This window comes from Podarcis erhardii (assembly GCF_964252035.2).
Source record: "Podarcis erhardii genome assembly, chromosome: 3".
In the NCBI taxonomy this organism is placed as follows: Eukaryota; Metazoa; Chordata; class Lepidosauria; order Squamata; family Lacertidae; genus Podarcis; species Podarcis erhardii.
In genome coordinates this window covers 100,371,959-100,444,047 of record NC_138507.1, presented here as the reverse complement: position 1 = coordinate 100,444,047, position 72,089 = coordinate 100,371,959, and the positions used below count along the sequence as shown (strand labels likewise).

The window sequence follows — 72,089 nt, the reverse complement described above, 5'->3', positions numbered from 1 at the left end:
CTGCCTGTCTGGTGTCCATAGGATGTACTGAAGTTCAGGTGCTACTATCACACTAAAATATTGGTTTCTTACTGCTGTGGAACAAGACTTATGTGGCACCTGGAACCGCAGATGGAGTGGACATATTCCTGGGGTCAGGCAGGTAAAACCAGTCCAGGGCTGTTGAGAGCTTTTCGTACTAACCGAAACAACTTGAACTTAGCCCAGTAGCAAATGTGGGCAACCAGTGCAGATATCTGATCAGAAATGTGAGGCCTTTCAGCAAATGTACGACAGCATTTTGCTCTAACAGAAGCCCCGCATAGAGTGCTTTGCAGTCATCTAATCTTGAAGTCACTAACGCTTGAACTACTGCTGTCACTGTACTACCAGCCACTGAGGTGACTTGAGTTTCCAGTTGCAAAGGTGGATTCAGGAGCACCCTCAAATTATTAGCGGAAAATATGCATAAACATGAATCTATTGTTGAAAATAAAGTACAGGGTATAAAAATTAAGTCAAAACTTCATACAGAAATGTATATATTAGAAGAAATTTGCACCAAAATGCTGAAGAATTGTCATGAGAATTTTTTCTTTTTAATGGAAATTGCTGCAGAAATGTGGAGTTTAAGACTGCCGGGGAATGGGAAACTGAGAAGACCAAAACTGTGTCCCTCCCTATTGGGGAAATACGATAAGGCATATTCTGCTTTTTATTTTCCGCCCAGAAATAATTGTTCATATCAACTTTGTTTTGGAAGTAGGCTTGATGTTTGTGTGTTTCCATGCACTTTTAATTTATATTTCTGCGATGTGATGTAAGCACAAACAGATGCATAAATAAAGTAGGTCCTTTGAGCCCTTGTGGTTGCAAAGAGACTTGTCCCAACATCTGCTACTAAGTGAATTGAAAAGATCACTGTTAATTCAGTGGCTTATAATTCTCATTCTCATTTAGATACCTTTTTAGACATATGGATTGCGTATATTAATATACAAGTCAAAACTGATAGACTATTTTATCATTAATGTGAGCCGATGCTGTTTCTTTCTTTTTCTATTTGTTATGTTTGCAAAATAAAAAATATACCAAAAAACTGATCTGAATTTATAAATGAAGCGTACAGCAAGATTGGCTCATTCTTATTTGGGGCAGAACCCCCCTTTTTAAGGAGAGGAAACTAAGGTGGTTTGCCTGTGTAATGCATGTTTATTATTGAAACCCAGATGCACATCAATTGCGAGGTTTCAGCAACTGAGTAACATCAACCGCTCAGGTGTTCCATGTCGGCATGTCAGAATCGCGGACCCTGCAAAATGACCCGTGAAATGCATGTGATCCTTCCAAAGGTTAAAATGGGACTGTCCTCCATCTCCATTCTGGATGTGTCATGGTGGCTGCACTCAAGCTTGCATCTCAAAGCAACCGGCGCCCTTTGATGCAGCTACAGGGCACAGCAGCCTCACTTCAGCTTCACTTCGGTGCTGTGATTGTCCCTGAAAGATCATCCGTCTTCATGAGCCCTTCCCGACACATTTGCAAATAAGGTCAAACAATTCGTCGAGAGGTGAACTTGTGACTATAAACACGCTGTAAATATTTGAGTAGGAGTTTTATGATGTTTGAGAACCACACACACACACAAACCCCTTTCCTTCCAAATCAGGACTGCAGGATTGAAAAACAAATTAGAAACTTACACATTAGTTTAGCCTTTGGTGGGCATTCATCATCATTACAAAATGGGTCTGTTTATTTTGACAGAGCCTGTAAGGAAAGTTAGACATGCACAAAACTCTGGTGTGCAGTTTGTTATGTCAGCTCGCTATTTGAAATAGTCCTCCTGAGCTAGCTGTCAGCTACATGGTCCATGAAACTTATCCAGCTGAATTATATTCAGCCTAGACCCCCTGAAATTAAGTTAGTAGTCTACTAATTTCAACAGGTCTATTCTGAGTATGTCTTAATGCGTTGGATACACCCCATGCTGATGTTGGCAATAATTTTGTCTGTTAATTGAATAAACTTCGGTGTGTTGAGAGTTTCACAACACGTAAGTGTGTGCAAAGTCACAGTCAATGTCAGAGCAGCAGATCATAAGATGATGGTTGTTGGTGCATCATTGGACTGTGATTGGTTTTCAGGTTGGCCTTGAAGCTATGACAAACCCAGAATGAAAATGTTGGAAGTCTTTTCCAGAACAATAAGAAACACTCGACTAAAATTAAATTCTTGGTAATGTCTTGATAGACAGGCTTGGTAACAAGAATGCTCACAATCCCAGTGAATACTTTCACAAACTTTTTATCCTATAGTTCCAGTTACAGATAGGTAGCCGTGTTGGTCTGCCATAGTCAAAACAAAACAAATTCCTTCCAGTAGCACCTTAAAGACCAACTAAGTCAGTTCTTGGTATGAGCTTTCGTGTGCATGCACACTTCTTCAGATACACTGAAACAGAACATACACTGTTTCAGTGTATCTGAAGAAGTGTGCATGCACACGAAAGCTCATACCAAGAACTGACTTAGTTGGTCTTTAAGGTGCTACTGGAAGGAATTTGTTTTGTTTTTATCCTATACTCTCAGTAGAATTATACGGGAGTCTAGAAGGAATACAGGCCCCCATCTGCACTATACATTTAAAGAACTACGATAGCACTTTGAACAGTCATGGCTTCCCCCAAAAATCCCAGGGGCTGTAAATTGTTAAGGGTGCTGAGAATTGTTAGGAGAGATCTACAGTTCTTGAGAGTGGCTTAGCTGTCAATCCCTCTTCCCGGGGAATTCTGGGAATTGCAGCTATAAATTTTTCACCACATACACATTTATGCAGATTTAATTAATTAATTAATTGTCAAGTAATTGACTTACCAGTAAACCTGAAAGTCAAATCCCACTTTCAGACAACTCCGGGAACAATTCAGCCAAAACCATTTGCCTTTTGCTTTGGATTTGCTATTTCCATGTCATGTTTATTTCAATGGGAAAGTAATCAGCTTACCTGTAGACGCATTTTATCTGCCGATGTTGTTCCTTTTTATTTTTCTTCTTCTCGTTCTTCTTCTTGAAACAAACAGGAAGGCAATGCTTGCAAAAACAGTTTAAGAATAGTAAGGGAACCCCACATAAAATAAAAGTGATTATGCGAAGATCAAACCCTTTAGAGCAATTAGTAGACCTCTAAAGACATCCTTAACTTTCTGCTGTTTCCCCCCACCTTCCTTCCACTTCATAAACTGTGCAGCATTTTTTCTTTTCTTTTAGAAGTTTCATGATCATAAATTTGAAGCTGTGGGATCTCCCATTTTCATTCTTCTGTGGCGGCACTCTTGGAACCATGTATCATGAGACTGTCATACCTCTGGTGATGTATGACCTGTGAGTATGGCACTAGCCAGGAAGAACAGGTCAAAAAGAGTTTTAATTTAATGTTTTGCAGCTATAGATGGGATAGATATATAGATACATAGATATGCAGATCATGATTCATGAATGGAAGAGAGGGAATATTAAGGGGAACAAAACGTCAGGAGCTATTGACAGAGTTGTTTCAACTGACACACAGTAAGTTTTGGTGTGATGCCAACCCGGAAATAGCAAGTCCAGATGGCAATAATAATGAAATCTGGCCCAGAAACAACTGCTAGCTTGCTCCTCTTCTAATGTTCTCCTCTGGCTTTCTGTCATCCTACATCTCTGATTCTGGAGGTATCAGTCAAAGATACCGACCTCATTGTGACCTCACTTGCTGGCCTCCTCAATATTCTGCTTGCTGCCACTGACTGCTGCCCTTCAACTTGCAAAAGGGGGAATGGGGAGCAGGCTTCACTTAGGTCCACCCACCACCCATTTAGCTGACCCTGCATGCTACAGTTCAGTCAGCCAGGAGTGTCACCCACCCTGCCTCTCCCTTAGTTGCCTTATGCCTAACCATTTCTGTTATGTACTGAGTTGAATAGGATCCAAAATGCAGCAGTCTGATTGGTCCTAGAACAATGCAGCAGTATGATTGGTCCACAGGAGCCACCCAATCCAGCTCCAGGTGGAAGTGAATCCGTAACCTGATTGGCCTACAGGAGAATCCCAGAATTAGCTAATCACGTGCGACCCATTGTGTAAATAATGTATACAAAGCAGATATTTTGGGGGAACATCCATTCCTCACTACAATGAGCTGAATAAAGAGCATGAAATCCACACTCGACTCCGAGTATATTTCACTGTCGACGAGGATGGGATCCCGCTGAGCTGACCGCCACACACAGCACCGCAGCACCGCCACCTGCCGCACTGCTGCCTCGCACCGTGTATCCAGGCTTCAGCTCCGGGAGCATAGGAACTCAGACCCCAAAGGGGTCACCAATGAAGAAGACGCCAAGAAGAGGGCGATATTCTGTATATTTTAATTTCCTTTTCAGTTAGGGGGGTTTTACTGTGGTCTACAGACGGTTGCGATATTCAGGGCTGCGAAGGAATTTCCCCTGCACTGCAGGTTTCGCTTTCCCCATAGACACAACTTTGGTGGTTTAGGCCTTGGGTGGAATCCTGTAGTCTTTCATCCAGTCAGGGCACAGTGAAGTGGTAACTCACCCAATCCCCTTTCTCTGCGGCGGCGATAACAGGATACCCCGTTAGAGGGGATCTGGAGGGAAGTCTCGCTCTAAAGAGCCAGTTGCATAATGTTAGCGGGCCATACAGCTTCCCTCGGCATTGGGGCCAGCCACATAAACCAGTGTTTTGTGATGGACCCACTCCTGAATAGACCCTGACATGCCTCAGTCCCCCTGGTGATGGAGGAGCTGAGACTGATATAAGCCCAATTCCTAAACCAAGGCTTCCTACTGTTAGGATATAGTTCCTTTCCACCTTAAAAGGGTCAGGCATGACTGTTGTGTATCACATGCCTGTTTCCTTCCAGCACAGTCTGCTGGGAACTTCCGTTGTATGTTGCTTTTGTGTTACTGCTGTTTTGCCGGAGACGAAGGGAAGCAGACATGTTTTCCTCTGTTCCTGAACTATGCTGAGTAAAACACTGTACATTATGCTTACACATTTCTCTGTCCACCTCTTCTGCTGTGAGAAGATTTACACACTCTGCTGATAGAGCGTGCATGGGTCTCTAAACGTATCTGAGACTCATGTCGCTGATTGATGCTGTTCCAAGGGAGACTGGCTGCGGGCCAGTGGCTGGAGCCAACTGGGGGCCTGCCTGATGCCCCCGTCTTCCCGGCAGTATCCCAACACCTACATCTGAAATCAACCAAGTTGCAGCCAATTTGAATCCCAGACAGTTGTCATGTCCAATTATTTCACACACCTCTTATAGATTAGGTGCGCCGGTGGGGGCCTCTGTGGCTGGGCACACAGATGCTGCTTGCCACCGCCACCACCCTTCATCTTGCAAAATGGGGGGGATAACAATACTGACCTACCTTACAGGGTTGTTGTAAGCATTGCAGCAAGGTGATCTGCATGAAGTCATTTGGGCACTTGCAAGTACTTTTGGAAGGTTAAATGTTTTTAAATATTATGCCTTGTATCATAGCAACTTCATCTCTCCTAAAAAACTATTGTCCATCTCTATTTCATTTATCACCTTCTACACACATCTTAATGTATCTTACAAAAAAATATGGTAATAAAAAGCAGTGTGTGTGTGTGCTGGAAATGCAGAAGGGGGGGGTGCTCTTGTCCTTGGGTCCTGCTCACAGGCCTTCTCCTGCAACCACTTGCAAGGCTTCCAAAGGCAAGGGGTGGGGGAGCTGGGAACACCCCTACCATGATGCTGTGCAACGACAATTCAACGCATATTCTGCACTTTCCATCCTAAATTGATTGACTGGTTTCCGTTCAGCTGGTACATGGGTAGCCAACGTTGTGCCCAGGGGTGCCTAGGTATCCACAGTCACCTGCAAGGTCCTTTGCCTTGCCTCTGAAAATAGGCTTGAAAGAGGCGTTCTATTGCAGCCAAGAGACTAGGTTATTGTGTGTGTGTGTGTGTGTGTGTGTGTGCGCGCGCGCACGTGCACGTGTGTGTGTGTGCCTGCAGATTATTTCTATTTTCAAATCTGCCTACAGGCCCAAAAGGTTGGTGACTAGGGCTACCATATGTCCTGATGTCCCCAGACATTACTGATGTCAAAGGCGGAATTGATGTCTGGATGGAATTTCCAAAAGACTTTGTCCTGGATCTTAGGCAAGTCAATCGAAAAATCAGGGTGGGTTTTGGGGGCATTTTTGGGGGGGGGAATAACTCAACAACCCTGGGGTTTGTCAAAGAAAACCCCAACAATTTTGAGGTGTTCCTTTAAAAAAGCTCGATAATTTCAGTGGTTTCCTAAAAAAAAGAAAAGTTCAACAACTTTCATGGTGTCCTGGTTTTTACACTATTGGTGACCCTTAACCCCAGACTCTAAAGCATCTCAGTTCCAAGGATTATTTGGAGACTGAGAAATCAGTCAGTTGAACAAAGTCTTTCCCCATGAATGCTGGTGAAAACTCTTGCCTCCTCCTCCTCACCCCTACACACTGGTCCATCATGCGTCACATCTTCCACTGCATAATTTTTTCTGGTTTCATATTTTCCAGATCAAATGCAATTGCTCTTCTTGATTCAGGCAGCTCTCTTCCCTTTGAAGTTTTGCACATTTGGCAAAGGTCAGGGCCCTCTCCCCTCTCCTTCCTCCTTTGGCTTCTGTATTCAGTCAAGGAACTCGGGGGTTTGTCCATGCCTGGCACAATGAATCAAGCTTCCCTCTCCCCATCTCCCGGCTTGCAATTGCTGCTTTTCATGCTGCTCCTTGGTCTTTCATTCATTCATCTTCTCTGACACACCAAAGAAATTGGGCGGCAAGAGAGATTATTTGTATTTGAAGCTAAATTGATTGCACATTATGTTTGGGCACAATCTGGCAATCCAAAGCAACACTGATACATCACAAACATTTCCAGCTCCGCTGCATGTATTCATCAGGGCAAAAATCAACTTGTCTCCACATCCTACTGCTTGTCAGCAAGGACCCCATTACAGTCTTTACAATGGTTTTGCCTTCTAGAATACAGGGTCTAAATTTCATCCCTTGGTTTCTGGAAGGAACTCCAGATGTTATTGAACTACAGTTCCCATCAACACCTACCTGCATGGCCAGTAATCAGGGATGATGGGAGTTTCAGTCCAAGAATATCTGGAGTGTCAATGGTTCCCCATCCTATAGTTATATAGTTATATAGTTATATAGTTATATAGTTATATAGTTATATAGTTATATAGTTATATAGTTATATAGTTATATAGTTATATAGTTATATAGTTATATAGTTATATAGTTATATAGTTATATAGTTAGTTATATAGTTATATAGTTATATAGTTATATAGTTGTTATATAGTTTTGGTGACTCAGAAATGTAGGAAGTTGTCGTATACAGTGGTACCTCAGGTTAAGTACTTAATTCATTCCGGAGGTCCATTCTTAACCTGAAGTACCACTATAGATAATTGGGCCTCCTGCTGCCGTCGCATGATTTCTGTTCTCATCCTGAAGCAAAGTTCTTAACCTGAGGTGCTATTTCTGGGTTAGTGGAGTCTGTAACCTGAAGCGTATGTAACCTGAAGCGTATGTAACCCGAGATACCACTGTACTATTCTCAGACTATTGGTTCCTCTAGCTCAGTATTGTCTACACCAGGATTTCCCAAACACGGGTCTCCAACTGTTTGTGGACTACAACTCCCATTAGCCCTATCTAGCAGGACCAGTGGTCGGGGATGGTGAGAACTGTAGTCCAAAAACAGCTGGAGACCCAAGTTTGAGAAGCCCTGGTTTACACTGATCAGCAGTGGCTCTCCGAGGTTTCAGGCAGAGTTCCCTAACTGGAGATGCTGGGGGTTGGACATGGGACCTTCTGCATGCAAAGCAGAACCCTGAGCTATGGTTCTTGCCCTAAACCAGGGGTGGGGGAACCCATGGCATTCCAGATATTGCTGGACTCATTGGCTATGCTGGCTGTGGCTTGTAGTGTGGGATGTGATCCATGAGAGGCAGTCAAATACAACATCCCTTGTTTTACTAGAGTGGATATGCAAGGGGATGTTTGGTCCAGCCAGATGAAACTTCCTGTTCCTCCTGGGCTGGAGCATCCTTCCTTTTGCATGTGATAGAAGGTGGGCATGACCTAACCTATCCGGGTAACAAAAAGACGAGTCATGCAGCACACCTCTCTCTTTTTCACTTCCTTCGTCATTTGACCAGCTTTTAGCAGAAGCACTGGGATTATTCCCCCATATGGGGAAGATCCACATGTACATATTTGTAACTAAGTCTGCCTTCAGGGATCCAACTGTGAACTGATGTAAGTAAACTTCTTTTATTGACTTTGAATGAGATTGTGGCATTTTTATTCTTTTAAGAGGGATTTAAGGGAACTTACCAGGAACGTACAATTCAATCTGAAGACAGATTGAATTGTATAATAGTGAGAAGCTTACACAAGCCTACAACCAGCTATGTGCAGTGCATGTAAAAGGGGAATGTAAACTCTGCTAAGTAAAGGAACTTGTTAGCGCAAGTTAGGAAGGATATTAATAAACAATATATCCTCTCCTGCCACCCTGAACATTCCCACAGGTAATAGACAGGTAATAGTTGGTGTCTACTAACATCTGAAAAACCACAGGTTCCCCATCCCTTTCCTATAGAGAAGCTGCAGGACTTAAGAAGCATAAGACACACACACACCCCGAGTGGTTCCACTCATTCTTAGCAAGGTGGTCCCAAAAATAGTGAAGGGCAATCACATGTTATCTGATTACAGTCTTCCGTGTAAGTTGCTGCAAGGTACCAACTTCTTTCTCTTTCTGCTCTCTTTCTGCAGCTCTCCTTCAAAATTCACACTTCTCCACATTTAATGGTGCAATTCTCCAACCCCAAAGTGAAGGAAAGTAGTAGAAATGTGCTTTGAATATACAGGATGGGTGTAACTAGAAGAGGGCAGGAGGGAGAGAGAAAATATGAAAGGATGACTAAGTGCTGTTCTCTTGTATCTTGCTACCTTGAAGCGGAAAATCCAAATTAATTCAGACAGAATCTACCAGGAAATTCTCCAGCACGCATGCTGGCGAAATGAATTTAAACTTCTGGCAGCACAAAAGCAACACATCAATTTGTTGGCTCTTGATGAGCAACATGAAATCATTCGGCTGTGTTATATTGCTTCTAGTAATTCATTTCTACAGGTCAAGAGACAGTTTTATGGAAACATGATTGCAAGCGAAACATATCGCACGTCTGTGTTCAGCCATGATTTAACAGAAGGGTGGGGAACCTTTTCAAGTTCCAAGGCCGACCCTCTAGGCTGGGTGAGTGCCAGGGGTGGGTGTGGTCAAAACAAAAGTCGGGGGATGGCAAATCCCATCTATAAAAGAATGGGAGCAGGCAATTTGGCATAGGATTCTACTGTATAATACATATATATATATTCTCAAAACAATGGGAAGGAACTTTAGGCAAGTGTAAAGACTCATTAAAATCTTGGTATACATGTAGCGCTTGTTGGCACAATAAAGCAAAAACATCCACAAATACTGGGCAAATTGTCTGAGAGTAAAATCCCATGCTAAAGTTAGCTATAGAATCATTAAATCAATGTAGAAGAAGAAAACACCATACGCAGTGCTTTTTTCAGGGGGTATTCAAGGGTTTTTAATATTTGATGTTTTATCGTGTTTTTAATATTCTGTTGGGAGCCGCCCAGAGTGGCTGGGGAAGCCCAGCCAGATGGGTGGGGTATAAATAATAATAATAATAATAATAATAATAATAATAATAATAATAATAATAATAATTATTATTATTATTATTACTGGCACCTCTTTTTTTGTTAAAAAGTGTGGGACTTACTGTAACAGCTTCACGGTGAGCACCTATATTTCTAGTGGGGGGGGGGAGAAGCACTGGCCATATGAATAGCATTACCTCTAGTACTGTCTAGAACAGGGGTAACCAGCCATGTAGAAGCTGTTGGACTCCAGCTCCCATCATTCCTGACCATTGTCCATCCTTTCTGGGGCTGATGGGAGTTGTGGTCCAACAACATCTGGAGGGCATTGCAGAACAGCTACCACGCTTCTTCGTTCTTTTGCTCTTTATTCATTTAGCAAGACTGCTTTCCTGTTAACAGCAAGTTGTTTTAAACTGGGCTTAACGTTGTGTTCTAATGCTGTAGCCCAACCTGGGACCTTGGGGAGAAGGTTGGGTAATTAATAGTAGCAGCAGTAATGGCTCACACATGCTGCAAATGCTTATGAATGTTAATTCATTTTCAAAAACTAAAAGGAAACAAGCATAGGTGGTGCAAAACTAGCTGAGATGAGCTGTCCATGTGCCGGGCCACCCCACAATTTCAGGCACATACATGCACCATACACACATGCAACAGAAGCGTATGGGCATACACACACCAATACAAACACACACTTACAGACAACTCAATTATAGACCTGTAAGATCCCTTGGATCCTATGGATAATTTTTTACACTAAGGTCTATAGGATATCACAGAGGGGGTGACCCAAAAAAGGCATCTTCCACCATACGATACGATAATCTTTATTGTCATTGTCCCATACAGAACAACGAAATTGAAAAAATCTACATCAGACATTCAAACACTAACAAGCCTGCTATCCCAGCCTGGTTAGCCCCTTAAAAACTCTGATACCCCATAATTGAATACAATATACTCCCATAGAGACTAGCTTACACTGCATTTAAAACCCAAATCGCATTTGGATAGAAACTGTTCCTCAGGCGGCTAGCCCTAGTCTTTATAACCCTATACCTTCTTCCAGAAGGCAGAAGCTGAAAGAGATCATTTCTGGGGTGTGCACTATCCTGCACTATCTCTGCAGCTTTCTTATGGCACCTGGAAGCATAGATTTGATCCAAGGTGGGAAGAGTGCACCCAATTATTCTCTCCGCAGTCTTTACAACCCTGGATTGTACAGGATTGTAAACCATTGTCCCTGCATTGTGGGATCCACTTCACTCTGCCATATGTGAAGCATCAACCACCAGTTGCTTCATGTGACTTGAAAAGACATATCTTTTCATCCCAGGTTTCCCTGACCTGTAAGACGGGCGCCTGTTATTATATTGGAATTCCTGTTTTCTATGTGTTTGTAGAGCATGGCTTTATTGGTTTTCATGTTACATCTCTGTTTTTATGGTCCTGTTTGAGATGCTTGAATATTAAGTGGTTTAGAAACACTTTTAAACAAAGAAATAAATAAAATGCATTCACACGCACACACACACCATTCCAAGGACTGCTTCCACCCATAAATTTTAATAGCTACTTTTACAGTGCAGATTCATGATGGAACTTGTACGACGCAGAGAAATGAGTACTCATTACAACCATTCTATCCCTGGGAAATGAGCAACTGGGCAAAATGTATCCTGTGGCCACTCTCATTTTCCAATTTTGACATTTCTGCAGGGGGCAGACGAGATTTAACTGGGAAAGCAAATGCAAACCGTTAACCATCAGCCCTTTAGATAAAATCCCAAAGTTGGCAATTTGGGGGTTTGAAATTGTAGACTAAGAGCATGTTTCTCATTTCAGCAAGCTGGAATAAATGGCTATTTTTCAAAGAGGCAGTTTGGAGCGGGGGGAGAATATAACTGCACCTTTTGAACTTTCAGTAAATACAGCTAGACTTTGGAAAGCTGAGTGGATAAAGATTTTTTGCCCACAATGTTTCTGATAAGACTGTTTCTCTCTATGATCATTAAAAAAATAATAAATGATAGTGTGAAGTAAAGCCAAAAATATTTGTAAGAAATTCAGTTGGTCTGCATGGATTCCCATAAAAAAATTCACTCCTAGGACCCTGACTTGCTTAATTACTGCAGACCTTGAACCTGCAAATTGGGCACGTCCAAAGACTGGCTACACATTTGACATGTTCTGCAAAGTTTGTTCATCACAAATGTCTGCATTCTCAAAAGTGAGCAGGGGCAAACTTGCGGAGGCAGGACAGGGAGTGCCAAAATAAGTTATGTCCAAAATACAATGTCATTGGCACTTCCTGACCGTTGCTATTTTGGGGTGAGGTTTAGTCACAAATCAACACATTCAAGCTGCACAGTGAATGTTGATTCAGAGCTCCCCTGCTCTGCCTAAAGCAGGTTTTGGTTTTGTTTTGCAGTAAGGAAAGTGACAAGGAATTGTACTGGAAAGTGTGAGATAACATTTCTTTGGTGCAATGTCATTTAAACTCCACCCAAACAAATCAAATGTTCAATCAACAGGTCATCTGGAGGCAGCTGCAACTTCACCCTTGTGTGCCCTATAATACATTTGTAGTTCCCTGGACCTCCAGTGCCAAACTCTCCCTGGCATGAAATGCATAATTAGATCTAACGTGTAAGGTTTTTAACATACTAATTGCATCAGCGTAAGATTGAGAATATGAGAAGCTGAAAGGAACTACAGCAGATGGATTCACTTTTACAGTTCAGAGTAAAAGGTGTCTCCAGGATCGCTTTATGGGTGCTGGGAAAGAATGTGCCCTTTTGCGCACTCCCTGCCTTCATTGTTTAAGAAGCAGCTACCAGGTGGTGAGGTGAAGTTTCCTACCATCGATGGGCCCAAAAACAAATCCCTGGCACCTGCTGGAGAAATAATTGGAGGAGCCCTTTCTCTGTTGGCAGCCTGTTTTATGTGGGCATTCCTAAGTGCTTTAAAATCCTAGTCAGATGTGGGAGTGTTACCTTCAAAGCGTCCTGATAAATTCCAACCTGGGTTAATTCCATTTGTATCTATGTAATTATTTCTCTCTAATCTTCATTTAGGAAGGTTGGGCGGTTTATACACCAAAGGATTGGCTTAAAAACAATAATCAGTCAATGCCAAAGAAAAACAAATTGCGTGCTCACAGTATGCAAGCTATGGTCTTGGAATACAAGTCCTATTTTCATATTGACTTCAGCCGTCGGAAACAGAATGAACTGTGATCCTAAGAGCAGAATGGAATGAGGGGCTTCCTGGATCAGACCTTTGATTGCTTTAGTTTCCTCTAGGGGTGGTATCCCTGGGGAGAGGCCACATTTGGCCCCTAGGCCCATGGCCAGTATGCCTTGCCAACCCCTGAGTTAAAGGGTATGCACAATGTCCATTTTGTTGAATGTACAACACCTCCAGAAACAAACAAACAAATAAAACCACTGAGTACTGGAAATTAAGAAGAGCCCTGCTGGAAAAAGCCAAAGGCCCATTTCGTCCATCATCTTGTTGTCACAGTGAGAAGCCCATTAGTGGAACCCGTGCACAACAGCACTCTCCCCACTTGCAATTCTCAGCAACTGGTATTCAGAAACTACTGCTATCATAGGTCAAGGTAAAGCACCCCTGGATGGTTAAGTCCAGTCAAAGGCGACTATGGGGTTGCGGCACTCATCTCGCTTTCAGGCCAAGGGAGCTGGCGTTTGTCTGCAGACAGCTTTCCGGGTCATGTGGCCAGCATGACTAAACCACTTCTGGTGCACCTTAGTGGTATCAGCAGTATAGACACTGAGTAATTCCACTCAGTCCAACATAGGGGCTCCCCCTGATCTAGAGCCTGGAGTTGGGGTGAGGCAGACACCCATGAGAACAGGATGGGAGCTAGCTTGGCAACAGACCATTTTGGGGAGGTGGCGGGGAATGTTAGGAACAGTCTTTTGCAAGGTCATACTATTCACCATCTAGCCCACTCTGACTGGTAGGGGCTTCCAGGTTCTCAAATGTGAGCAACTGTGACCTTCAGCTTGCAAAGGCTGTTTTACCTGTTGAAAGTGCAACATCAGGGATCATTCAGTTGGTAACTTAAGGGTTAACACTGTCAGGGTTAAAGCCAACTTGCAAAGAGGGAGATGGTTGAAGGTATCATGACATGATCTTCACTGAGGTAACACACTCTGGCTGCATAGTTTTCCTCCTGTATCCTTTTGGTTGAATGTCCTCCTGTTGTGTACAAGGCCCAAACTAAAAAAAGATAAAAACTCTGTTCCTTTCTCCTCAAATTATACACTCCCTTTGTTCAGTCTGCTCAGCAAAGTGTTATCTGAATTATTTTCCCCTGGATTCCATTCACGTTATTTAAGTTTCTTTGCTAACACTAGCACTGTGGTGAAGGCCCAACCAGCCGATGTCTCATCCTACACCTTTCCCCAACCTCTGCTCATTTATCATTTGATACAGAATATTTACACGATAAATACAAGCAGGTTCAAAGAATGTACAGAAACACAGGATGTTATGGGCATGTGGGTGACAGAACATGCTTTCTGTACAGTGACTAATGCTGCGGTTGGTTCAGTCCTTAAGTATATCTAAACAATCAGTCACCCACAGTTTATCTGTTATCATACACACACCGCGCCTGTCAGTTGGGTTCACTAGTGTTAGGGTACCTACTTTTCCTTCTGTGCCTCCACATTCAAGGCAGGAATACACCCTCCATTAGGTTGGTGTTGTGCATGGTATGTCAAAGGCAAAGTCTGAGAATCAAAAGCAGTTGCAATGAGATTTTCTCATAGCTCCCATATAGTTGAGCTTCCTCCTTTTTAAAAAAAGCAATGGGAGTTGGGAGCAAATTTAATCAGAGCAGCAGCACACAAGAGAAAAAGTTCAATCCATAGGTTGCCAATGGGTAGCCACATGAGCGCCTGTAGAGGTCTTCCTTATTGCAGATATTAATATTGTGCAGCTTTAAACAATAGGATGCATAAAAACTGACTCCTCTTGGAATAAACATTGTCCAGACCCATAAAGATAATTCAATTTTTTACTCACAGAACTTTTTCAAAACAGAACATAAAGCAATCAATTAGTTTTAAAAGACATATGCTTGTCCAAGCATAAGTTTAATATCTTCTTATAAATATTATGAAACTCTAAACCTAAAATCAAAGATCTTTCTCTCCCTGCAGTCTCCATTAGCCTATGGCTGTTTTTTCTCTCAGAGAGGCTCATATGTGCGTCTTTCTCCCACTGTGGCTGAGAACCAAACCAAAACAAAACAAACAAACAAACCTCCAAAGACAACTGCCTTCAAAATGGTGATTTGCAACTAAACACTTTACTCATGTCATCTAATGTTAAACACCACGTGAAAGAGCAGAGAACATCAACAGTTAATTATAAACCAATCTAAGTGCTGAAATTAAGCTTGGAAGAAACTTTGTGGGGTGGGGTGGGCATTTTTGGGAGGGTCATAGATGTCGAGGCCACTGCCAGTTTTGGTTCCCTCCCCCATTGCCTATAGCCTCATCCACTGTCAGATGCCAGCCCCAATTGACACTTCCCATGGGTTACTGGCCCTTCATAGAGTAATTTTTTCTTGGCCCTGTCATAAAGGACTGAACTGACTCAGGAGCAAACCTTCAGCAGTTAATGAGCTGTTGGCTAAACCATGAACCTATGAATCTGTCTGAATTTAATCATTGCTCTATCTAGCTCAGGATAGGCAATGTGGTCCCTTCCAGATGTTGTTGGACTCCAACTCCCATAATCCCTGCCTATTGACCATGTGGGCTGGGGCTGATGGGAGTGGTGGTACAACAACATCTGGAGAACATATGTCAGCTACAGCGGATCTAGTCCGGCAGCGGCTCTTCAGAGTCTCAGGCAGGGATCTTTCTCAGGATCCTTAAATCCTTTGAAGTGGAAATGTCAGGATGCAAACCCAAGACCTCCTGCATGGACGCAGTCTATGCATTTTTGGGAAGGGCCATAGCTCAATAGAAGAACATCTGTTTTGCATGCAAAAGGTCCCAGTTTCCATCCTCAGCATCTCCAGCTTGGGCTGGGAGACTTTCCTGCCTGAATCCCTAGAGAGCCACTGCCAGTCGGTCTAGACTCTCCTGAGCTAGGTAGACCAAAGATCTGACTCAGTATGAGGCAGCTTTCTAGATTCCTGCAGGTTTTGCTTCTCTTGAAATATAACCAAAATGCATTGCTTTTAATAACCAGCCTACTTTCACCTTTAATAACCGGCCATAACGGAACATTGCCATGTTTCATTTTTAATAACCAGCTTAGTGTTTTAAGACCCCCTTCCCCTAGTCTCCTGATTCACAAAGGAGACCTTGGGCATTTCAATTCATTTCTCAGATAATGTAATTGATGCTCCTGCCTATAAAACGAAGCACAGAGAGATGATGCCTGTGGAATCAATCATTTCCCCCCATTGACAAGTCTGGTTAAATTATCAGGTTGTATGTAATTTTATTTGAGTGTAGGAAAATGAGTGTTACAGCCAAGAGCTTGGTGGGGTTTTCTTTCCTGAGACAATGATTTATTCTTTTTGGCTCCAATAGCTACGGTGTCAGGCATATTTTATGTATCTCCAGCTTTGACACTTCAAACATTTGATTTCCCTTTGCAACTTCCAAGCTAAAACATGTTTCCCATTATGGGATATTCAAGCGACTGCCATACACACACTGACTCATGAAGCTGTTTTTTATTCTCACAAAATATATAACCCCATTTGAATAAAATACAGATGGCCTCCAATGTGTTAAACATAGCAAATTTGCCATTTTCTTTTCCACCGGTCTCTCTCCCTGCCTCCCCCTGTTCCCAGCCCAAGACTTTCTGCTTGACAGCAATATGAAATCTTATCACCCTAAGCTTGAATAGATCAGAGATATAATGACAGCACCATGTCTGAAATGTCATTAATATTTTGTCTGCAGTACAAACTATCATGTATAGGTAAAAATGGGGGGGGGGGAGAATGTGAAGATTTTATTTAAGATGTTTTGGGATAGATTCAGATAACAGGGTTCTTTTTCCACTCTGCATCAACATAAATGGTTATTGCAAACGCCAGCCTATGAGAAAGGCCACAGCTCCATAGAATAGCATGATCTTTCTATGCAAAAGGGCCCAAGATTCATCCTGGCATCTCCATTTTAAAAAAGGAATTAGGTGTGTATGTGGTTGGGACTTGGGATGGGGGAGAATTCAGTTCACATTAAAACGCAAAGTTGTTCTGCTTTCCAGAACAACACACAAACCAAAACGCAGCTGTCTTTCAGAATTTGCACTTCTACGAATTTTGCAATGCAGTTGTCCAGACAAGTAATGTCTACAGAAATGCATATACTAAGGTAGCATGCATAAAAATGCATATATTAGCAAAAATAACATACAAAATTGCATTGTATTATTTTGAAGTTCCTTTGCAAAAATTTGCGCACGTGGGCAAAATTGCATACAAACATACACATGTTGTGAGAAATTTGCACTAAAATGCAGATGGATTTTCCGGAGGATCTAAATAAAAAAATAAAAAAAAATGCAAACCGATGAGGAAATATGAACTCAAGTTGGGGAAATGAGCAGCTGAGAACAACAGAATGCCAGGTTCACCCATCTCTACCCAAGATGCAGTTAGAACAGACTTTACTGGGCTGATTCTAATGCTGCTATTGGGATTCGAGTGAAATGAGGTTGTCTGACCAAGTCCTGTGTACAATGGACTGTATAGTCAAACATGCATTGGCCAAGCAAAATATTTTCAGTTTGTTCAGTTACATAGTACAATAGATAATTTTAGACTCTGGACTTAATGGTCTAAAGTCAGCCTACTTCTTTACATGGTAACATTCATTATTTTGCTTCCTTCGGAATGTGGCCAGTCAGCCCCCCCTCTTGCCAATTTTGCTGAGCGGAGCCCAAGACTTCTACCCCAAATCCTGCCCTGGCATCACCACTGTGCCCAGCTAACACTCTCTGAGGAATCCCGTCATTCCTATGAAATCACAAAATGGAAACCTTCAGTTTGATTTTACAGCTTTAGAAGGAATTCAAGGGTTCGTCCACACTTTCACTTAACCTATATTTTGATCATATTGCACACTGAGTGATTTCCCTTGGGCCCAAAACTTTTTCTCTCTGTTCCACAGCTGTGCCTTGTGAAAATCCAATCATACCAGTTGAACTGAAGCTTGGCTAAACAAAATCTTTCTTCAGATTTTCCGCATATCTAATAAATTCTGATTCTGCTGGTGAGTTCGGATTTTCGCAAGGCACAGCCACAGAGCAACAAGGAAAGCTATTGGTCCCCGGGGGAATTGACTAGTACACAATATGATCAAAATATGAGTCAAGCAAAAGTGTAGATGAGCTTGAAAACTGAATCTCTCCATTTGCCAGTTTGGGACAAAGATAGGAGATTCCTACTACTTTAACTAGTTAGTGAAGTGTAATGGTTAGGCCCACTCTGCTATGTAGAAAGAATGATACTGGGGTTTCAAGGTTGTTGTAAGGATGCTGAGGCAACATACTGTATGCACAGCTCATTGGGTACGTAAGAAAATGCAGCATGAATACTATTGTAGTGATGTCTTTAAGTCTTCAGATGAAATACATTGTAAAGGTAAAGGTAAAGGGACCCCTGACCATTAGGTCCAGTTGTGACCAACTCTGGGGTTGCGGCACTCATCTCACTTTATTGGCCAAGGGAGCCGGTGTACAGCTTCCAGGTCATGTGGCCAGCATGACTAAGCCGCTCCTGGCAAACCAGAGCAGTGCACAGAAACACCGTTTACCTTCCCGCCGGAGCAGTACCTATTTATCTACTTGCACTTTGATGTGCTTTCGAACTGCTAGGTTGGCAGGAGCAGGGACTGAGCAACGGGAGCTCACCCCCGTCGCTGGGATTCAAACCGCCAACCTTCTGATCAGCAAGTCCTAGGCTCTGTGGTTTAACCCACAGCGCCACCCACGTCCCTCGAAATACATTGTAGAGCATATTAAATATCCAGTCAGAATGAAGAGCATAGCACAGTGTGTGAGAGAGATAGAGAAAAAGATACCGAACGCTTTCCCATGTATTATGTGTGGGATGGGTTTTAATAGGTAAGAGAGGATATATTAACTGCAATTTATCCCTCCAGGCACCCACATGTGTGGGTCGAACGGAGTTTTAAAATCCCATCCTTGGCAGCAAAATTTAAAACATAGGAATGTAAAACTTTGTTTTGAGCAAGTCCAGCTATGAAGTGCACTTCCTCTCCTTTCGTACCCCACTTAATAAAGACTCAAGCAACAACTTGGGAAGCAAGTTTAAAAATAAGATTTGCTTACTTTATAATCACACATTGGTTCACAGCGAAGGCAGCAGTAAAAACTATGCAGGCAAAATACTTATATTTACAGTATAACCAGCTTCATGCATGTGCCTAATAGCTGGAGCAAGTGGAGGCATGTCTAGATCCAATGCTGGGCAAAGGAAGAGAGAGGGGGACAGGAAGTACTTTGTGGTCCTCCCTACTCAGCCATGAAACTCACAGGGTGATCTTGGGCCAGGCACTGCCTCTCAGTCAAACCTACCTCACAGGACTGTTGTGGGAATTAAACAAGGCAGGGGAAGAACCATTTATGCCACCTTATTTATTTATTTCTATTTAGAAAAAAACATTTATATACTGCTGTGGCTTAGAGATACATCACAGCAGTTTACAACAATATAAAGCCATACAGTAACTAGTTAAAAACAACTTAAAAGCAAAAGATTTAGAAACAAACATCAGCAGATGATTGTAGTACCTTGAGCTCCTTGGAGTGAAAGATGGGATAGAAATGCAACAAATAAACAAATAATTAACACTGTTTTAAATTTACTTTTGTCTACCCATATGAAACACTTTTTATTTTATTATTTTATTTTAAGGATAAGCAAGGTGAGAAAAGGGCTTCTGCAGTTTGAGGACCCGTTTAACAAAATAAAAACTGGCTGGGAGCAGATGGAGGGTTTCTGGGTAGCCAAGTTAAAAATGATGTCTGAGCAAGGTGTTATTTGCATGCAGGGAGCATAAAGTATCCAGCGATTGGAGCCGAGAGGAGCAGCAGGATTCAGGAACCAAAAGGAGTGTAAACACAGACAGCCCTGGACTGCAAAAAGGAATGAAGGAAATTCTTAAGGAGCTGGGAACTGAAACAGCATGAGCTGTGCTGTATCCTGATTTGGCTTTGGGGAATTAAAAATTAATCCTTCCTTGAGTCTCTGAGTGGAATTTCTGGTACTGTTTCTGTCATGCAGCCACAACCAGTTTAGCACATGGAGCGAGCATCTACCATGTCTTTGTTCAGGCCTGACTGATATATTTCTTATTTTGACACTTTCTATTCCCCTTTTCCCTTTATACATCACCTGCAGGATTAGATCTGTTTGCCAGCTTGTGCCAGAAGCATGCTTTTCAAGCACTCATATCCTCCTCGGAGGTAGTGCGCGCACATGAATACAAAGATGCTAGTCTTCTGCTGTTATGGGCAAATCCTGTGTAGCTTCCAGCACGGCTAAAGCTGCCAATGGCGGTACATCGCTTGGCCTGACTCCCCGCAGCCAACCGTTCAATATCAGCAGAGGAAGGCTGCAAAAATCGCCACAGGGATGCTGTGGGCAGTGCCTCCCTGCTGAGCACACCATGCACTATGGGAAGCAAGATTTCACAACCACTTGGAAATAAGGAGACGAGAAGGGGGAAGATCAATTCAAAAGAGCTAGTGTGACATGGTGGGTAGAGAGTCAGGCTAGGACCTTGCAGACCAGAACTCAAATCCCCACTCAGCCATTCACTCTCTCTCAGCCTCACCTACCAAATAGGATCATTGTGAGGGTAAAATGAATGGGATGTCAGGGTTGGAGTCAGAAAGAGTCTGTTGTCAGTGAAGTCTCTTTATTCAAGGAAACAGCATGCAACTCTGCAACACTTCCCCTATAGAGCAGTTGCCAGGACTGAAGGTCCCTGCCTTCCACTCTCTCTAAGGCTCCTCCTCTCCTGGGTGTTTCTCAAGCAGTCTCAAACTGTCCCTGTGCACCTCTTGTCCTTGTTCTGCCTTCCTCATTATCTTGGTGTTCTTGGAGACCAGGGGGGAGCTTGTTGCAGCAGGAGAAGAAGACTCCTTGGATTCTGCAGCAGCCTCTTGACACACACAACCCTCCTCTGCTTCAGCCTCAGAGTCTGAGCGGCTCTCTGTCACAGGCTCTCCCAGCTCACTAAACCCTGTTGCCCCTTCAGCATCCAGCCCTTCCTTCTAATCTTCTCCCTCAGAGCTCTCCTCCACCACCACCAATCCCGTAGCTCTGAGCCTTCCTCCTCTGGGGTTTCTCTTGGAGGTTCCCCAGCTGGTGCCTCCCACCACTCCTCTGCTTCCAGCCAGTCCTTGATATAGGAGGAAAATCATGTACTCCACCTTGAGTTCCTGGGTCCTGCTTGTGACACCCCCCTAGGGATGCTGTTGGCCAACGTAAGACCAGGAAGCTGGACTAGATGGGCCTGATCCCACAGAATTCTTCTTACATCTCTCAACTTCCATAGTGCTGAGCAAGACATATCCCTGGTCAGTTGTTCCATTACGTCACTTAGTTTATTAACTTCACTTTTTGAGAAGTAATACGCCTCTGAGCGTCAGTTGCTGTGAAATGAGACCAAGGGAGGGCTAAGGCTAGAAGAAGAGGAAGAGGAAGAGGAAGAGGAAGAGGAAGAGGAAGAGGAAGAGGAAGAGGAAGAGGAAGAGGAAGAAGAAGAAGAAGAAGAAGAAGAAGAAGAAGAAGAAGAAGAAGAAGAAGAAGGTTTTTGTATGCTGCCCATCTGACTGGGTTGCCCAAACCACTCTGGGCAGCTTCCAACATAATATACAAAACAACACCACCACAGAATATCACACATTAAAAGTGTCCTGATACAGGGCTGCCTTCAAATGTCTATAGAAGGTCATATAATTATTTATCTCTTTGACATCTGACAGGAGGGTGTTCCAGGATCCGGCCCTCTTTCAGTGCATGTATGACCCCTGTCCCACCCCCTCAACAGAGTCTTGGGGCAAACCTATGAATGCATAGGTCTAGTTCACCACCAATTGGATAGTAGAGAAACAACCACGAACAAGAAGCCCAAAGTCTGTGACATGCTGAATGCTCTTTGAACTTACAAGCTTATTTTCAAAAGATACTGGTTTTGAAAATAGACTTCTGTTAAACATTAACCTATAGCATGTGGTTTTGTGACCACAGAAAGAGAAGCAGGATGAATGGAGTGGCTCAGGAGTGGTGATTGCAGCTGAAACAGATACCAGAGGAGAACGTTGAAACTAATGAATGCAATCCATTTGTGCGCTGCAATTTTGAATGGCGCTCCAGCCCTCTTTAGTCTTCTGTGTTAAATCAGTCGCATGAAGAGAGAAACGGGGGATGAGCACACTAGCTCCCTCCCCCTCGCAGGAGTGCCTCTATTCGTCTCCTCAAGCTGGAAGGTGACTGTCTGCAGTCTGGAATATTAGGGCTGTACATCCTGCAGGACCCTCCATGGGTGCAGCAGGGTCCCCACCTCAGATGAATGCTCTCCAGCTCATGGAAGTGTAGGGTGCAGAGCTAGCATACTCATCCTTGCTCTTTGTGTGTTGACTGAACACAGAAGAAGAACCCATGAGCAGGGCTTCCCTAACTGAAGCACTACAGGCACTTCGGGGGACAAGGAGAACTGGAACTGCTACAGGTGCCGCATAATATCCATTCCACACCTGTAAGAAATCAATATTTTAATGTAGTGGCCCCCACACTCTGGAATTCCCGGCCTATTGACATCAGGCATGTGCCTTCACCCTACCATTTTCGGTGCTTGCTAAAAAAAATTTAAGACAAGCCTATACAGACGTTTAAAAGTTGGCATATGTTTTAATCTGATTTGTAGCTTATTTTTCCATCTTTTGGGGGATGTTTTAGATAGCTACTAATTTTTTACTTATAATTTCGTTGTTTTATTCTTTTTGTAATGTACTCTGAGGATTTGAGTGTAATACAGATTTTATGAAATAAACAAAAATTAACAAATTTCTCCAAATGCCCCCTTCCACAACCATCTGAATATCCCAGTCTTCTAATAATGGAATTTTCAGTTAAACTCCTTCACATCAGAGCATGGCTGACATTTCTGAAGAACACTGCCTCTTAGAGACAAAACTTTACCTTCCCCTCCACTCCCCCTGTCCCATTCGATAAGCTGCCCGCCAGATTGTTCATTTCATAAGTTGACAGTTCCTTTTGCTCTCTGTAAATAATATCTCTGTGTTCCGATCTCAGGAATTTTCTCTCCCCTTTATCCCGAGGATCAATTGTTTAGAGCAGAGTTGGTGTCTTCTTTCATTTTCCTACCTTGAAGCTGCAGGAAGTTGTTTAAAAAAAGCCAAGGAAATGTATAAACCAGCTAGAACTTTAAACAGATGATTTTTTTTCTATATATGTAAAAAAAACCACTTTTAACCACAAATAAATCCTGTACATATAGTGCTCTGTAGTGAGAGTATGTGACGTTAACATATGAGAGTGCTGGAGGTGAAATAGTTAAACAGGTTACCCAATCAGAACCCAGGGGGGTGGAGTCAGAGGGACTATAAAACCAGCTCTGGGAGGGGCAAAGGGGAGAGTTTGTTGGGAGTTGGTTGGAGTGGGAGTGAATTGGGATAGAGTCTGTGGGGAGGTTGAGCTAGTGTAGCGAAATCAGCTGAGTCAGGAACAGTTAGGAGCTAGGAAGACAAGTCAATATCTGCGAGGTGGTTTAGCGAGTGAGAGCAGGTAGCAGAAGTTATAGGTCTGGATAGGCACCCTATGATTGTAATTGACCGATACCGTTTATGAAACCACACACTTGTTAAACTGCAATAAATAAAAAGAAGTTTATGTTCCAATTTAACCCTGACTGGACTCAGTATTGTACCAGGTAGGGCCTGGGTGGTGGCAGCGAGAAATAAAGTGGTGGCACAGGGATCAATAGACGGTGAAACGTCCGGGGACCCTGTGTGATTGCCACAGAGGGCACCAACTGAACTGATCCTTCTCAAAACATAAGGGCTTGCTGCATCAGGCCAATGGCCTAGCTAGTCCAGCATCTCTCAGAGTAGCTGACCAGATGACTGTGGGGAGCCCACAAGCAGGAAGTGAGTGTAATTACACTCTCCCCTCATGTAGTTTCCAGTTACTGGCGTTCAGGCACTGATAGCCTTATCCTCCATGTGTCTAATCCTCTTTCAAAGTCATCGAAGTTGGCATCTATCGCCGCCTCTGGTGGGAGGGAGTTCCACTGTTTAACTACCCACAGTGTGAATAATTATTTTCTGTCCTCTGCCCTGAACCATCCAGCACTCTGTTGAATAGGGTGTCCTTGAGTTCTAGTGGAGGAGGACAAAAATGACTATCCATTTATTTTAATTTAATTTGTTATAGACACCTTTTTCGCCCGAAGCAACTCAAAGCAACAGCTAAATGAACAATAACAACCTTCCACATAAGTACATTAAAACCAAAGGTGGCAGGGAAACTTTCACCATTCCATGCATTAGTTTATAGGCTTCTACTTGCCTTTTCTATAAACTAAAAAGACCCAAAGGCTGCAAATTTTCTTCATAATGGATTAGCTTCTGACAATCTGGGGTATCTACAGCACATCTCCTATGGGCATCATTGATATTTTGATGTCCCTAGGAACCACAGTAGGCCGGAATAAGAAACAGCTTGAGTCCATCAAATACGTGTTTGCACCTGATCTCTATCGACAATTCTAAGGAAATACTGATTTTTCCCCCATAGGTTTCCAAGCTAAAACATGTTTCCATAGGTTTCTCCCCAATCCTGGCCCCAGCTCTCTAACCACTACACTGCACCATACCATACCAAAGTTTGACTACCGTTTAATCCTGCCATCTCTTACATTATGCCACAGTGGGCAAGGGGTTTGATACGGTGTTGCAGAGAGCCTATGCGTTATGTCCAATGCCAGGCCTACTCAGAGTAGACCCATTGGAATCCATTGATATGACTAATTTAGGTTCAGATCAGAAGAATCTTTACTTCCATCAGCCACTAGCCACAGCAATAAAACTTAAACTATACCATAATACATTTTGGAGGTTTACGTCAATTATCAAATAATAGATCTTATCCTAATAGCTACTATTTACTGTCACCTGATAATCTTGATCTGCTAGAAGAAAGGACACAGTAGCAATGGTTGAGCGACCAGGCATGGACAATAATAGAGGGGTAAAAAAAGAACCCTCCTCAAATTTTTATAAAGAGTGCAAGCCAGAAGCACATGAGCCACTGACTCAATACCGCCATCTCCACATGGACATAACCGTTTTTCCAGCAGAATCTTTTGAAATCGACCCTGAAGTACAGCCGAAGGCAGAAAATTCAATCTTGCGTAAGTGAAAGCGCGTCTGTATTTTGGAATTGTTAAATTTTGCAAATAGGGTGCCAGCGTGTCAAAATGACTAGGTGGAAAATAATCATACCACGAATAACTTTTGTGGTGAAAGCATTTGGTTGGCAATTTTAGTCCAAGCGCTAAGTGTGTAACTTAGGTCCATTAGTATACTTCATTGCAGAACTTCATTGACTACAAGCCCCACTATACATTTCCAGAGTTCCCTGGGCAGAGGGATCAATTCTTAAACCTTTTTGTGAATTGTAGCTCTGTTAGGGGAATAGAAGTGTCCCATTAAAGACAGCAAAGACAATTTTATTGATTTCCTGCCTGTATTCCATCATGGAACCCCAAGCAGCATGCATGTGGTTCCAGCTGGTCACCCATCCAGGCACTGACCTGGCCCAAACCTGCTTAGCTTCAGCATGAGGCAGCCTAAGGTACCTTCAGTCCAAATCTATAGCTCTGGAGCAAATCAGTTATAAGGATCAAAGATCCAAAAACAAAAGAGAGCAGGGGGGGGGGAGAGAGAGAGGGATTGAGATTAAATCACAGCAGTGGCGAAAAAAACAAGTCCATCCATTTCCTTTCTTTTTATTACAAAAATAAACAATTTAAGAACCAAAGTACAAAAGATTCTGAATGTACAAACTAGAAAACAGTATGACATTTGTCACTTTTAAACATTTTCTCGCTTGCTTTCACTGAAAGCATATTTTTAGACACACTTTGCCTTTATAAAAAAAAAGATTTTGCTATTTCTATTGCATTTATTAAGGCTCGGGTTCATTTGCTGTCAAAGGTTATTTGTTCTTAAAAACAGGAAAGCAGCACCTTCAGAATGCAAAAGATCCAGTAGCAGAAATGCATCTTTTGTAGCAACTACTGAAAAATTGTGCTTTTTGAATAGCGGCTCTGCTGATGTGTCAGGGATACACTTCTCTGTGGCAGTCCCAATGCGACATACGGAAATCAGATGCAACGTTTTCCTTCAGGTGTTCTTCTGAACACGTACATTTGCAGAACTTTGGTCAGCATGAGTTATCTACATGGCTTCCTAGAAGGCTAGGATAGGGAGCCTGTGGACCTCCAGCTATGATTGGACTCCAACTCCCATCCACAGACTACCTTGGAAGCTGAACTCTCGCATCTGGAGGATTACGGGTTTCCCATCCCTATGATAGAGCGATCCTATCATATCCATTGGAGATACCAGCAATCCAGAACATCTTCCAGAGTCAGAGCTGGCCTGGGGAATTTTGCTGCCTATCACAGAGTACAAGGTGGCATTCTACATACAGAAGCAAACATGGCAGGCAGCTGACTCTTGCTTCAACTGGGTGATGCAGTAGTGCCTTCGCTGCACCTGAGGTAGCAGGTCTGATGAGGAACAGGCCGTGTGGCGGCAAAGTGGAATGGCTGGGGAGGCTCAGGAGGAATAGCCAGGGGCTGCATATACTGTGCCACCTGAGGCATCTGTCTCACTGGGTCAAACAGTAGAGCTGGCCCTGATCGAGTCCCCAAGAAAGCCCATTATTTCAGCCTAAGTATCCAAGCCTTTTAAATTCACCCAACACAAACGATCTGTGTTAGCCCAATGTAATGAAACATCACACGAACCTAGATGATGCTACTCATTGGTTTTGAGATAAGCAAACAAAACTAGGACAGGCTTTCAAATTAAGACAGCTGCTGATCAGCTTACCCAAAAACCAGTTCCTGGGTTTTGCCTCTTTGTACTCCACTATCCTGTTCTATTGGGATGAAGCCAAGAGTGTTGTGCAGATAAGGACAGGTTTGATTGTCAATGGCTCCCATTAAGTGATATGGGATAATGCAGGCAGGATGCATTTGTCAAAAACTGATTGAGGCTGGGACAATATCTCCCTCCTTTTATACAGCAATAACGGTAGGGTTGGCTCCTAACCTCAATGCTGTCTTACACCCTTCTACTTTATCCAAGAGCATGGCTCCCATTCACTTGTATGGGAAAAGTAAATAGCCACAGTTAGGACTAGAGACAGATGCAGTGTGTCTGTTTGATTAATTACAGGCACACACATTGGGTCTCTGTAGCAAGCGGCTCTTTTTTCCTCCCTCCATCACAATGATGAGCATCTTGTTAGTTTATTTCAAACTCAAAAATAGCTATGTTTTTGACTTTGTAGATAGTCTGGCTGCAACATTTAGTCAACTAACCAATTAGATTTCCATTCTCTCCTACATAAGAGAGGAGGATTGTTTTCCCCAAAACAATGCCTGCTGCAACATGCACATGTATCATCTTTTTAAAAAGTTGTCCTCTTTTTGAACTATTGCATTTTCCCCCTCTTAGGCAAATAATGCAGATTTATATCCATTTAAGCTGACTTAATGCAAGCTTTTTGGGGGGGGGGGGGAATGTGTGACAACTTTAACAGATGCTATAGCGTTCCATCGCACAAGGACAACAATAATTTTTGGTCCTGCATATTTGGTTCAATGAACAGAAGTACCGATTGTCTCCCAGGAGATTTCATCATAAGCTTTGGAACTCAAAGAGGCTTTTAACAACGCTGCAGTGATTGTACTTGCCTGTATAAATATCTGAACTGGAGGTTCCAAACTCCCTGTGAAAATGAACAAGAATTTCCAACCAAAGCCTACGCAAACCCTATACATAGTGAGAAAAGCACACTAAAGGTGGCTGCTCCTTTTTAGCAACCTATAGATAGCCACACAGTGTATCACATTTTGGATTTCATTCTGCTTCTTCCAAGTCACATCTTAAAAATGTCATCCTATTGCACATTCGTCCTGGTCATGTTGGTCTCTTCTTTTTAAGGTTTGATTTCATGCTCTGCAGATTAGAAGGAGTGATATAGTGCAATTCCCTCCCCATCCTCAGTTTCTTTGCGTACAACAGCAGTCTCTACATTGGCGTGCTGACCGCAGTCATATTTTACTAGCTTGCAACTAGGGCTGCAATCCTATGCATGCCGCCTGGAGAGTAAACCTTGCTGAACTTCATAGGAGATACTTCTGAGTAAATTTGCACAGAATTGGACTTGTAGGTCAGGCTAGCTTTCAGCTGACCACTTTCACGTAGGTCGTCTTGTCATGATCAGATGCAATGGAAGTGGATCCCATCTTGAAGTAGACCAGCTGACGACCTAGGCAGAAAACAAAGAAGAACGGTGATTTTAAAAAAAACAACACTGGAGCTTTTTCAGATTAGGAAGTGATGGGAGTCAAGGAGGCTGCAGAGAACATGTACGTCGCCCATGGCCACTTTGCAACAGTAAGGTGAGCTCAAAACGCTGCACCCAGTGGAAGTGCCCTGAGAATGAGGCAGAAAAACGGAAGCACATTTTGCAGAGGGTGAAAACTTACAAAGAATGGGATGAGAGATTTCAGAACAGCATTCCAAATAATACTAAATGTTGAAATTTCAGGTTTCATGTTCAATTAGGAATAAATATCATGCTATGCAGGTTTCCAGCACTGTGCATAATTTAGGGTGCAATCTTGAAAACCTCTTACTTAGATATAAGCATCATCGAGTTCAACGATAGTTACTTCCAAGTAGCAATGCATAGGAGCTCCCTATGAACCTCAACAGTGCAAACCTGCATGTTTTTAATTGGGTTTAATTCCTTGAAAGTTCCTCTCCTAGGCAGGAAAGAGGTTTTTTTTAATGTTAATATTAAATAAGACTACCAGAAATATGCATGACCTCTAACGTATATCCCCACAAAGATCCCAGAGTTCATTTGAGGCTTCCCTTTGAGTAAAGTAGCATTTGTTCGCATCTGCCAATGTCTAGATGGGAGGGCAGAATGCTCTGCTTGTCAAAGGAAGATCCTGCTCACATTTCATCCAGCTGGAAGCGGTCATCTAGCACACACACTAATCTCTATGGCACTCGTGACGACCAATAAAGGCAAGGTGCTGGAATGCATTTTGCAGGATTGCTTCTGCAGCTGCTCAGCTGTTTTCCACCTTCTGCCTAAACTTAATACAATTTCTACCCGCAACATAATGTTGTGCTCTGGACACTGCCAAGAGAGATTTTGTTATGCTCAACAGCTATATGGAACTCCTGGGAACCGAAAGGTGATCGAAAGCCAGGAACATAGGTGGCTGTGCAAATGGGCCCCCACAAAGATGGTTAGAAACATTCCATAAACTTTTGGAATGCTGAAGAGTTCAGGGAAAATAAAAAGTTGCTCAGTGAAACTGGTGCCCTCTAAGTCATGGGTCCCCGTGCTGCTCTGTGCTGGTTTAGTGCAGCGCAGGGGGGACTCGCTGAGCGGGCGGCTCGGTTCGGGGGCTTGGGGGCCAGTAAAACGGTCTTCATGGGCGCACATTGCTGACCCCTGCTCTAGGTGGATGAGACCCCACCCCCTTGCTTTCGCGATTTTTCTAGGGAAAATAAAAGAAGGAAAGGCACTCTCCATGCAGCAGTTAGAGGCTGCTGTGACATCAGCAGCAAACAGACCAATCGCTTTCCTCTTATTTTGCATGTTTGAGCTCTGAAAGGAGAACAGGGCCCTGATGCCCATTTCAAGCCAATCTTATTGCTTACTGGCCATCTTGCTAGGAGGGAATGATAGTAACTCCAGTCCGCCGGCATTAATTACCTGTCCACGTTGTCTGATTGGTGAGTACAAAAGCTTTGCACTGGGAATGACTCTCGCAAACCTCCATGGCCTCACTAACGTCAAACACAGATAGGAGACATTCCTTGTGATGGTAAGAGGGCCAGCACCTGTAACTCTCATTGATGATAGTGGCTTCAGGCACCTTTCTGTAATCTGTAGGGGAAAAGAAACGCAAATATTCCACATGTGCTTTATTTAAGGAAAGTGGGTCCTCTCCAACACAGTCTTAGAAAATGTTACTGGCCCTCTTCTCCATTTCTGAAATATATTGCTGGTGTGTGTATGTGTGTGTGTTAAGGAATATTTTGCTATGCTCGTTTTGGTGGAGAAGAAAAAATAAAAAAGTTTGCCCAGAAACTCCATCTGCCCCTAAAATTCTGTCCCTCGTCTCCTTCCTGCGTACTGCAAGCCTTTCATTTCGTCGAGCTCTTTATAGAGAGAATGTTCTACTGAGCAAACAACATCCACTTGAATGAGCAGGCGACTCAGCCATCATTTGCTCTGAACAGGGGGCTGAATTGTCAGGGCAAGACCTGATCAGGCGTCTCGGCTCTCCTTCTGAGTCAGGAGAGCGTGGCTGTTTTTCTCTGCTTTTGTGAAGAAAAGACAGGTTTTTAATTAAGCAAACTTTTTTATTTCTTCCTAGGAGGAATACAAAAGGTCAGTTTGATTGATGGGCCCCCTGAGATAAAGGCATGGGGCGGGTTGGGGGGAGAAGGAATGACATGGGGTTGTTCAGGGCTTGCCCAGCACTGCGGCATTGCCTGTGGATTAGCTGCCCCAATTGGCTGCCGTTCAGTCTCCCTTCTCTGAGCGCCTTTCTCTGTCTTGTTCCCTGTTCAAGGCTCTAGGCCGTTTCCCAGCTGCCTGCAGTCTCCGGTTTATAAAGGCACCAGGCAAATCAAACTAATCATTTATAAACATTTCTACTTAGCTGATGGACTCGCAAATCACCCTTCCGTTTTTTAAAAAAAACAAAACCACGCGCTTCTAATTGTACCCATTAAACAAACTGTAAGCTGAATTTCTAGTTTCACAGCCTCGTGTTTTGTTGGAGTCATTTCAGTTCAAGAAGAGGGGGTTGTTTTGTTTTTTTTGCCTGCAGCTATGAAATTTCAGCCTGTTGATATTTTGGAACGGGCTTTGTTAAGGATGCTTCCAACTCAACAGTCACAGAGTTAACTTTTGGCTGCGATTATATACGGGCTTACCTGAGAGGAGGCCTCACATCCTGGGGACTGCGCACAATCTAACAGACAACAGATTGGTTTATATGAAAATTGCTCCCCACGCCATTAAGCATGCATTCCACACATCATCTCCTTGGAAAGTATGTGAAATATTTAGTAAACACACGTTGGTTTCACACAGCCCTTGGCTTCTTCTCCTCCTCTGACAACGAGGAAGCAAAATGCAAAACCACATTCAGGAAGTAAACTCCTGCATTCTCAACAGAGCTTGGGTTCTGAAACAGAATTAAAATTCTGCACAGACAGATCTTACGGCCTGTATTAGGTTGCAACCCTATAACCACGTACCTGAGAGTAAGCCTCAATGAAAATCAGTGGGACTTGCTTCTGAGTAGACCTACGCAGGATTGTGCTGCAGGCTGTCCATATTAAGGACAGTCACAAACTTTGCATGCCACTTGTGGGAGAGACATGAAGCTATGCAGGCCGCTAAAACTCTATGCCACCCACCCCCCCAATCCATAGAAATCTTACTCAAGCAGCATACACAGACACCAGGTACTGCCCACTAAACTTATTATCTGAATCCTAAAGGATGGGAATTTGCTTTTGAAGCCCCCCCCCAAAAAAATGGTGGAGAAAGCCATGAGTCTCATGCTGCCAGCAACCACTTTTAAAAGCAAAAACAAAAATGGGTACCACAGAGCTTCACCACAGAGGTTCTCAAAATAACTTGCCTTCTTAATTCTGGACCTACATCCTGATATCTGACACCTTTCCTGGGTGCTGACCAGAAGGATAAAATCCCAAACCTTGGGATCAACTCCCAAGACCCACAAAACCCAACTAATTCTCTGTATTAGTTGCATTGCAGGGGGTTGGACTAAATGACCCTCGGGTCCCTTCTATGTATGCCGGAAAGACGACAAGAGATCCTTACAAGAGAGATTTAGCCTGAATGGCAAGAGCACTGAATCTGCAATTCAGAATGAGAACGACTGGTAACCTGAGTCTGGGGTTAAACTAGTGCACTGACATCTCACTGTTCCTTCCCCCCAAGCCTCCTGGTCCTTTTTAAGCAGCTCTGGCTCAAAGCCTCAAGAGTGTAAGCTGAGCACTGTTTTCCAGCTCATCTGACATGCAGCCCCACCTCACTCCTTACCCACTGAAACTCCAGGTTGTAGCTCAAAGCCAAAAGGAGACAGCTGTCATGCTAAAGCAACTCCTGTTGAACCCCAAGGAGATGCTTGGGGGGCAGCCTTCATAGAATCATAGCACTGTAAGTTCGGAAGGGGCCACAAGGACATAGCTGCCAACGTTTCCCTTTTTTTAAGGGAAATTCCCTCATTCCAAATAGGATTCCTCTCAAGAAAAGGGAAAATATGACAGCTATGCACAAGGATCATCTAGTTCAACCTGGTCCGGTATTCTGGTGCGAGTCAGGCTGGTCACACCAGAGTACTGGACCAAAAACGGGTCAGAAGCCAGGATTGGCTTCTGTAATTCCTGCTTAAAATGGGGCAGTTGAATGGTATGGCATTGCTGTGGGTTGGACGAGATTACCCCTTGGGGGCTGGGACGCAGGTGGCGCTGTGGTCTAAACCACTGAGCCTAGAGCTTGCCGATCAGGTCAGCGGTTCGAATCCCCGCGACGGGGTGAGCTCCCGTTGCTCGGTCCCTGCTCCTGCCAACCTAGCAGTTCAAAAGCACAAAGTGCAAATAGATAAATAGGTACCACTCCAGTGGGAAGGTAAACAGCGTTTCCGTGCACCGCTCTGGTTTGCCAGAAGTGCCTTAGTCATGCTGGCCACATGACCCCGAGGCTGTACGCTGGCTCCCTCGGCCAATAAAGCAAGATGAGTGCCGCAACCCCAGAGTTGGCCACAACTGGACCTAATGGTCAGGGGTCCCTTTACCCCTAAGGAGACGTTCTGACCCTACCATTCTCTAATTCTATACAGTATCTGATCAATTCGTTATTATCAAATAAGCAACGTCTGCATAGCTTGTTCTTTTTGCTGCCATTAATTCTGGCTTTCGCCCTACTGCTCTGCCTGCTCAAAATGTCATTACCAGAGATAGACTAACAGTCACTCTTCTCCCCCCCCCCCACCAGCCCCTGTGAGTTCCGTGGTCTAAATAAAGCTCTTGTAATATTACCTAACGTGTTCTGTTCCTGTGAAAAGGTTCAGGCAAATAAAGTAAATCTTTCCACTCCTGGCAGCTTGCAGAGGTATGCGGCACAGACCCATCTGTCAAATTCCTAGAGCCCGGAAGCCACAGAGGTCTCCAAAGGTCTCCGGGCTCTGGACTAATATAAATACTATGTCATAACATATTTAGTAAATGGCAACGCAGGCTGCACACAAATGTGAAGAGAGGAGGGGGACTAGTTGGGTCCCGAAATGAGTCGAAAAATAATTTCTGGTCTCGTTCTAATGAGAACCACCCAACTCATTCCCACTTCCCGAAAACTATACGTGGACTGAAAAATGCAACTACCCGTTGAAATTCACGCTTCTCCTGAATTTTGCATTGCAGCTCCCCAAACGAAAAATGAGTCCAGAAATGTGTATATTAGGATTAATGTGCACGAAAATGCTATGATATTTTTTGCAGACTTCTTTTTTTTAATAACAGCAATGCATGTGGAAAATTACAACTGGAAAAATGAGAAATAGGGGTGGGGGGGTGAGGACTGAATCTGACAGATTCATCCATCCCTACCGAGATGAGGAAGTTGCTGAGCAGGAGGCGAAAGGTAGAAAGCTGCCATCTGAGAAAGAGAAAGGTTTGAGAAGCACCACAGGAGGACAACTGGAAGGGGGCCCTCTATGAGGACACAGGGCCTCTGTTTGGAGCAGTTTTTGGCAGATTCTCAAGACTGGCACGGAACTTAGAATAGCCACTGATTTTCAACAGTTGTTATTTTTCTTCCGTCTGCATGCTAGTTTAAAAGCAAGGCCAGTGGGGGAACGGAATGTGTTGCTCCTCCTCCAGGAAGGAGACAGTACCCCACACAGAGCGAGATGAGTATCAGCTGACCTTGTGAACACAGAGAACATCACCCGTAAACTGGAAGAGGCAAATGTTGTCAATGTCCAAAAACTATTTGCAGCAGGAGTGAGGAAGCCCAAATGTGGCCCTCAGGATCTTTCTATCTGGCCCTCAGGACTCTCATAGGCCATGGCCTTTCTCTGCAGGCTGCACCCCACACTGGTCCTGCTCTGCACGCTCTTTGGCTACTTTGACCTGGCTGAAGGGTGCCTTAAACTTATGAGGTCTGCCTTTCAACTCTGATAATGCCCATTGCTAGCCTTGATGGAGGATGGCTGGGATTTAGTTCATTGCACAGAGGTAAAAAAAGTCCCGTCTATTGTTCTGACACCTTTTGCCTCTGGCCAGTCTGCAATATGGCTCCACGGCTGGAAGAGGTTCTCCAACCCTATAGTCACACAGGAAGTTGTCTCACACCAAACCAAACCATTGGTTCCAGGGGATGATCTGAAGTCCCATGAGGCCACCACTTTGCTGAAGCTAAACAGGGCTAGGTCTGGACTGATTCGGAACCATAGGTGCATCACCTTGGGCTCCAGGATAGAAGGAGAGCCCAGATAAATGAAATGAAATATGTAAAATAGATCAGTATTATCTAAAAGGAGTCGTGGAAGGTCCGCAAGGTATCAGCCTCACCAGATGCCAGGGGAAATTTTGTACACAAAGCATGTGCCATCACTGAACTGTGACCCTTCCCCTTTAAATCACTGGTATTCACCAGTGATTTTTTGGACTTTTACCTATATAGTTGTACCTTGGATCTCAAATGCCTCGGCTCCCAAACAAATCGGCTCCCAAACGATCAAAACCTGGAAGTGAGTGTTCCGGTTTTTTAATGATTTTCAGAAGTTGAATGTCTTGCACGGCTTCTGGTTGACTTCAGGATGCTTCTGCAGCCAATCAGAAGCCGTGCCTTGGTTTTTGACCAGTTCCGAGAGTCGAACGGACTCCCAGAACGCATTCTGTTTGAGAACCAACTGTACCTATTCGATTCAAAATCCTAAATTTGCAGTTTGAACTGAAGAGCAATTAATAATTTTTAAAATTAGCTTTGTGAATAGCAATCCTTAGGGGACTTCACTTTCTATTTCCCTGTTGTGATATGACAGGAACTATCTGCACTTTCTGGAAAACAACTGATGACATTTTTGTTCCAGAACTTTTTCTCAATGGGATGAATGGGTCTCTCAAGCATGGGTGCCTATTTTGAATCTTGCACTGTTTTATTCTAAATATATTTGCAGTTTTTTTATTGTACTGTCCATCTTTCCCTGCTCTCTGCTTCCTGTTTCTTAATCAGTTCCCGGTCCTAACAAGACCTCTCCTCTTATTCCACGACTGCTAATCTGACTCGCGGGACTTTCTCAAAAGCTTTTTGAAAAGCTACTTTCAAATATTGCAGAGGTGACATAAGTCTCCATCACAGTCTCATCCAACGAAATCAAGCTCGGTAGCACTGCTCTGGAACATCCTGTCCCTCACTGAAGTGGGGAACCACAACAGCCTTAAGAATCTGTGAGGTACCTGCTCATTGTTGCTTCAGCAACTTTCTAAGGTGGGCCTGCATCATTCCCCACTAAAATGATGTGCCAAAGCCCACCCACTGAGTTCATGGCTGAACGAAGGTCTGAAGTCAGGTTAAAGTCCAGTACTCTGTCAAATGGACCACACCGGCTGACAATTGGCAGAACACCCGGTGGAGGAAAAGAACGCAACATTATTTGTCCTCTGTTTTGCTTTGCTTTGCCTTGCCAGAGAGGAACGGAAGAAGCGAGTGGAGAGCAGGCCAGCCAATGGAAGAAACACACACACACACCCAAAATGCACTATGCAGGCTGGAAGACAAGGCCCAGGGGATCCATAAACCCGTCAGCACGTGCTAGAAGCCTTGACGCACAGCACAGATGGATGCAAACTATTAGACAAAGAAAAAGAGATGCTGGCTGTAATGGCTTCTTAAGAATTAGGCCCATTTGAAACAAGAGCTTTATGACGAACTCATAAATATCACTAGAAACCTATGGCAAGTGTGCCTCTCAGGCCTTGGAGGACTATACTATAGTCGCATGGGTATTTAAAGTATACAGAAAAATTGAACAAGGATCCTTTGTGGGGGGATTGTACATGCAATTAAAGGAGATAAGTAGGTTCAGACTGGACCACCAAAGGACTAAATTGGGCCGCTCTTCACAATCCACACTTCCTACTCCGACCTGGCTGTTGCCAAAGCGACAGGTGCCATGGCACATGGACTCTGGGCGGTGGAATATGTGGTCTTCCTGTCTGTGGTTTCATCTAAATCCAGCAATGTGAGTGGGCATTTGGGGAGGGGTGTGTATAAACTCTACTACAGGAGTTACAGACCTTCCAAGTGTCCCTATTTTCCCACGTACGGTCCGGGAATCAGCGTGTTTTTACATGAGTAGAATGTGTCCTTTTATTTAAAATGCATCTCTGGGATATTTGTGGGGCATAGGAATTCGTTCTTTTTTTCTTTTTCAAAATATAGTCCAGCCCCCCCATAAGGTCTGAGGGACAGTGGACCGGCCCCCTGCTGAAAAAGTTTGCTGACCCCTGGTTTGCTCTCCTCCAAGGAGACCCACCTGGCTTCACCCTTGTCAGCATTCTGGCACCAGTAAAAAATTATTTTCTTTTCACAGGCCTTTGGGCAAGACCAATGATTTGGTATTGCATTGTTAAATCTGTTTTAAATATGTTTAGTGATTTCAACATTATATTTTTACTTGGTTCTAAATTGCTTGAGGACTTTATTAGTGGGAAGCAATACATAAATTTAATAAACCTAAACCATATTTTCTTCTTCTACTACTACTATTATTTCACCCCCCAAAAAAAACTCCTGGTAATAGGATGCCATTTGGTGACACAGGCCTTATTTCTATTCAATGTACTCAGAACTAAATTTAGGAATTCCACCACAATCACCCAACTTAGAAAGGTTTGGTTCAAGCCAGGATTGTTTTGTCTTGCCAAAACTTGAAACCTGCTTAAATGGTGTCCATGGAATTTGAAGGCTCCTTGTAGCAACTCACATCATAAAAAGGTCAAAGTTCTGCTCAATTTCCAGACTAATGGCGTTAAAAACCTATAAATAACCTGCCTAATACTATAACAGTGGCAATAAATTCACACATTCAGCTACACACACACACACACACACACACACAGAGAGAGAGAGAGAGAGAGAGAGAGAGAGTTTGGCATGGCATGGGTTAAAGCTACCACTGTAATGTCACATTATAGAGATTACAATGTACTCATCATCCTAATCCCAAACTCTTATTTCTGCTTAAAACTATTATTGTAAAGTTCACAAGACAGTCAATGAAGTGAGGGTACTCCCGCAGTGCCAAAATCTGCCCTCCAATTTCTCAACAGTTTCCATTTTCCTAGCTAGCAGACCCTCCAAGTGTTCCTATTTTCCAGGGTCAGTCCTGGATTTACAGAAGTTGTCCTGGATTTTGATTTGATCCCGGAATGTCCCGCTTTTCCTTAGGGTGTCCCTATTTTCATCAGAGAAATTTTGGAGGGTATGGGACCCCCAAGACAAGGAGACAAGTAACTATACAACCTTTAGAAGACATCTGAAGACAGCCCTGTATAGGGAAGTTTTTTTCAATGTTTAATGTTTTATTATGTTTTTAAATAGGCTTGAAGCCACCCAGAGTGGCTGGGGCAACCCAGTCAGATGTATAAATAATAATAAAATTATTGTGTTGTTAAATAGGACTCCCTATTTCCATCGGAGAAATGTTGGAGGGTGTGAGCTAGTTCTCAGGACAAATTAAGAGTTTTGAACTTATTGGTGGGGGTGGGGATAGCAGCAGTGAGATACCTGAAGGTGCGTCCCCCACCTTTCTGCCCGGACGCTGAGGTCCAGCGCCGAGGGCCTTCTGGTGGTTCCCTCATTGCGAGAAGCAAAGCTACAGGGAACCAGGCAGAGGGCCTTCTCGGTAGTGGCACCTGCCCTGTGGAACTACCTGACATTTAGAAGACATCTGAAGGCAGTCCTGTTCAGGGAAGTTTTTAATGTCTGACATTTTAATGTATTTTTAATCTTTGTTGGAAGCCGCCCAGAGTGGCTGGGGAAACCCAGCCAGATGGGCAGGGTACAAATAAAAAGTTGTTGCTGTTGTTGCTGTTGTTGTTGTTGTTGTTGTTGCTGCTGCTGCTGCTGCTGCTGCTGCTGCTGCTATTATATTTTTCTTCTTCCACCATTGGTTCCAGCCACATCCTCCACTGTCATGTGGCCTCCAACAGATTAGAGAAGAGACTGAGCCCCCCCCCAGTAGAAAAAAACAGTTTCCCCCCCACACACACACACACCTGGAGGCAGAGACACCTTTCTCATCATCTGCTTTTAACTGGTATTGCTGGGGGCTGGACTTAGTGCCTTTTGCAAGCCCTGCTGCACCCCATCATGGTGCAACAGTCTCTCTCCCTTCTTACTGGTAAACCAAAAGCCACCTTGGCTCTCTGCGCTCAGACAGGCATGCCAGCCTCTCCCCAGACTCGGTCGCAAGCATACGCTCTGGGACAGCAATTTAATATAAGTTAGGGAAAACAGGTTGTGGTTTCATCCTTTTAGCCAGCTCGAGTCACCCTCCACCTGAATTTAATCAGTCCTAATGGCCATTTATTTCAGCCGCAGCAGCCCAATTGGGTGTGTGTGCATGTATGTGTGTTTTACTACCAACTGTAGCTACCAGTTGGAAAGCTGCCAAGTCTCCTTTTCTATTTATCACCTGCCAATATGCCCTGGTCCAGGGACACAGCTGCAGCAACGGGGAGCCTTGACAAAGAAATCGCTTTACTCTCCCTGCCGCCACCCATCTGTTGTAATGGCAAATTAAATACCAAAGGCAGGGTCCAAAGAGAGAAGTGGAAGTGATTAGAACTTATTTGCAAAATGGCACAGCATTATAGCTAGGGGAGCCGCTGAGGCGGTGCCAAAATGGAGGGCAAGGATTTGCATAAAAGTTACATATGCTAACCGATAGGCCTAAATACAAATTCATAAATCATGTATCTAGAAATACAATGCATCTCAGCATACTGGAAAGGATTGTGACCAGGTGGCCTGCCCAGATGGCTGGCGAGGCGTGGATGGGCAACTTCAAGGTCCTCCCAGCTCTCCTTTCTTACAATTTCCATCTTCAAGGTGGACTTGCACCAAACAGCCTTTCAAACAGTGGCTGCCTCAGAACAGAGGACTGCCTTCTTTCTGTGAACCAGGACATGCGGCCATCCTATTTACAGCTACTAGCTTCCTCTGGAGCAGCGGTTCTCAACCTGTGGGTCCCCAGATGTTGTTGGACTACAACTCCCATCATCACTAGCTAGCAAGGCCAGAGCTCAGGGATGATGGGAGTTGTAGTCCAACAACATCTGGGGACCCACAGGTTGAGAACTGCTGCTCTGGAGTAAAGAGTGAAAATACTTTAAAAACAGCATCTGTAGCAGTGAGAGCATTACAGAGGGAAGAGGTAATCGACAAAAACCTCTCTCCTCCTTTTCCGTTACAGGATGCCACTATGAGAGTCATTTTCAACCAGTGTCCTGTGGCACCCTGGGGTGCCTTGAATGCTGGTCAGGGTGCCGCTGGAAACACTGGCCTCTGTGCCTTTTCCCTTCCCTTTGTCCTCTGATGTCCTCTTGTGCTTCTGCCCGCCAAAGGCTTGCACAGCTATTTATTGCAGCAGCCCTGGCTATAAGGAAGGCACCTCTCTTGGGGGACCCAGCTCAGAGATCAGGGATGGCAACAGCAGCTGACCAGAGGGCTCCCAAGGAGAAAGAAGAGAAGAGGAGGCTGAGGGAACACTCTGCAAGGGAGGGTGTTCAAAAAGGGGTGAGGGGCTGCCAGCTCTGCAAGAAAGGGGTGACATAACTGGGCTCCTGAGCCCCACAGGGGTGCCGCAGAAAGAATGCAGTTGATCAAGGGAGCCGTGGACTGAAAAAGGTTGAAAACCACTGCTCTATGAGATCCAAAGAACATGAGCCTGCTGGATAGTCCCTCATCCTGTTCTCACAGTGACCACCCAGTTGGCTATGAGAATCCTGCAAGCAAAAAAATTGCCAAAAATGTTATTTTTGTTTCAAACATTACAGATTGTGGACAAGACGGAGTGCTTCCGGAAGTGGCAGAAATATATTTCTAAATTTGTCTGGCAGGGCAAAAAGCCCAGAATTAAGTTTAAGATATTAACTGACGGGAAAGAAAGAGGGGGCTTTGCCCTGCCAGACTTAAAGTTGTACTATGAAGCCGCAGCTTTCTGCTGGCTAAAAGACTGGCTACTTCTCGAAGACACTGACGTACTGGATTTGGAAGGTTTTAACAATGCTTTTGGTTGGCATGCATACTTATGGTACAACAAGGTTAAGATCAATAAGGCCTTTAAGAACCATATTGTTAGGAAAGCAGTATTTAATGTCTGGACAAAATACAAAGACTTATTGGAAAACAAGACTCCGAGGTGGCTTTCGCCTCTGGAAGCTAAGGCCCGAAAAAGACCCAATATGGAGGCCAAATGGCCAAAATATTGGGAAATATTAGAAAAAGATGGAGACAATTGGAAATTGCAGAGTTTGGAGAAAATGAAGGATAAAGTGCGAGACTGGTTACATTACGCTCAGATTAAAGAAGTCTTTAAAAATGACAAAAAGTTAGGGTTCCAGGTGGAGAAATCAAAGTTAGAAACAGAATTGTTAGAACCAAAGACTAAGGTACTATCTAGAATGTATAACTTGCTGTTAAAATGGAATACACAAGACGAAATGGTTAAATCGGCTATGATAAAGTGGGCACAGGACATTGGGCATAACATTATGTTTGAGGACTGGGAAAGGTTGTGGACCACTGGGCTGAACTTCACCGCATGTAATGCTCTGAAGGAAAATGTAATGAAAATGATATATAGATGGTACATGACCCCAGTTAAACTTGCCAAAATATACCATTCGTCTGATAATAAATGTTGGAAATGTAAAGAAAATGAAGGAACATTCTTTCATGCCCTAAGGTAAGCCTTCTGGGAAATGATATATAATGAGCTGAAAAAGGTATTTAAGTATACCTTCACTAAGAAACCAGAGGCCTTCCTTCTGGGTATTGTCGGCCAGAAGGTGCTAAAGAAGGACCGAACATTTTTTATGTATGCAACAATGGCAGCAAGGATACTCATCGCTAAAAACTGGAAAACTCAAGATCTACCCACACTGGAAGAGTGGCAGATGCAGCTGATGGACTATATGCAACTGGCCGAGATGACTGGCAGAATCCGAGACCTGGGAGAAGAGAGGATTGAGGAAGACTGGAAGAAATTTAAGACGTATTTACAAAAACATTGCAATTTGGCTGAATGTTAAGAAGGATGCTAGATTATAAAAAATTGGCCACCACTAAATTAGATTTGAATTTGATGATAAGTGAGATTAAAGAAAACATAAATTTTTTGGAGAATTGCTAGATTATATTTAAATGAGTGGATATAAGATCGTAAACAAGTTGATAATTTGCTTGGAAAAACCTTTTTACGATGTAAATGGGAACGGGAGACGTGAGGGAGTCTAAAGAAGTGATGAAACCACGTTATGATATAAGTAAGGTTGTTTATTATTTGTGCATTTGTATTCAAAAACTTTAATAAATATTTATATATATAAAAAAAGAGAGAGAATCCTGCAAGCAGGACCAGGATGCAACATCAGCAACAAACAGAAAAGTTCCCCCCATGCTTGGAAGCACATCTTCAGATACTGCCCATTAATATCAGGGAGATGAATTTTCCAAATGGGAGCAGTATTGGCATAGCCATTTTCTAAATAAATATACATAAAAGCTACTCAGAAGCCATTTTACTCCTGTTGATACTGTCAAGAGTAAATATGGGAATAAGCAAATTAAAGAACTGGAACCCTTGTTTTTAAAATTTGGAATATTTGTTTCTAGTTGTTGTGCCACCTATAAATATATTCAAAGGCAGGTAGTTTATATTTTGATCCACTAGCCCTCCCTGTTTACAGTCTTTTTTGTTTTGTTTGTTTCAGGGTTTATTGCAACCTGTATTTAAAAAACACCTGTAGAAGTATTCTTGAATTCAGCATCATTTTAAATAGCCCAGCATCCAGATAACAAACTTTCATAATGGGGTGATTTACGATTAGGGAAAACACACATGACTATTAAAGTCTCCCTCCCCCCGCAACACACACACACACACACACACACACACACACACACATGCTTTGTTTCTGTGTCACTAAAGCGAAGTCCAAAGTAGAATATAATTTACGGCACTATAAAAAGTTTTACAACCAAAGCACAGTGAAAGCTTAAGACCCAAGTCCTTCTGTAACATGACCAAGATTTATCTTGTTAACGTTTATTTATGGGAAAGCTCAGATTGACAAGAACTTTCATGAAGTTGCTTTTCCACTGACACTTTCCCTTACTAACTGGGCATGGGAAAAGGCTTTGGGAAACAGTTCAGGCTCAATTGCGAGGCTATTGTAAACATTTTTACCTATACAGTGGTGCCCCGCAAGACGAACGCCTCGCAAGACGGAAAACCCGCTAGACGAAAGGGTTTTCCATTTTGGAGGCGCTTCGCAAAACAAATTTCCCTATGGGCTTGCTTCGCAAGACGAAAATGTCTTGCGAGTTCCTGCGGGGTTTTTTCCCCTTTTTTCCCCCTTTTCCTAAGCCCTAAGCCGCTTATCAGCTGATCCGCTGATAAGCCGCTTATCAGCTGATCCGCTAAAAGCCGCTAAACCGCTAATAGTGCTAATCCGCTAAGCTGTCAATGGGCTTCGCAAGACGAAAAAACCACTATACGAAGAGCCTCACAGAACGGATTAATTTCGTCTTGCGAGGCACCACTGTACATTGATAAAGAACCTTCAGTCCAGCAGCAGCAGAGGGCATTCGAGCGTTGAACGGGAAAGGCAGATTTGCTGCTGCCACTGAAATAGATGGGATAGCCTGCTTGATAACAGGTAGGATTCTGGGCCAGGGATGAAATGTGCAGATAATTAAAAACTATTGTGATTTAAAGCCCAACCTCTTCTGGCGGTTTAGGGAGAACTATCATAATGGTTTCTAAACAAAATGGATCTCAGCCAATGCCAAAGCAGATGTAATTGGATGCTAATAAGTTGCTGTTACATGAGTTCCCGAGGAATAAAACCTAAGTCTGACTAGATGTTACTCCAGCTGACTGTCAGTGTAGCTTAGCAGGTCAACGCACGGTTTCTGTTAGGGTGTTCTACAGAACCCTGTACTATTCTAATGATGCTGTTAAAACTGGATTCAGAATAATTCCCAGCATCCTGGCACTCTCCCAACAAAGGATGGATTGTGCAGCTGAAATGCAATTGGGGTGGTTTCAACCCAACAACCAGGATTGGAACTACTCCCACAACAGTCCCCTCACTGAAATTTCTACTTTGTTCATCCCTCTGGTCCTTAGCCATACACAAAGCCTACCCATAGGGTGGTTGGAGGTCATCTGACTACCTGGGATGCTACTGCTATACTTCTATAGTTCTGCTACCCATATGATAGCACCATACAACCAAGAGACCTCAAGCCGGGATAAAAAGACACAGACAGCTTGATGCTCAATCACCATTAGGAGTCTGAGAGCCCAAATCCAATGACACCTTTACCAACCCCACCCCTGAGCTGTCAGTGAGCTACCAGAAGGTGTACTGGAAGAAGCAAAGATCACCAGTGTTGAAGCAATGATTCTTCAACATCAACTTCGTTGGAATGGTCATGTTGTTTGGATGCCTGATTATTGTCTTCCAGAGCAACTACTCTATTCCGAACTTAAAAATGGAAAGCGTAATGCTGGTGGTCAATAAAAAAGGTTTAAAGACTGTCTCAAGGCAAATCTTAAAAAATGTGGTATAAACACAGACAACTGGGAAACAGTGGCCTGTGAGCGCTCCAGTTGGAGAACAGCCTTTACCAAAGGTGTCATGGACTTTGAAGACACTCATACTCAGGACGAAAGGGAGAAACGAGCGAGGCGGAAGGCATGCTTGGCAAACCCTCACCATGATCAACTCCTGCCCAGAAACCTATGTCCCCACTGTGAAAGGACGTGTGGATCCAGAACTGGTCTCCACAGTCACTTACGAACTCACTGTTAAGGCTGTGTTCATGGAAGACAATCTTACTCGGCTACGAGTGATGGCCAAAGAAGAAGAAGATCAAAAGGTGGCACTGCTTTGAATTCTCACCCTCCATCAAGACCCATGTGGGACTGCAACAAAACAACCAGGCCCCTACCCAGAAAGGCAGCATGCAGCCATCCTTAATCAAGACTAATTTGCTGGCCCATAGGGAGTGATACTTTACCTGACCGAGGTGTTCGTGTAGAATTCTGGAGATACATGCCACTCTTGTATAAATGCAAAACTCTTTCAAGCTGAGCAGCCGTTTCGTCTATTCCCCACTGAAGTTCTCCTATAAGAAGGGAAACAGCTTAGAGACAGAAAGAAACCTGGTATACAGCAACAGCTAAGGAAGCTTTAGACAGGCGAGGTGTAGCTTCATCGTGGAGGCTAATAGGGGGCAAAATGACTAAAGTTGGGGCAATAGATGGGACAGCAAGGGAGAACAAATGAAACTATTATTAATCACACTTCTGTCTTTCTCCAAGGAGCAGCAAATGGGGGGCCCTAGCAGACTCTTCCTATGTTCTTAACGTTCCCCCCACTGCATTCCAGTTGCTGGGGGATGATAGACCTATCTACAGTCATACCTCGGGTTATAACCACTTCAGGTTGTGTTTTTTCGGGTTATGCACCCGCCAAAACCCGGAAGTACCAGAACGGGTTACTTCCGGGTTTTGGCGGTCGCGCATGCGCGGAAGCGCCAAATTGCAATCCGCGCATGCACAGATGTGCCGCTGCGGGTTGCGAACACTGCGGGTTGCGAATGTGCATCCCGCACAGATCACGTTCACAACCCGAGCATCCACTGTACAGTGGTACCTCTGGTTACGAACTTAATTTGTTCCGGAGGTCCGTTCTTAACCTGAAACCATTCTTAACCTGAGGTACCACTTTAGCTAATGGGGCCACCCGCCGCCACCGCCGCACAATTTCTGTTCTCATCCTGAGGTAAAGTCCTTAGCCCGAGGTACTACTTCTAGGTTAGCGGAGTCTGTTACCCGAAGTGTTTGTAACCCGAGGTGTTTGTAACCTGAGGTACCACTGTATTGCCTTCAAATCCTGCATCCGGACTTCTTGAACACAGGACCAGCCCTGATGGATCAGGCCAGTAGCCAACCAGATGCCCATGGCCACAAAGCAGGATCTGAGCGCCACAGTGCTCTCCCCCTTCTGTCATTTCCAGCAACTGGTATTCAGAAGCATTAATGCCCCCGACCAAGGAGAGCACAGCAATCATGGCTCATATCCTCCACAAAGGCGTCTAATCCTCTTTTAAAGTCATCCAGGTTGGCGGCCATCACTGTGCTTCCTGTAGGAGCAAGATCCATCTTCTCTGTTTCTTCTCTGTCCTGGATCTTCTAGTGCTCAGCTTCATAGGATGCGCATGAATTCTAATGTTCTGACGGAGGAAGAGCATCCGATTGGCCACAGTGGGATGCAGGATGCTAGAGAGAAGGGAAGCTTTCAGTTTAATCCAGTGGAGATCATGACACGTTTCTTACCTGTAGCATTGACAATCTCATCGAGCAACGGCCTCAGGGATGAAGGGGCACTGTGCGGCAGAAGATAAGTAAAGAAAAACCTACAAAGAAGTGAAAGTTGTTAGTTTTGCGAGTTTAGTAACCGCAGGACATCATAAATGAATAATAAAATTCCAGTAATTTACAAGTCTCTGAGCTATGCAGGAAATAGAATCATATTCTATAATTAAATATAGAGCTGCGGCTATATTCACACAGCTGCTGGGTGAAGCATAGACAGAGCTGCTTTGGACAAGGCCACCTTGTAACTAACTACCTGTAAATACTTTATTAATGTAGAGATTTGAAGTAAACACACACACACACACACACACACCATGAAGTTGATCTATTTGTAAAGCTGTCTGCCTCTGCTTGGACAAGGCTTTTTATTTATTTAAGGACTGTAGATTCAAAACGTCTTTCATATGTCCAATCCCAAAAAGCAACCAGCCAGATTGACATCAAACCACTAATATTTTTCAGTGCTTCCCGGCAAAAGTATGGCACATATGACACAATTTATGTAAGACGCAGAATTCAGTCGACAGAATTTGGTTTATAATTCTAATTCACATTGTTGGAATTTGAGTTACAATGCCTCATAATAGGTTGGTTTTTTTTTTCCCCTCTCATTTTTAAATGAGCCTATTTTCATTAGTGGCTCTGCATAATTTGCTACACAAAGGCTCCAAAGTCAGGCAATAACCTTATTTGGACCAATCAAAATGTCACTAAGTAGCAATTAAAATTTTGAGTTGTCTAGAATTTTTCTGGAGGCTTGATGTTAATCAAACTTGTGGGTTGAATGGGAGAAGTTGAGCAATATTTGTAAGCTGAAAGTCTGGAGCTTATAATAGTCTCAAGATGGGGTGCAGGTAATGTTAAGCAGAATCAACTAGACTCCAAAAGAAGAATGGATCAAAAACCTTTGGAATATACAGAAATGGCAAAACTTACCGGAAAACTAAAATTTTTAAACCACAATGGCATGATTTATCAAGGGATATGAAATTTGAATTTCTTCTGCCAATCCCATACTACCATTGCAGTCTATCAAGTCTCTTTTTCAGAGTGACTTTTAACAAGATGGACAGTATAAACAGACCCATGAGACGTAAATTATTATGTCATGGGCAGATTGGTAACATAAATAGGACATTTCAGTGGATGCTGCCCTGTCCCTACGCCTGTCCTAAAAAGTAAGAAATAACATTTTCTCTGCATGCATAGATCCTGCTGTCAGTTATATAAAAAAGTCGCTCACACCTGGGGGAGAAAATAAAAACACTTGCTGCATGTGTGTTAAATGAAGTCATAGGAAAGAATTAATATAAGATTTATTGGTTTGCAAATAGAATACGGAGCTGGGTTCAAGTTAAAAGTCCTTCTCAGCTCTGATGAGTGGTTTTGTATGAGCCACACTATAAAGATGCTTTTTTTATAGGGTTCCCAGGCAGACTCCCACCGAAGGGACTGACCAGACCTAGACATGCTTAGCTTCAGTAGATTGCTACATTGCATGCCTTCAAACCATGCCTTGAGAACATGAAGACACATGGGGAGTAAACATAGAATCCTGATCACCAAATGAACCATAGAGAGTCAAGGCCAAACTACATTTTGCACTGCTCACACTTTAAAACAAAATGCTTTTTTAAAAAATATTTTCAAGAAAAATCAGCTGCAGGGCTCATGTCTAGAACATGGACCCAATTGCTCACTGCTGAAAATCACCCAGTTGCTACTCCCCTCCCCTGCAAAATGTACTCTTTGTGGCAAACTTCACCTTCAGAAGCAAAAAGCTATGGGGGGATTTTTTTTCAGCAAGACTCTGTTGCTGTTTCCTACTTCAAGTTGGGGGTATGTTGCAGATCAAGGCCCTGCAGCTGATTTTTCTTCAAAACAAACATCTTGAGCGTGTTTTTGGAGAAAGTGTGAGTAATGTAACACTTTAAATTTAGCATTTATTTGGCCTTCAGAGCCAGACTGTGTTTGCTGCGCGTCTTTAAAGACATCCCTTCCAAATGTGGTCCTTCTGGATAATCAAGAAGAAAATAAGTCATGAGGAAGTTACACCCCCTGTCCTAATTTCATGCAGCCCACCAGACGCTGTGGGGCTCTCCAGGCCCCTCTTTTTTCAGGGTCTCTTTCTCGTTTGTGTTCTGTGTGAGCAGAGGCACAGAGTTTCATGTGAAATGAGGCAGAGCTTGTCACCTGTGCATGTGACATCACGTGTGTCGGGAGAAGGCCACAAGGCCCACCATCATTTCTGTGACCAGGCCCTCAAGATTCGGGAGGGCTCAGTCTGCATACTTTGGATGGTTGAGCTGTCGTCAACCCCATAGAATTGGTGCCTATGTGTGTGAGAAAGTAGGGGAGAAAGTGGGGAGACCGAGAAGGGAATATGACTGCTCCATAGTGAGTCAGATAGTGAGCCCAGGGTGCAACATTACCCTGGAGACGGATGAAGCTGGAATGGACAGGATGGTGGAAGGTGGCACAGAGGGTGAGAGATGAGATAGCACAGGAAAAGAGGGGATGCACTAGGCAGTCCTGCCCACTTTGGGATCTGGTGTTGCTCACTGTCAGCATGCAGGCCCTAAGGCAAGAGTGGGGAACCTTGGTCCTCCAGGTGTTGCTCAGCTTAGCTCCCCATCAACCCTAACAAACACAGTCAATGGGCAGGGATGATGGGAGTTGTTGTTCAGAAACAACTGGAGGGCCACACAGGGAATGTAGCCTATGGTAGGGTTCCCCACTCCTGAAATAAAGCCATCTCTAACATTCGGAAGGGCTCTGGAGGTGGATCCCAACACTCCCAAGGAAATGTGAACCTTAACAGGGGGAAACCAAAGGTTTCCCACTCATGACAGCCCATAGCCATTCATTTCCAGCTGCTTCAATACCTGTAGGCATTGTAAAGATTCCTCTTCTCATTCATACTTTGGCATTTGCCCTCAGGAGAACAAGGCAGGCTGAAGTTTCTTGCCGGGAACTCCATGAAACAGTCCCTGCTGCTCGTGCAGGAGGCCTCCTCGATGCTGGCGTCATCCAGATCCGTCACCTTGAGCTCTCCGTCCACAATCACAAACTGCCGGGGTCGGAAATCCAAGAGAGTCACGGAGCCAAGGGGAGAGTGGGCCAGATAATGCAGAAGCTGAACTAAGCTGAAGCAGATCTGAAACAACAAGAGCCACGTTGTCACGCCTGGCTTCCCTAACAAGGCCGTCCTAGAAGGATCTGTTTATTGTTGCAGAGCATGAAAAAAATAAAAAAGACAACAGCCCTTTCATCATTCGAAACAGATTGGGTGGTTACAAGAGCCAAGTGCACACACAAGAGGATCTCTCCATCAATTCCCCTGGTCTTCAGCACAAAAGTTTGTCCCCTTAGATGTCCCAGAGAGAAATGTAGGCTTACCCCATAGGTGCACACATTAATCTTTGGCAAGCCAACACACCACTGCAAGACCCATTGCAAATCCCATCTCTGGCTTGGCTTACTGGAGGAGTGAAGAGCCAGTCGTGCTCCGTATATCGTTGGACTACAGCTCCCATCATCCCTGACCACTGGTCATGGTTGCTGGGGCTGATGAGGGGCTGGGGACCCCAGCAGCATCTGTAGGGCTAGAGCAAGGTTTCCCAAACTTGAGTCACCAGCTGTATTTGGATTACAGTGCCCATCATCCCTGACCTGCTAGCTAAGGATGATGGGAGTTGTAGTCCTAAAGCAGCAGGAGACCCAAGTTTGGGAAACCCTGGGTTTGAGCTTTGGAGGCAACCAGAAGCAGCATCAGGAGACAGCATCCTCAGGCAGCTAGTGGGGCTCCATGTGGCCCCCTTGCTGGGCTGACATTTGCCCTCGACCCTCTACATCAGGTGGCTAGGAGCTGCCACTAAAATTGCCCGCAACACAGCATCACCCAAGGGCAGGGGAAGCCAAAAGAGTACCCTTCAGATGTTTTCAACTACAGTGCACCAGAGCCAGCATGGTCAACGGTCAGGAAACATGGGAACTGGAGTCCTCAACATCTGGAACGCACCATTGCGGGAGTTCAAAGTTGCTTCATGCTGATCACAGTGCTGCCGCTTGCCATTGCCACATAAGCCCACCACAGACCACTGATATAGGAGAGGGCCCAGCAGAGTTAGTGCTGCCACTTCACCCAACCAGCTGCTTTTGAGATGGTTTTGAGACAGCAAGTGTGATCCTCAGAGCTGGCCCTACCGTTGGTCAAAGTGAGACAACTGCCTCAGGCGGCCAATGCAAGGGGGAAGGGGGCAAGTGGCCTCCTAAGGCCAGTTTCCCTCTGTTGGAAGACACAGCTCTGTATGCTTCATGGTCTGTCCCAGCTACCCAAAACTATCATGCTGCCTCAGGTGCAGTGATGTTATCCTACCACAGGGGACAAAGTAAGATTCAGCTGCCAGCTGTCTTGAACTGGTCCTGGGGATCCTGCTCCATTCTGCACACATATTCTGAAACCTCCACCAATGGTTAATGCCTCTTCAAATTGCAGCTTTGAAACTTTACTTACGCGAAACCTGTCCTCCCAGGAAATTTGTAAAAGCTGGATCATCTCCAGGGGTGAGCCCAGTTCTGTGATGGCAGTCAGGGTGTCTGCGATGTCATTGCTGTCTTGGTAACAATATCCGTGAAGCTGCAAATGCGGATGGAGGAAAGGAGGCATTAGTACATTATTTGAACGTATGAATGCTTCTTAAAATATATATATATATCATCAGTGCATTGAACTCCCCCTCTGATGTGTATTAGAGACTAAGAGGCACTCACCTGACAGTATGATTCTTTTGGTATACTTCAGTTTAGTCAGAAGGAAGAGCGGTTGTTTGCTTAAATCTGCTCCTACCCAAAAGCTCCCACCCCCCGCAAGCAGAAAGCTAGTATCTCAAGGAGGATGGAGTGAAGGCTAATTTTAAGTGCTTAGATGCAGGGAGGTTTTTTACAGGCAGAAGATAAGCACCATCAGCTTACAGACTCCATCTAGAGGGGAGACCTTTTCACATGTTAGGCGCTACCCAGCACATGCGCTCAGAGCCTTCAGCCTCCAGATGTTTGGGGCTACAACTCTCAATCAGCTGTGCTGGAAGGTAAAGGTTGGGGAAGGCTGGACTACATCAATGAATCCCACCCCCCCAAATGCAGCTTGACAGACAAGTCACAAAATTTATTGAATGATATATTTTTAGAAAATAAACTAAAGAAAATAAACACTGAACTAAAACCTGTGCTGTGTTCATGCACTGTTATAATACAGGAGGAAAAAAATCTTCAACAGCAAATAATTTATAAAGGATTCCCCTTAGATCAGTAATAATAATAATAATAATAATAATAATAATAATAATAATTTATTATTTATACCCCGCCCATCTGGCCGGGCCTCCCCAGCCACTCTGGGCGGCTTCCATAGAAAGCAAAAATACAGTAAAATATCATACATTAAAAACTTCCCTGAACAGGGCTGCCTTAAGATGTCTTCTGAATGTCAGGTAGTTGTTTATCGTTTTGACATCTGCTGGAAGGGTGTTCCACAGGGCGGGCGCCACTACCGAGAAGGCCCTCTGCCTGGTTCCCTGTAGCTTTGCTTCTTGCAATGAGGGAACCGCCAGAAGGCCCTCGGCACTGGACCTCAGCATCCGGGCAGAATGATGGGGGTGGAGACGCTCCTTCAGGTATACTGGACCGAGGCAGTTTAGGGCTTTAAAGGTCAGCACCAACACTTTGAATTGTGCTCGGAAACGTACTGGGAACCAATGTAGGTCTTTCAAGACCGGTGTTATATGGTCTCGGCGGCCGCCCCCAGTCACCAGTCTAGCTGCCGCATTCTGGATTAGTTGTAGTTTCCGAGTCACCTTCAAAGGTAGCCCTTTGAAGTAGAGTGCATTGCAGTAGTCCAAGCGGGAGATAACCAGAGCATGCACCACTCTGGCGAGACAGTCCGCAGGCAGATAGGGTCTCAGCCTACGTACCAGATGGAGCTGGTAAACAGCTGCCCTGGACACAGATTTGACCTGTGCCTCCATGGACAGCTGTGAGTCCAAAATGACTCCCAGGCTGCGCACCTGGTCCTTCAGGGGCACAGTTACCCCATTCAGGACCAGGGAATCCTCCACACCTGCCCGCCTCCTGTCCCCCATAAACAGTACTTCTGTCTTGTCAGGATTCAACCTCAATCTGTTAGCCGCCATCCATCCTCCAACCGCCTCCAGACACTCACACAGGACCTTCACCGCCTTCACTGGTTCTGATTTAAAAGAGAGGTAGAGCTGGGTATCATCCGCATACTGGTGAACACCCAGCCCAAACCTCCTGATGGCTGCATGTAAATGTTGAAAAGCATGGGGGAGAGGACAGAACCCTGGGGCACCCCACAAGTGAGAGCCCAGGGGTCTGAACACTCATCACCACCACTTTCTGAACACGGCCCAGGAGGAAGGAGTGGAACCACTGTATGACAGTGCCCCCAGCTCCCAGCCCCTCAAGACGGTCCAGAAGGATGTTATGGTCGATGGTATCAAATGCCGCTGAGAGATCCAGCAGAACTAGGAAACAGCTCTCACCTTTGTCCCTAGCCCGCCGAAGATCATCAACCAGTGCGACCAAGGCAGTTTCAGTCCCATGGTGAGGCCTGAATCCCGACTGGAAGGGATCCAAATGGTCCGCTTCTTCCAGGCGTGCCTGGAGTTGTTCGGCCACTGCTCGCTCAATCACCTTGCCCAAGAATGGAAGATTTGAGACTGGGCGATAGTAGTGTTTTGCTTATTTTTTTCTTTCCAAACAGTATGTCAAGTGTTTGTTCGGAAGCGTATTTGAAATTCCTCAATGAAAAGATCAGCATTTATTTTCTAAAAATGGTTATATCCTACCTTTTCAAAAGTTAGGTCCTTGGTACCGTTTGCCAACATAATATGAAACAAGTGGGACCCGCAACAACACCTTGCAGTGTGCAGGGCTTCCTGTTCAGTCCAGCCCACCCACCCCCCTCCTTGGTTTCCTATGCCTCCCACTGAGCTGTTGTGGGGGGGTCCCTCCCCCCATAAACCTCATGATTTTGCCAAGCCTGGCAATACCTCTCTCTTGTGCAGGGCATGGGGGATATTGATTCCAACATGGGACCCACGGGAGCAGCCATTTTTAAAAAATTACTGAAAGGGGGTGTCTTGGAAGTGCACAAAAAAAGTGAGGAGTCAGAATTGGCCCATGTATAAGCCACCCCTAATTTAGATATTTCAATGCAGTCTGGCCTATTTACAATCCTGAGCAATTACACAGTACTGGAGGAGATGGGCAGTAGAACCAGGGTGAGAAAGGGAAGGAGAAGCTACCACACTCTTTCCTTCTGTCACACCAAGAGAATTTTACCATGCAATGCTATACAAAGGGGTTTTTTGGTTGTGTCCCCCTCTTTTATTGCCCTACCTACTTTTACACTTTGGCCACACACATATTGACACACAGCCCTTTGGGGGACTGATCAAGCTTCAAGGTGGCACCCAGTCTGAAAAAATGGTTAGCCACCCCTGCTATAGAAATCTTACTCAGAATCAAATGTTTCCAGTGGAACTTATTCCCAGGTAAGTCTGCACAGGACTTGCTGCTGCTTTAAAATGTGCGAATGAACGTTCACCAGCTTTGACTCTTGCAGCCCCATGCCAGAGATCTGTCATTGTCTGGGGAAACCAAGCCTTTCAAAAAATGTATGGTTGTATGAAGTAATTACTCCTTGTCTGAAATAAGTGCCTTTGCACATCAAAACACTGCTTTTAGGAAAGGGAGCATCAGACAAATGGGAATGTTAAAAGCGGGGGGGGGGGAGGAAACTGAAACCAGCAATAGACACTTTGGCATCAGATCTGTACTTGTGGCAGTTTTCTTACACCTTAATTTTTGGGGCAGAGAACTGGGAAGGGAGTGTTAGGCCAAGCAAGCAGGAAAGAAGCAAAAGTCAAACAGAAGCAGGAGGCAGCTGGCCTTTCAGGTGGGGGGAAAGAAGAACATCAGCAGTGGGAACTGTGTTGAGGAATTGCCTGGAGTCCACCAAGATAAATTAAAAGTGATGCCAATTCTGGGATGGAGGCCTACATATAACAGCATGAAGATTAGCCATTAATTCCAGTGATTCCTACCAGTAGCAGTTTTCAATGCCAAACACTACTTGTTACAACAATGTGAAGGCAGCAAAATCCTTTGGAACTGTGCACCGTTTGCAGTGACCCCAGACCCCAGATTGTCAACCTTTGTTCTGGAGGGGGCTGCATTTTGTTGGGCGTAGTCTGCCAAGGGCCAAATTCCAGGGGGTGAAGCTTACAAACCTGCATCTTGCTCGCTCGCTCTCCCCCTTATTAATTTAATTATTATTGCATGTATATTCCCTCACCCTTTCCTTCAATGAGCTCAAGGTGGAATAGGCAGTTCTTTACCCCTCCTCATTTTACCCTCACACAACAACCCTGTGAGGTAGGTTAGGCTGAGTGAGCTTCATGGCTGAGTGGGGGTTCAAACTCTGGCCTCTCAACCTCACTTTAACCACTATAGGTCTCATTTCCACCTCTTTCTGTTGCATCCAATTCAGGGCTTCTCCCACCCATCTAATTCTTCCTTGGGCACATCCAAGCAGTGTGTATCTGCCACATTTTACCGCTGCACCACTAGCCAGGCCTTTTCTGCTCCTTCAGATTTCCTTCGGAGGTGGGAGAGAACAACAAATTACGGTGACGAGAATGAACCCTTTTTCAGACGCGCCCCCTGCCCAAACAGAAGCCAAAGGTCAGACAGGACACAAAACCCGACATGTTTGAAACACAAAATAAAAGACCCCTAGTAAGCTGTCGTCAATGGGTAGAGATAGACAAACAGAAAACCCTTTCTGGCTTAAGTGAGATTTCCAAAGCTGGATTTGTTGAAAAGAACACATGCCAAGAAAAGGCCTTAGCAAAAGTGTTGCTTTTCTATGCCCAGAGAGGAGGAGGAGGAGGAGGAGGAGGAGGGAGGGACAAAATGTTCCAAAAAGAGAAACAGTTAAAAGCCAGCTTCTATGTAGCAAGGATGATGCAAGTCCAGAATAATTCACAGAAAGGCTTTTTTCCTATAATCCAACCCAGCACTGCATGGAGGTGTTCTGTTCTACTTACTGCCTCTGACCACTCTCCCTCGCTGCTCCAAATGCCTGGAATTCCCCTATGCCTCTCTTCTCTCTCTCTTCCAAACCAACCTTAAAGCCTGCTACATCCAAAAATGCTTTGACTTAACCCCTCAGCTTTCTTCCCCCAAACAAAACAAACCCGAGACTGGGACCTGGGAGACTCAGGGTTCGAATCCCCACTCTGCCATGAAGCTCACTGTGAGAGCCAGTCCCTGCCTCTCAGCCTCACCTGCCTCACATGGTTGCTGTGGGGATTAAATGAGGAGGGGGAGAGCCATCTATGCCACCTTGAGCTCCTTTGATAAAAACACAATAAATACTCAGAGTAGACATGACTGAAGCTAAATTCACTAATTTCAATATTCAGTATATCTGGAGGAGCATCTCCACCCCCATCGTTCTGCCCGGACGCTGAGGTCCGGCTCTGAGGGCCTTCTGGCGGTTCCCTCACTGCTAGAAGCCAAGTTACAGGGAACCAGGCAGAGGGCCTTCTCGGTAGTGGCACCCACCCTGTGGAACGCCCTCCCACCAGATCTCAAAAAGAAGAACAACTACCAGACTTTTAGAAGACATCCGAAGGCAGCCTTGTTTAGGGAAGCTTTTAATGTTTGATGTATTACGGTATTTAAATATTTTTGGGAAGCCGCCCAGAGTGGCTGAGGAAGCCCAGCCAGATAGGTGGGGTATAAATAATAAATAATAAATTATTATCATCATCATCATCATCATCATCATTATCATTATCATCATCATCATCATCATCATCATCATCAATGGGCCTACTTAGAGAGATACCCCCACCCCAATAATTTGTTTACTTATACTAGTTTTAAATGTTTCCCAGATTTTATCTGCATGTGTTTTCGTTACTATATACAGTTACATCAATGGTTTTGTGTGTATTTTAGCTGTGTTTCCTGACAGTTTAGTTGTGTACACAGCTTAGACAGTTTTGATCAAGTGGTCAAAAAAATCTTGCTAAATGAAAATAAATACACACAGTGTAAATTTCAATGGTGAACGTCTGCCTTTTGCTTACGTTACTATGGAAGCGTCATTTATTCCAGTGGCACTCTGTGAATAATAATGGAACTAGGGAACAGAGGGAGGGGAGGAACCACTATGAATCTGCCCTGCCCATAATGCTGAGCCCCAGTTCTCCTCCGGATTGGTTAACAACCTGAGCCCCAGAAGGACACCTTGGCTGTCTGTGCCTGGGCACTCCCTGCCTGCCTGCTTAGCCTGGCTGCAATACCAGTGACAGCCCCAACGTAAGAACATAAAAATAGCCAATGGCCCATCTAGGCCAGCATCCTGTTCTCACAGTGGCCAACCAGATGCCTGTGGGAAACTCGCAAGCAGGATTCAAGCAGAAGAGCCCTCTCCCTTCCTGTGGAATACCAGCAACTGTTATTCAGAAGCATTACTGTCTCTGACCATGGAAGCAGAGAACAGCCATTCAAGTTGCTGGCTCTTGTGGGTGGGAGTTCCATAGTCTAACAATGTGCTGTGTGAAGAAGTCTTCTCTCTTATCTGTCCTGAATCTTCCAACAATCACTACCTGGACTAGAGATGCCAGAGAATGCAAAGCAGATGCTCCAGCACAGAGCCACAGCCCTTCCGAATGTTTGAATAAAGGGCTTAGCAAATGCCACTGAAAAAATCTTCTATTACTCCACTTCACATACTCCAGCACTGAGCCATGCTGGCTCACCCTGAGAGGCAGCCCAGTTATGAAAGATGCAAGGATGTTGTTAGGGAAGAGTGAGAACATTTGGCCTGACTCAGCCTTTCAGATCACATTCTTTATTTGGATAATTATCTGCTACTTTTCCAAGAGGGAATCAAACTAAAAAGGTGGCTTAAAATAAAAATAAGTTGTTGGGTTGTTTAAAAAAAGATCACAAGAAAGGAAAGCTAACAAAGAGCTGTTAAACAGCATCATATTAACTGTAGTCAACAGCAGCAGATGAAAAGCCTATAAGACATGTTGTTATTTGTCAAGATTTTCTCCCTGCTGTTCCATCCTCTGGAAATCAAGAAGCATTAAAAAATACTAACTGCATCAAATGTTCTTAACACAATGCTTTCGGAAATTGCATCTTGAATCATACACAGGTTTGCCACAAATACATACACACAAAGGCACACTCCCCACCCAAAAAAGATAATCACAACTTCAAATGATGCCCCTGGGAAAAAAATCCCCAAATCCACAGCTGGGCAACATCTTTCTGTGTCACCTGATAGCAGTGGCTGCTGTTTGGTTGGTCTTAATAAAAGTCATCACTCAAGCTGTGGATTTTTATTTGAGTTCTTCTCTAACAGATCAACACAGCTACCTTTGCTTTTTGTGTGCCCTGGAAAATATGCTATTTTCATGACAAGCAATATCATGAGGAGGTATATTAAAATAAACTAAAAATCTATTTCATTTATGAATTGCTTCCCAAGAAGCATTTCAAATTTATATAATTTCGTAAAATTTATGTGCCGCTTAATTGTGGTTGGTTGTTTTTTTTAAAAAAAAAAAAAGCTTCAAAGCAGTTCACAAGAAGAATAAAACACAAGGATGAAATCATCAGTAAAAAAATAGTTGAAAATATCTATTTAAAACATAATTTAAACCAACAACAATACACACACACACACACACAAACACCTACTGGCATTCTACATATCTTGCCAAAATGAAAATGGTTTTTGCAGGTGCCAGAAACAGTACAGTGAAGGCGTTTAAGTGATGTCAATAGGCAAGGAGTTCCAAAGTTGCCACACTAAAAGACTCAGTTCTTACAAATGTGGAATGAGTGTGATGTAGCAGTTATAACAGCATCAGTTCTACAGACTGAAGCGGTCAAGTGGGCATCTGTGGGGTAAGGATGCAGTTAACAAATTACAATGCCCAGAAATCTTTGGGGGAAGAAACCATGTCATTTTATAGCGGTATTCTACTGCTTTAAATGTGTAGCGTAGACAAGATCAAAGCAAAAGTGCGAAGAATTCAGAGCTAGGAATCCCTGGCTCTCCTTGCATAACTTCCTACAGTGCTCCGTGTTCCCGGGCTGGCGAAATGGAATGACTCTTCAGCCAGCTCTTTAGACGCACCCTTGACATCATCGGCCTGTTCCGACATAAAACTGCCTTCTGTTGCAAACCTCAGTTGTTTCGAAAGGGTGCTGAAATTAGTCACAACGGGTCCAAGAACAGGCCTTTTGTGGTGAGGATTTTGAAGAAAAAGCAGATGAGGGTTGTCACCCGCTCCTATTAAAGAAACAGCAAACTGGAACAGACCCCTTAGGGAGTGATTTACATGAGACGAATAATAGAGGGTGTCGAAAGATGCAACTTGATAAATTGGGCTGCATTTATTTTGAGAAAGGGCAGTTTGGAAAGCGAGGGAGGTGGGGCCTTTTATTTAACATTATCGAGCACATTTTTACCTGCTTCCTCTTAAAAACTGCACTACCTCGCCTTCCCCAATTTCCCCCTAAGAATTTGCAGTCCAGCCCTTTCAGAGCAGAGACCTCCGGCACTCGTTTAATAATGACACGGATAGTTATGGCTGGTTTGCAATTGTATCAGCTCTGGGCTTCCAACGGCAGCAGAGTTCTTGCTAACAGATCCTTTCCTCACTCTTAAAGGCTCAGGATAACATCTGGGCCTTTGGGGAAGCATTCTCGCAAGAAAGAAGCACTTTGTGTAATTCATCTTTCCACGCCAAGCTGCATCTGTCTTCTCCGTCAACCCACCTCCTGTCTCCTGCCAGCCCCCTCCAGCAACCTTCCTTAGACTGTGATGGACTCCAGCAAATTGCCAGGAGGTGGCATTGCTTTGACCTCACCAACTCGCTTCACCCTCCATCAAGAACCAACCAGGATAATAATAATAATAATAATAATAATAATTATTATTATTATTATTATTATTATTATTATTATTATTATTATTATTTTTTTTTTATTTATACCCCGCCCATCTGGCTGGATACATGCATCACCTTGAGATGTCTTGTCCACAGCAAGAAGACAACCAACCCCCAGTGAGAAATCTTCTGCTGGGGCCATCATGAGTCAGTGCAAAACAGCGAAGAAGAAGAAGAAGAAGAAGAAGAAGAAGAAGAAGAAGAAGAAGAAGAAGAAGAAGAAGAAGAAGCAGCAGCAGCAGCAAGGAGGTCCAAGCAGAAGATAGGGCATCACACAAACACCCCCGCCCACCTCATTTTGTCCTCATGTAACCATAGGAGGTAAGATTAGGATGGAGATTTATCCTCACCCTTCTTGAATGAGCAGAGATTTGAATCAGCATCTACTGGTCTGATAACTCTCAAATTCATGACATCACAAGGGGAGAGATAGTTTGATATCTAGTCTGTGGTTGGACTGGGCCCTATCTGTGTGACTTTACTGGCAAATCAGAAAAACATTTATTGTATTTAATCAGTAGCTATTCTACTAATACAGGCATCCCCAAACTCAGCCCTCCAGCTGTTCTGGGACTACAACTCCCATTATCCCTAGCTAACAGGACCAGTGGTCAGGGATGACAGGAATTGTAGTCCATAACAGCTAAAGGGCCGTGTTTGAGGATGCCTGTACTAATATGGACCCCAAGGAGGCTTTCAGCAAACCAAAAAACCACCACACCAAAGAAACACATAAAGACCAAAATTATCACATGTTAAAATGACTTTTTCGATTTTTTCCCATGCCTAGCAACATTCCAGATGTATGCATCTAGGATTGCCAAGTTCAGCCCCTAAAAGCTGGAAACAGATGAGTAGAAGCTCGTTTTTATCAACATACACTGAAGACTCACACACACCCCTCCAATAAAGTCTTCACTGCACGGTGGGGAGAAAATAAGAGAGCTGGTTGGACAGACCCCATTCCCAGGGAGCCTCTACCGGGTGAACAGAACCCTAAGAGAAATACACCACATTTCCAAAGTCCCTTGACGGTTACAATCAACTTTCCTGCCAGTTGGCGCTAACATCAGAAGAAGAATTGTTTGAGACGAGCTGTTTATGACCGGCTGAGCCCGCATGAGGCTTATAATTATGTTTGATTACAGTAAATCAAACATCGCTATTGTCTCTTTACAATCACAGCCATTGTTTGAAATTAACAGCTAAGTTACTGCAGTTACCAAGCAAAGGATTTCTCTGTCTTCTCCAGACTGGGAGGTGGCGGCAGGTACAGAGTCAATATATGAATATGCCTGCTGTTTTCCACAGTATTATATGGTAAAAATCCAGGACTTTGGTGATTCTTCCCTCTCCCCTCCCCACTTACAGGTCAGGAGAAAAGAGATAGACAGGCCATCAGCGGAGTTTGATGGAGGAGGGCTGCAAAGCAATTAGTGGGGCTTCTAAATCTTCAGAGACAATAAGTCAGTGACCCAGATCCCCCCCTTCTCAAATGCCCCTCATTATTAAATCAACCTTAATGAGACACTCTCCTCCGCTGCTCCTCCACCACCTCCCTTCATTCCAGAACAAACGACATTCTCATTTTGATCTGCACCTGCCCATCACAATGGCTGGCGGGGGTGGAACCACACTTGGAGGAATTGAAATTGACAAGCAACTTGAAATGCCCCATAAGGCGTGTGTGTGTGTGTGTGTGTGTGTGTGTGCGCGTGCGCGCATGCATACACACAGGTTTTTGTTGTTCTTATTTAGAGCAGTTGTTACTGTTGTTATTTAGAAAAAGTAGTTGTAAGGGGCCGAACCAGCTCATGTATTTTCTTTGCAAAGATGCATTTTTTGGTACAGACAGGCCTTCCACAGCTGAACTCTCCCCCATATCCCTTCATCTTGTGCTCTGTGTTTCTTCTGATTTTCTCAATGTCCACGGGGCTGGGAGCAGCGCCCTTATAAGAAAAGGCATGGGCTTGTTTAGTTTCGAAAAAAAGAAGGCAAGTAAGCGTGGCACGTCACAGAGGCGTGATTCAACTGAATTATGTTTTTCTCCCTCATAATACTAGATCTCTGGCCATCCAATGTTGGAAAACCCAGGACAGACAAAACCAAAGCACTTCTTCACACAGAGCAAACTTAAGCCACAGGATCTGCTATCAGCAAGGTGCAGGGATGTTGACAAACTCAAATTGCTTTAAAGGGTATTTGTAGATAAAATCATGTAGGATAAAACGGTGAATGGCTAGCCTTAATCAATCATCTGTTGGGGTTCTCCTTACATTCTCATTTGGCCCATCTGGACTCCTGAAGGTGAACACTTTTTTATTTTATTTTATTTTATTTTATTTATTAATATATGTGTGCGCCTGTCAAAATTTAGTACACAGAAAAGGAAAATATGGTGGAATTCTTTCTTTTTGTAACTCACTAAAAAACCACGAATCAGTTTCCTTACATGTTAGCAATTCGACTAAAGGCATCCATGCTGATTCAAATTTCAATCGATCACTCAATTACATTTTCTTATAAATTAAACAGCTGTTCAGAAGCATTTGTGCATTCAGTCTATTTATATCCCATTAAATGCTTTAAGGGGAAAAAGGGGGGCACTTTATTTTTAGAATATGAACTAGCTATTATTACCTTTAAGAAAAAACCCCAAGAGTCAAAAACAGACATTTAGCTGCCTGTCTGCACCCCAGCTGAAAAACAAAAGTAGTTTGTCCATGTTTGCATAATGTGACGTTCTTATTTCTAGGCGCCAGGCAAAAAACATTCCTCTTTAACCAGGCCTTTGGTTGATTGACATCCTATGCCCTTTTAAAATGGGGGGGGTTGCAGGGGGGTGTAATTGGGTTGTTTTGCTTTTATTTTGATAATGTATTTTGCTGTTTTATATTCTGATTTAATCCTGTGAACCACCCTGAGACCTGCGGGTATATGGTGGTATATAAAATTTAATAATAATAATAATAATAATAATAATAATAATAATTACTGCCTCCCCTCATCTGCTGCCTTTCCCAGCTGGCAAAAGAGGAGCTTGGATTTAAAATAAATCCACTCTTCTGTGAAGAATCACAAAAAAGTATTCAGCCAAACATCAACCTAACGAAACTGCTCTTGAAGCCAGTCTAATCTCTGTCAGTAAGAGATTAGTTTTGGAGCTGGCACTGTGAGTACCCAGCCCCAAGACATCCTAGTTTGTTCTTCCTGCAAATATAGACAGCCCATATATATTCAATGATGTACCTTGACAGGTGAGTGAACTCATGTGGATTATGGGGAGAGAAAGAACATCCTTGAGATATAAACGTCCCAGGATATGCAAGGCCTTCAGAGTTCAAACATGCACCTTGAATTGGGCCCAGGAGCAAGCCGGTAGTTGTCATAGAACAGGATGAGTATCAGAAGGCATGCAGCCGTTTTCTGCACCAGGTAAGAAGGCTTCCAAGTCGCCTTCAAGGGCAGCCCCACAGAAACTGTGTTGCAGTAATCAAGCCTTGACCTTCCAGAGGCATGGGTCACCAATGGAGCAAGAGTTGTCACGTTCAGAAACAGCAAAAGCTTTCTAATGATCCAAAAATGGGGAAAGAGTATCAACCTGCCACTGAATTTACTATTATATTTTCACTGTGCAGGGAAGGATGCCACGTGGATTTCAAAACTCATGTATGGGATTGTCTGGAGCCAGTACTGCTTGAAGGGAATTGAAAGGGTAAATAGTTTGTGTTGAGTGATCCTATATATATATATATATACTCTGAGATTCCAAGCCATGAGTTCTGATTTCTGATTGGAGATTACAGGCTGCTCCAGAATAAGGGGCTATTTGTGGATAAATAGGCTAATTCACTAATGCTTTGGAGGCCCGTGGCAACCCGTCACTCACCGTAGATGGATGTGCTGCTGAGCTGGAGAGAAGAGCAGGAGAATGGGTGGTCTCCAGTGTATTCCCTGCACTCAAGGAAGCAGTAAAAGGAAAATGAGCTTCTGTTCTTGAAAGCTCTCTACACTTTCTCTGGACACTAAGAGCTTTGCTTTAGGAAGTTCGCCTAAACAGGTTGGGTTTATTTAGAAAGGCTGTCCCCTCCTGTCAAAATTAAATCAGAAGTCAGAAGGGCCTGGGGTAGGGGTGCCAAGGGATGGAGTTTCAAGCTTTCCCAGAAATTTATATAAAGAGATCAGTGAAGTGATGCTTTTTGCAAGAGGCTGGTTTTGCCATTATTCACTTCAGAGGACGAAGGATGAAATCAGAAACTAAGATTATAAGGCAGAAGAAATGTTGTCACACAAATGCATGCAAAATTAATCTATGGAAGTCTTGGCCAGAAACTCAGATGGGGAAGAATGAGACAAATTCATGAAGGAGAGGCTAATATTCGTTATTGTTCAAATTATTATTATTTTTCTTTGTTTGTGTGTTTATATTATAATATTTGTATTGCATCTTTTTTTGCCAGGGTGGTTTTATAAGAAATAAAAGGGAAGGGGGAAAGAACATGTAAAACCAAAATGAGATAAACTCAAGCAAAACCATTAAAAAGGTCTAGAAAATATGAATGACTCCACTGGCACTGGAAAGATGGACAGAGTAGTAGGCACCAGGTGAATGGCACCACTACCAAAAAGGCCCTGTCTCTCTCATTGCTAGTATACACCTTAACTCAGATGTGGGGAGCAAACACAAGGCAGCCTCTGAAGAAGGCTTGGCAAGGACCAGGGGCAGAACATCTGCCTGGCATGCAGAAGGTCACAAGTTCAATTCCTGGCATCTCCAGGTGGGGCTGGGAGAGACCCTTGATCTGAATCACTGCCAGTCAGTGTCAACAATGCTGAGCTTGACAGACAGACAGATAGTCTGTCTCATCATAAAGCAGCTTCCTAAAAACTTAAACACAGATAGGCTTATATGAAAGCAGGCAGTCCTAAATGGGATCTCCGTGTTTAGAGGACCCGTGTTTAGAGGCAGAAGCGGAGAGACAGTTTGCAGGGGTTTCTGCCTTTAACATAATCATTATTATTAGCAGCAGTAGTAGTATTTAATGAAATACTGCTTGATGCCAAAAATAGGCTTCTAAACGGCTTCCAAAATATTAAGGCCAATTGCACAAACATTAAGATATAGACATTCATAATTAAAATATACACTAAGGCAACAGTGCAGCAATTAAAACAGGAGGCTTCGGGCTGTGCTGGGTGCTTCCCAAAAATACTGGGGCTGGCCAGCATTCAAAATATGATTCTGGACTAGATGGAACTTTGCTGCAGTCCAGCAGGGCTCTCCATAGCATCCTTACAGAATCCAGCTTCCAGCATGGAGACGAGCCCAGTTGAAAAAGATAATCCACTTTAAAGCTAAAATGGAATGAGACCTGCACTTAAACCATATTCCAAAACCTCTCAAGGACAGAACAGATTCAGCCTTCTAGACTCTTAAAAGGATTTTGGCTTGTCTGGGGGTTTGATGGAACGCGCCGTTAAATCCTGCTCAGTTTAAAAATGGGAAGGTCTAAAGCAGAGGCTCCCAAACTGTGGCCTACAATCTTCATTCAAGGGGCCCCACAGTGTGCCTGCAGATCTGTGGTTGAAGCTGGGAAATGGGCACATCCATTTCACTGAATATTTGATATTAATTTTTAATGTACCTTTTAATTGCTTCTTTTCTTTCTTATATTGCATTTGAAGTCTAAGGAATTACAATTGGTACCACAGGCAGAAAAATATTTAAGTGGTCCACCAGGACCCCCAGTAATTTTCAAGTGGTCCGTGGGCAGAAAGGGGGGCATTTGGGAACCGCTGCTTGAGAGCAATCTTCTGTAGGGTTCTAGACAGGTTGATGCTCACTATTTTGGAGCAGAAAAGAGTCAGACTGGAGTATTCACAGTACATCTGTAGCTTGATACAACCTCATAGCTGACTGAAATCCTTTGTGTGTGGGGGGGTGTTCTAAAAAGCATGTATATTGAATACACAAAACAGAAAGCCGCACTCTGGTCTTACCCCAAACATCCTCTGTAAAAGCTATTTCAAAAGCTCTCAGAGCAACAATAGATCTATCTGTGGGAGTGGGTCCACGATAATATCCAGCTAGATCTACTGGCTTCCTTTTTATTCAGATCCTTTGCCTGTAATGCCCTAGGAAGCATTTAGTGCTTGTCTGCATTTCACCGGTATTTTAAAAAATGAAATTATGCTGGCGGTTTTTCTTATTTCATATCCGCCTTCCCTCCAGTGTGTTGGGGATCCTGCTCGAGTAAGCCTTACTGAGCCTGTGAGGAAGCCAAAGGAATCTAAACCCCATTGGCAAATATGGTTCTGATTATTTAAATGAAATTTACTCATAATTGGGGTGGCACTTAATCCATGAAGTCGTAATTGACCAAGGCGGGAGAAAGAGGCTCTGAAAGGAGGTAACTAGATGGCCCTTGATTCTCTTTCAGGGTCCTCCCCATCAGGATATTTGCTCACAAAAGGAACTGGGGAGGGGGAAGAGAAGATAGGCATTTCTGAGACGTGCTCCATGGAATTACAAATAAGAGGAACAGCTCATTGCGCCTCCTCTAATTTTCATGGGCCTAATGGAAGAGACTTGCTCAAAACAAATCTTTTCTCTGCAGAGCGGCTGGGTGTCTACAGAGAGAGAGGCTAAATGCCCGGCTTTTGATAGAAGCCGAGCTTTCATTGTGCGAGGAGGCCAGCCAAATTCTGTGTAGGTCCCCCACCCCACCGAAAAGCCCACATAAGCTCTTGTTAACAAGCACAGTCCTTAAAGAGGCCTGAAAGTGATGGCTATAGCTTGAGATGAACTCGGATCCTGGCTGTCAGAGAGACCCTGCAGCCCCAATAAATTGGCCTCTGGGAATTCTCTAGGGCTGGTATTCCTCGCCATGCTTCCTTGGGGTAAGCCCATTTCAACTCAGCGAAACTTCCTTCCCAAGGACAGGTTAGATTTTACCTTAAAGGTGGCTTAGTCCAAAGACACTTTTTCTCAGAACTGGAGCTAGTTCAAAGAAGTGGCTCTGTCCTAAGCGAGGACCTGAAAAGGGATCATCTGTAGGAAATGTAACTGCCTGAATGAGAGGCTGTCGGGGTATTGCTTGGGGTGGGGGGGAGAGAGAAGAGGGGTTTACAGTCAGGTTTGCGCATATTGATTTGGAAAGCAAGACCCATGAGCGGATTCACTGTGGATTATTCCGAGGCATAGGATGGCAGCCAAACAGTGGCAAGGGGAGGGAAGAAGGGGTACAAACAGGGAGTCTCAATCTCTCTCTCCTTTATCTGAGAATATGACATTGTTGACAGGCCCAAAGGGGAAAAAATTGCGCACATCCATCTCCAGCGAGAAACACAAGGTGAAACAAAGTCCTCTTTAAAAACAACAACAGAGGGGGATGGGGAGGGAAGCTTTAGCTGTCAAGCTCCATCGACAGCCTTGTCTGTGCTGTTGACAAGACCAATCTGATGTACTCCCGAGTCAAAATTGCTAACAGAGACCTCCTTCTCCTCTCGCTGCTGTTTCTGGAGAGGGGAGATCTTTCTCCCTCTCTCTCTCGGGTCATCTCCCCTCCCGACTCCTCGCCGCCCTCCCCACCCCCTCTCTCTGGCAGGATCGCAGCTATGAGCCGTTTCTCGTTCTCCTTCCTGAGCGGGAAGCGATTGCCAAACCGGGTCAAAAAACCTAGATTCGAAATTGAGAAGCCTGCCTGGTTCCTCCGAAGAGACTCCGGCTACAGGCTCTGTTCTCAGGGGCACCCAAGCCGATGGGAATCTTGCTCAACTGCTTTGCCGATCGCCGCCTCCTGTTACAGAGCAAGGGGTGTTTGCCATCGAGGCCGCCAAGATTCTTGTTTAGACAGATTGCCCCTCCACACACACGTACTCGCCATTATTTTATTTGGGTGGTTCTGTATTACAAGTGTATTATAGCGGGTGGTCTTTTTAAAAAAAGAAGAAGACGCTATAAAGCTCCTCTCGCATACGAACTCCTATCGACTTCCGGTGGGTTTACTCGCGAGTAAGCAGGAACAGGATTCCCAACTTAACCGTTTTCAGATCCCATGCCATTTCAACGGGAGAAAGTGAAGGCTTGATTTAATGCATCCGCAGCAGGGTGTGTGTGTGTTTGTGTGTATGTGAAGTTTGCAAGTGATTCGGTTTGCCAGAATACGGTGTGATTTATTACCCGTACGATGGATATTTGCACAAAACAGGAGAATGTATGAGTTCCCTGTCCCGAGGAGCACCGGGAACAGACATTCGGGCACCATCGGGAGCCTTGACCTCCGCGAGGAAAAGGGGTTCTTTCTAATAAGAGTATTTAAAATCCCCGATTCAAACCTGCTCGTTCTAAGATCGGCCACGATGCCCTCGTCGGCTAAGAGCTGCGGCTGAATGTCATCGAGGCCCCTTGTCTTGCTGAACGCAGCCACCCGGTTGCCTATCCACAACTTAAAGCGAGCGCTTAGCGGTTCCGAGTCTGCAGCTCGGCTCTCTCAACTAAGCGAAAGCCAAGGTTCTCTTCCAATTAGGCATTCACGGCGCTAGTCCTCCGGATGCGCTCGTGTGCCGCCGTGCAAGCTCGGGCAGAATCCCACTGCGCGCCGCGCTACTGAGAGAACCGACGTGGCGGAGCTGTGAACCCCGCGACCCCCTCATCTCAGAGAAGATCCATACCGATTCGACGGGACGCCGAACCTCCCAAGAGCTGTTGAAAGCTTGCCCGATTTCTCCCGGGTTTCTGGGACTCCCCTGTCTCCAGCTCAGAGAGAGATTTAAACGGAGAGCTGGTTGGGGGATCTACACGTTTCTGCCTCCTTTCTGCTGCTAGAACACGTCGCCCGCTCACGTCTACACGACTGTGGCACTCGCAGGTTTGAACACGCGGAACTGCCACCGTCGCGGCTTAGTTTTCCCCAATCGACGTACGAAAAGTTCTATTTGCCTACCCCAACTCCTCAAGTTTTCTTCTTGATCCAGGCTGATAACACTGCACAAATCATTGGGCAGAACAGATAAAGAACTCTGTGCGACTCCCAAACTTGGCACATTCTGCTGTCGACAGAATTTCCTCTAAGCCTCCACCTCGCTAGCTGTGTATCTCTGTGTTACGAAGCTACCTTAAACCAAGGCAGAGCATTGATCCATTTAGTTCAATATCGTCTCCACACTGAGCTGCAACATTTCAGGCGGGGTTCCCACCCCAGCTCTACTCGAAGATGCTGAGGATTAAACTAAAGACCTTTGGAGCGCAAAACAGACTGTACCAATGAGCTGCGGCCCTTCCCCTCTTTTTTTAAGCTGGGTTTTAAGCAAATTTATCAGGATGCGAGGTCTTAAATCCACTAGAATATTTCCAATTTGAGCTTCCTCCGGATTGCGGCCCTCTCTAGCGCAATAAAAGCAGCCAAATATTTCTGATTTATCCAGCATTCTCCCCCATCGGATTGGAATTTCCGAAGTTTAGGGGAAATACCCCCAGAACAGCTGTCTCAAGCATCCCGACCCCGAAACACACGGAGGAACTGCAACGTCCTATGTATTCACGGAAGGAAGTCCCACTGAACTCAATGGAGCTTACTCCCAAGTCTGCGCGTTTAGGACTGCAACCTGAGGATTAACCAAAGCGATTTAATTGGCACATTAACGTAAGGAAGCAAATCTCATAGGAGTTCCTTTAAGCTTCGTGCGTCCAATATTTAGGCTGCAGTTTATGCCGGGACCTTAAGTACCGTATAAGGACACGTTTCACGAAACTCACTGGGACTTCCTTGTGAGGAGACAGCATTAGGTGTCGAGGATCGGGAAAGCAGTCTAACCCAAATCAGGAGACCTGATCCTATTCACTTTTTCCTGGAAGTGCAAATTCAGAGAGTTCTCTGTCACACACACCCAAAATCTCTCTCTAGGATTTATTTCCAAATGAAGTTCATCGGTGGCCAAAATGGGCTTTAGAACTATAAATCTTGGGTTGGAGAGCATGGCAGCGCATGTTTGCCTTCGGACAGATCGCAAGGGAACTTCCAGAAGCAAACGGGTCTCGGATGTGCTGCCAGACGGCTCGATCCCAAATCACACTGCAACACCTAGGTGCCATCTTCGCCTTGGGAGGAGCGAGCAGCAACACCGAGAGGTCGCACGTGGCCGGCCGCGCTGGTAAACTTCCCTAACTTGACGCGTCAGGAGGACTGTGGTGCGGATTAACTCTCCTTCCACAAACGCGCCAGTTCCAAAAGAGCCCAATTAAAACATCATTATTCCAGAAGCAAAGAATACAGCCCCGCCGGGAATTGGCAGTACAATGGCTTCCCTCCCAAAATTCCCCCTTTTTCTCCTAATGCAATACACGTCTAAACAATTTTTAATAAGGCAGGATCTCAACAACAAAAAATCCAACCCCAACGTTTAACTAGGTTGCTCCACTCGATCGCTCACACAATTAAACAATAAAACCAGTGTGTCTGTCTGCGTCTCTCTACCTCCCCCCATCCCAATTCTTCACACCGGGACCCCCCCCCCATTTACCTGGAGGATGTTGGGGTGTCGCAGCCTCTGCAACAAGACCATCTCCTTGGCGATCTTATAGGAAGCCAGGCGGTAGCAGCCTTCCAAGGAGGCGTACAGCTTGACGCAGTTGTCGATGTCGTGGCCGCCGAAATCGACGGACTTGAGGGCCACGGCCAGGCTCCGGTTGAGCACGGCTCTGTAGACGGCCTTGGTGTAGCCCGAGCCCAGGTAGTGCACGTCGCTCACGTTGCCGATGTCCCGGCAGCCGAGCGCCAGCGGGCCGAGCGAGAGCTCCAGCTGCGCTCGCGGGTGGTCCCAGGGCGCGCCGCCCCAAGAAGGAGCCCGGGGTCCGGGCAGCTTGGGGCGGCTGCTGCTGCTGCTGCGCTCCGTGGAAGAAGAAGAAGACAAGGAGGCAGAGAGCCGCTGCGGAGCCAGATCCATGAGCCGCCGCTCCAGGGGTCGCACTGCGCCGGCGGCAGCTGCCTCCCGAGGCGGCTGGTAGCGCAGCACCTCCTCGTAGCGCTCTCGGATCTGCCGGGCGAGGTCCTCGGGGAGGGGGCGGCTGCTGCTGCTGCCGCTGCCGCCCGCCTCCCCCGGCGAGCCCGCCAGCGAGTGCGTGACGCCCGCGCTGAGCTGCTGCTGTTGCTGCTGCTGGGGATCAAAGGCCGGGATGAAGAGGACGTTGAGCAAAGTGCCCAGCAGGAAGGACATGCAGAAGCCGGCGGCCACGGCCAGCTTGCGCCGCTTCATCGCCCCGGAGAGCTCGGGCAGGGCAGCGATCGCGGCTCGCCGCTGCTTGCCTCCGCTGCCGCCGCTGCTGATCAGCTTGGCTGCCGCGAGCTCCTTTGCAACATTCCAGCTCCGCAGCAGCGACGGCCAAGGAAAGAAAACCACCAGCGGCTCTCCCCAAAATAAAAGCACCCGCCAGCCGCCTCTTCACGCTGCCCGGCCGCCGCTCCGCCGCCCTGCCACCCTCATGACACTTGCCTCCTCCAGCGCCGCCCTTATAAAGCCTCCCCGAAGCGCTTATTATTAGCTGCACCCCGGCCAGGAGGGAGAGGGGAGTTCGCATTTGGAACGGGGGAGGGAAATGTATTTGGAATCCTCCGAGCGTTCTGCACACAGGGTGACGCCGCCTGATTGGCGGAACGCGAAGGGCGGCACGGGGGTGGATGGGAAACGTAGTCTCCCGCTCGGCGCGGAGAATGGAGAGCGCGGGAAAGAGGACTACGGGTCCCAGAGGGCGCTTCTGCGGCGGAGAGGAAAGGGGGCTCCTGGAGGAGGCGCCGCGGACTCGCTAACGGTGTCGCCCGCAGAAGACAGCGGTGAATGGGACCGGGTATGGGGCCCCTTCTTGCCCTGCGGCTGGTTCGCGGCCTCGCCGCCTGACCCGCAGGGAAGGGAAGGGGGTCATCGGAATGCGGAAAGTAGAGCTTGAAAGTTAGAACAAAATAAAAAAATCCCTTCCAGTAGCACCTTAAAGACCAACTAAGTTAGTTCTAGGTATGAGCTTTCGTGTGCATGCACACTTCTTCAGATACCATGCACACGAAAGCTCATACCTAGAACTAACTCAGTTGGTCTTTAAGGTGCTACTGGAAGGAATTTTTTTATTTTGTTTTGACCATGGCAGACCAACACGGCTACCTATCTGTAACTTGAAAGTTAGGAAAGCGTCAGGAGTCGGAGGGCGGGAGGTGAGGATGGGTGTCTTGGAAGGTTGTATCTCTGCTTCGACCTTTCTGGATTTGGGGCTCCGATTGCCCCAGGGTGTCCATCTGAAGACAGGAGCCAATCCCTCTGCTCGTGTGCTCGTGTGCACGTGTGCGCGCGTCGTAGCCGGACGAACTGACACCCTCTGTCTTTTCCAAACCTCTTATTCTGAGGATTCTGTGCGATTCTATCTATGATCAAGTGGTGATTTTGTGGGTGGGTGGGGTGTATTTTTAAATGCTTCAAGAGCTGTCCAGATACTTCCGTCGCTTTCACCCTCCCGCCGCGCCCCTTCATCTGCCGCCCTCCTGGCATTGTCCCATGAATCATACGCGTGAAGGAGCCTCTGTGGAACAGGCAGCGCCCACGTCGGAATGCCGATGTGAGCGAGGGAAGTGGGCAGCAGAAGAAGGATGGGTGAGACGAGGAAAGTTGCTTTTCTCCCCCCCCCCCGACTGCTGACCTTTCAAAAATATGCCCTAAACCGAATATCAGCTTCAGAATTGCATGAGGTCATTTATTCTTTATGGCAGCGCTGATGAACCGCTTTCCCTATTAATTTGTACATATTTAAAGCTATGGCCAAATGCCTGTTTGTAATAAATAGGAATAAACGTTTATTTCAGACTGTGCTTGTGCCACGCTCGCAGCTGGCCCTTGTACTGCTAGAGATCAATATCAAATATCGATGGTTGCTTGCGTGAGAAGGAAACAAGGTTCACGGAACTCAGTCGAGTTTACTCCCGTGTAAACATGGATGGTTTCTTTAAAGTCAGTGGGTAGGAGCCAGACTTGGTCCCGTTTAGGGTAGGCCCACTGAAATCAATGGGTCTACTCTAAACATGTCGGTGTTCAGCATCACCGCTCAATACAGGTTGGCATTTTAAAGCCACTGAATGAAGCTCGACCTTACTTTACCTCCCC

At 44.8% G+C, this 72,089-nt stretch overlaps 1 protein-coding gene across 1 annotated transcript; it reads right to left on the bottom strand.

The window, feature by feature from the left end:
• Positions 1–27,260: 27,260 nt before the first annotated feature.
• Positions 27,261–70,560, bottom strand: PKDCC (protein kinase domain containing, cytoplasmic). The gene is made up of 7 exons (XM_081854792.1): positions 69,471–70,560; positions 50,396–50,518; positions 48,765–49,036; positions 45,838–45,917; positions 44,517–44,624; positions 29,865–30,038; positions 27,261–28,394 (listed from the first exon to the last, which is right to left on the bottom strand). Exons 1-7 carry the CDS (start codon positions 70,200–70,202, stop codon positions 28,309–28,311), a joined length of 1,575 nt encoding a protein of 524 aa, XP_081710918.1. The 5' UTR covers positions 70,203–70,560; the 3' UTR covers positions 27,261–28,308.
• Positions 70,561–72,089: the final 1,529 nt, after the last annotated feature.

What these genes read in the sequence shown, in the direction of transcription:
- PKDCC (XM_081854792.1), bottom strand. Translation starts at nt 70,202, where the DNA reads ATGAAGCGGCGCAAGCTGGCCGTGGCCGCCGGCTTCTGCATGTCCTTC. An exon ending in GACACCCCAACATCCTCCAG is followed by an intron (nt 50,519 to 69,470) that starts GTAAATGGGGGG and finishes CCGCATTTGCAG; the next exon opens with CTTCACGGATATTGTTACCA. An exon ending in CCTGGGAGGACAGGTTTCGC is followed by an intron (nt 49,037 to 50,395) that starts GTAAGTAAAGTT and finishes TTGTTGTTTCAG; the next exon opens with ATCTGCTTCAGCTTAGTTCA.